The sequence below is a fragment of the Spermophilus citellus genome (genome assembly GCF_964194105.1).
Source record: "Spermophilus citellus genome assembly, chromosome: 2".
Lineage (NCBI taxonomy): Eukaryota > Metazoa > Chordata > Mammalia > Rodentia > Sciuridae > Spermophilus > Spermophilus citellus.
In genome coordinates this window covers 192,610,309-192,680,546 of record NC_138183.1, presented here as the reverse complement: position 1 = coordinate 192,680,546, position 70,238 = coordinate 192,610,309, and the positions used below count along the sequence as shown (strand labels likewise).

The following is a 70,238-nucleotide window of genomic DNA, read 5'->3' as shown; positions in this document are numbered from 1 at the left end:
CTTCCAAGAACCACGAGCTGAATAAACCTTTATTCTTTATTTCCCAGTTCTACATCTATCACAGCTTCTGTGACCACCTGGCTGTGGTCCAGGCCTCCTATTCAGTTATAGCAACAGAAAATGAACTGGGCATTCCCAGCAGCCCACGACCTCTAAAGTGAGACTTTTCAACCCACAGAACTGAGCTGAGGGAAGACTTGTCCCTCTATTGCTATCTAGGGCCGGGTAATGTGACCTCTGGAACACTGCCACTTCTAGTCTGATGACACCTTGGGCTTTCCCAACACCACCTTTGACTTCTCCTTCTAACAAAATCTTTCTCATGTTGCAAAATATATAAGAGTGGAAACAGCCCCACAGATAATGGCGTCCATGTCCCTTCCTCACAAATGAAGGAATCGGACTTGAGTGGGGTGGGAGAGGGGTTGCCACCAGGACAACAGCTGGCCCATGACAGAGCTGGTCCTAGAACCAGGCTTCCTGGCTCAGGCTACCTAGAGAAGTTGGAAGTTCTGATTTCCACCAGATGGAAAATTAGGGGAAAGGTTTTATTTTCCTCTATTTCTTAGATTGACATCAGAGACAGCTACAAATCAGTTTTGTTCTGAGGGCATTTGAAAATAGATTCAGATGGACTGAGTACTAAGCAGAGGCTGCAAATAGCTAGGAAAATGCTGTTTTGAGAAATGACTTAAGGAAGAGAGAGATTGGGCTTGTTTTCATTTAAAAAAAAAAGTTCTGGGCATCCAAGCTTCACATTGAGCATAAGTTTTTTACACTTGCTTCCTGACACCTAATAAACCCTCTATAATGATTTTTAAAAATTAATTAATCAATAAATGAAAGGGTTAACATGAGTTAAACTGAACGTTTTCCCTAATGGACCAGTCAGTGGAGATTTTTCTTACAGCATCTAAAGAAATACAAACCACACTTCTCTAAGTAATTGTAAGAAGTTGTTCCCACCACCCACCAGGACCATGAAGGTGCAGAGTTTGCTGGGCAATGCCAGAACACCAGAGCCTTAAGCAAACAGTGTTGCCTAATCTCCACTTCCCCTGTTTTTCAAATAAAAATGAGTCAGCAAGGGGAGAGACTTGGTTAAGGCCACACAGAGAGCTGGTGGCACTTTCACCAGAAGCCATATACTGCTCCCTGCCCAGGGCTTCTAAAGGCTCGGCATGGGAGAGGCACTGAAGCCCGCCTGCCTAGGCCCAGCTCATCTGGGGCTTGTTGTGCACATACACATCTGTTTCTCTCTAGGCCTGGGGGTTCCTTGGGCCAGGGATTCATTCTGACCCCTCTCAAGAAAGCCAACACATCAGTGGGGCATAGGCACCTTGCTTCCTAATTTTCCAGAGGCAGAGATAGGGCCTTGGCTATCCTGACAATCTCAGGGCTTTCTGTCCAGCCCTGCAATATAATAAGAGGCCATCAGCTCTGTCGAGAGCTTCTGGTCCAGCTCCCTTATTCTTGCCAAAGGGATGGGGAGGCCCAGAGAGGGTAATAACCTGGTCAGAGTCACACAGCTGGCAACTCAGCAGCAGAGCCAGGCAGCCCAGCATGCCATAACCTAGAGCAAAAAGAGAGTAGCTGCTCCCTCCTTCACAGCGCCCCTCAGAGCTGGGTGAAGGGCCCTCACCGCCTCCTCCCAACACCCCGCCCTCCTGGAGCTGGGTCCCTGCTGGGCCTGTGGCCACGTCCCCTTAGCCTTCTTGCCCCGTGCCTCTGCACCTTGGCCCAGACTGGCCGTCCTACCCAGGCCTCTGCAGTGGCTCCTTCCTCTCCCCATCCAGCTCAGGGCTGAGCCTGGTGGCACTAAACTCCCAAGCTCTATGCCTCCCTGTCTGCCGGGGCCTTGACCCCCTGAGATCCCCTTCCACTGTGACCTTGAGTAACGTTATGGGGGACTCCCAGGTGGTTTGTTAGCAGCTACCACTGGGCCTTGTTGATAATTCGAACAACAAGATTAATAGTCCTCACTGGGACATAAAACTTATGGTCTATGGGGGCTGACTGAACAATAATCGGCACTGCCAGGTGACAGACAGGGAACAGGCTCAGGTGGAGGGGGTGGCCTGGCCACAGCAACCCAAGCCCAAGCAGATCTGAACCCTCAGATTTGCTCACCCCCAGTCCAACTTCTGTGCCCACCAACAATGCGAGAAAGGGCTGTGAGTTCTCTCTGTGACCATGAAGTGTGCGTACCACTGGGCTGCGAGGCCCTTCTGCATGCTCTGAAGCTAAAGGAGCAAGTGTGACAGCAGAGGCCGCTCGGCTCCCCAGCCTTCCCTCTCTCCGTTTGCTCACACTCTCTCCTTCTTTCTTGTTCTTGCCCTTTCTAGATGCCCTATCATTCCAAGTCATCTTCCTCCAGGGAGCCTTCCGTGATGGCCTCTTCCTCCAGCCCCAGTGAGCTCTCCCCTCTGGATTAACCAGGCCTGACTGCTGATGCTACCATTTTAAGATTCAAACTGCAGCTCCACATTCATTCCACATTGAATGAAACTAGCTTTACACGGGGCATTTCGTCACAGCCATCTGACAGGCCAGTGGGGTGGCCAAGGGAAGAGCTGGCCTCCACAGACGCTGTGAGCTGTGCGACTCAGGAGTCTCGAGGCCCAGAGGAGGGGAGGACAAAGCAGGCCTGTCTCAGGGAAGGCAGCTTTCCAAATCCCAAATTATAAGCAGATGAGGAGCCTTGTCCCAGGCCAATAAGGAAGGGGTAAACAAAGTCACCATAGGGGAAAAGGCAGGAGGCGTGTTGGGGGCTAGGGGGAAGTTTGTTTGGAATCCAGGGTAGACGGAGAGGCTGAGAGTCTCAAAAGGTGAGGCGAAAGGGGTCCGTGGGGGCCAGAGGGAGAAGGGTCTCAAATTCCAAGCTAAGGAGTACTAACTCAGCCCGAGGACACTGGAAAGCTAGACGCAGCCTCTAGACGGGACACTAACATCATAGTGACACGTTTCAGAAAGCTCAGAGCCACTGCAGCAAGGAGAGTGGATTAGAGCAGGAGAGGCTAGAGGAGGAAGTCCAGCCAGGGAGCTTGTCGGGAAGAAGGAGCAGGAAGAGTCATAACAATAACAGGCTGCCCCTGTTGAGTGCTTCCTTGTGCTAACGGCTGTGCCCTGGTCACATACTTCATTCCCTTAATCCAAGCAGTAATTTTTATTACCCCTGTTTTATCAGATGAGGAAGCTCAGAGAGGTCCAGACACCTAACCTGCCTTTATCAGAGTTAGAGTTTGATCCCTCTCCAAGGCTGGTGCCTCTTGACTCTCAAGGTTTACAGGAGTCTCCAGGGGCAGAGAAGGGACTAGAAACAGAGTGGACTACAGGTTAGATTGACAGACCTGGTGCTGTGAGTTGGGGGCTGGGGACAAGCCTCAGGGGATTTATGGGAGAATCCCCTGAGGATGCTGGGAGTGTCGGTTCACCACCAAACAGGACTGAGGGCAGGAGAGTGAATAAGGCTCAGATCTTGGTGCCAGGTGGATTTGGATTCAAGTCTGGCACATTTGAGAATCTGTTTCCTTTTCTGTGAAATAAGGGTTTATAAGGGCTGGGAATATAGCTCCGTGGTAGAGTGCTTGCCTAGCCTGTGCTAAGGCCCTGAGTTCAATCCACAGTGCTGCAAAAGAGAAAAACAAAGAAAGAAAGAAATGAGGGTTTGTTCATCCAGTAAGTTGTTTTGTTTTTCAGATCTGAGAACTGAACTTGGGGTGATTTGCCACTGAGCTACACCTCTAGTCCTTTTTATTATTTACTTATTTATTTATGTACCAGGGATTGAACTCAGGGGCACCTGACCACTGAGCCACACCCCAGCCCTGTTTTGTATTTTATTTAGAGACAGGGTCTCACTGAGTTGCTTAGTGCCTCACTTTTGCTGAGGCTGGCTTTGAACTTGCAATCCTCCTGCCTTAGCTTCCTGAGCAGCTGGGATTATAGGCGTGCTCTACCGCGCCCAGCTATTTTTTTATTTTGAGGCAGAGTCTCACTAAATTGCTGAGACTGGCCTTGAACTTGCGGTCCTCCTGCCTTAGCCTCCTGTGGGCCACTCGGGGCTCCGGCACTCCTTGTGTGGAAGCGCTGCTAACATGTTACAGGTTAAAATGCTGTAGAGGTCGCAAGAAAGCGGCACAAACATTTTCCACCCAAATCATACAAGCCTCTCTTTGGGGAGGTTCATATACTCACTGTCCACTGTCTCTCCTTCCTCAGCAAGTGGGGAGGTCCAGTGACATCTCTGGAAGGAGCCTACATCTCAGGAATATTTAAAACTTCAAAACAGAAAAATAGCCCAGCCCTCAGCCCAGGCAGAGACCGGCTGCCTGTGCCGGGCCCTGGCACCACTCTGCCCTGGAAGGGCTGGAAATGGTGACAATCTGTCTCTCCCTGTCTCACTCCCACTGCCCCTTGCCACCTGCATGAAGCCTTGGCAGATGCAAAAGTGACAAGGAAGAAAATGAAGTTATAAATGCATCCAGGGAGAACCGGGTCTGCCTTCCCCAGCCTGGGCAGGAGCACGGTGGAGCTCTGGGGAGGAAAGTCCAGAATCAGTGCCCAGTGTTGTCATGCCCTTCGCTGCCACCAGGGGGAGTGTGGTCTGAGGGAAGGGCATTTGCTGTGGGGGCCACAAGCACCTGGGTTCAAATCCCAGTTCTACCACTAAGCAGCTGTGCGTCCTTGGGCAGGTGACTCCATTCCCTCTGCCTTTGTTTCCCCTTTGTGGACGAGGGTGATGGGACCAGCAGAGTGGCTCCAGTCAAGGTGTAGTGACATAGTTTGTGTCACTTTGCAAACTGTGAAGTGCCTTGGGACTGTCACCACCACAGCCACACAGAGGCCACCCCCATGTGTCCCTTCCTCTGGGGCTTTTCACCCTGGAAAGGCTGAGACTCTTCCACTGTTTCTCTTTGGGACCGTGTTGGTCCTGGGATGGGTCTTCCTGGGTCACCTTGTTCTTAAACAGGGCTCCAAAGAGAAAGAAACATCAGAACTCTATCTCATTGGAGGGATGTTAGAGGAGTGGCAGGAAGAGGGTGGCGGGGGCCAAGGAGCTGGCCGCGGGGACTCCATGGCTGGGTCAGCTGCTGGCTGTTCCGTGATCGAGGACTTGTGGAGAAGTAGGAGGTGAGCTGGGCCGCGTCCGGAGGAGTCTAGAAACACTCAGGTGTGGGTGGGGGTGAAGGTGGCCGGAGGGTGAGGAAGGGTGTCTGGCCAGAGGCAGGGAGACAGGAGGGGCCCGGTGACTGGGTGGGGCTGGAAGGTTACAGGTGTGTGGTGATGAGTGTGGAATGTCAGGTTAAGGAATAAACCTTTGCTCCCGAAGAAGGGCAAGGTCTTCTTGAATGCTATCGTCAGCACTGTGAGCTTAGTGTTTGGAAGGCGTCTGGTGGAATGTGGAGGGTGGGTTAGAACAGGGGAGGGGGTCGCAGGAGAGTGGGGACGCGGTGCAGGTGTCCTGCAGGAATGAGGACGGGGCTCTGAGTTAAGGGCCGGGGCCAGGAGGAGACAGAAGAGTGTGAGAGACAGAGTTGTCACACAGGTTTAGGGGAGGAACACTGTTCCTGAGGCCAAGGAGACTGGTGGCTCAGCAGGGACTGGGCAGGAGGGCAGTTTTCCCACGGGGTGAGGAGCTCCACCAAGCTTGAGGGGGCCCCTGGGGGTGGACATGAATTGCTCAGGAGGAGCCCTGGGCGGCAGCAGAGATCTGGGGGTCACCAGCCAGGATTCAAGCCCTTCCTGTTGTGGGAGGGAAACCTGAAATTTGACAGGGAAAGTGACATGTCAAGGTCACACAGATGGTCATCAGTAGAACAGGACTGGAACCTAGCCACAGCACTAGCTCAGTACTCAACTCGGCGTTCAAACCCAAGGCTTAGGGACTAAGGTTGGTGACAGAGTCCTCAAACCAGCTCTCTGAGACAGTCAGGGTCATGGCTAGGGATCTGGATTCTGGGGCCAGACTGTGTGGGTTCAGATCCTGGTCTGCCTCTTACCAGCTGTATAACCTTAAGCAAATGTCTTAGCCTCTCTGTGCCTCAGCTTCCTCATCTGTAAATTGGGGATCATAATAGGTTGTTGGCAATATTGACTGTGTCGCAAATAAAGTACTTAGAACTGTGCCTGACATGTAGTGAATGTCAGTCACACCACATCTGTTTTATAGTCAAATAAACTGAGGTTTTGAAAAATAAAGTCACTGCCTAATGCCCCCCCCCCCGCACCACCACCCCCAGTTAGTTGTTGGCAGAGCTCAGAACTAAGTCACTGGAAAGACTGAATTGGTTTGCTTAGGCTAAACTGCCTCCCTTGCTGGCTATTTCTAGCAGATGATTGATGTTTTTAACTTAAGAGACTGGAGTCCCCCACAGAGGACACTTAGTTGCAGACAAGCCATCTAGGCTCCTGGTCTGGGCCCAGCTCAGACCTCTTTGCTGGAGTGACCCCTGCCTGCCCTGGCCAGAGACAAGGCCACTCCATTGTGAGGCCCGAGGCATGGTCTTCCCCCTGCCTGTAGGACATGCCTGTGCTTCACGTAGCATGCACACACATGTGCATGCATACACACACACACACACACACACACACACACACACACACACACACGGCATGCATTTAACTGGGGGGGAGGGTGTGGGAGAACCTGAGGCAGGACCCCAGCACAGTGGGAGTAAGATCTGGAGAGCAAGCTGGGTGGAGGGCGTGTGTCCGGGTGTGATGGGAGGGACTCAAGCCAAGCACAAACTGACAATGCTCTGAATAAACAGCCCTGCAGCCCTGATGGAAATAAAATGCTGCTTTGGGCCTCCTGGGGGGGAGCAGAGGCAAGTTAGTGTGACCTACCCTGGCCCGCTCCACCCTGATGCCAGGCACAATCCCTTGGCCTCTCTGGCCATGCAGCGTGCACGGACCCTGGCGAGGGCCAGGCTGGCCAGAAGCAGCTGCGGAGCTCTGCCTGCTTCCTGCCTTCCCCTCCCCAGGCTGTGGTCCATCAGGGGAGGAAGTGACTCATCTTCCTAGAGGAAGCAGATGGTGTGCTTCCCAGCTGCTGTCCGTCACAAGCTGCCCGAGCCTCATAAATGAATCCCAGGCAGTGGCGGGGCCGTGAGTTTTTAGAGATCTCCCGCTGGCTTCACAGAGCAGCCACACCGTCATGGACAAATACCTATGCCACCTACCAGGCATGGAGAGGCACCAGTCTGAGTGCCAGCCCCATCCTTCAGATGAGAAAAATGAGGCAGAAAGAGTCAAGTAGCACATGGGTCTGGAATCTCAGTTTGGGAAGATGACCAAGTTCTGGAGATGGACGAAGGTGAGGGTCCCACAACACTGTGAATGTACTTAGTATCACTGAATAGTATACTTAAAAATGGGTGCAATGGTAATTTTCTGTTGTGTGTATCTTACGACACTAAAATAAATACTACAAACTGAGGAGTAACACCAAGTGGCAGAGCTGGAGGTCACAACAAGCAGTCCTGCCCACGCACCCCGTTCATAACATCCTCCTATTGTCTCCCTTGCAAGTGGAGATAGTGACCCGACAGATAGAGAAGATAGTGACCTGGATGTGGCTGGACAGGAGGACAGGTGCCACTCAATGTCAGGCTGAGGAAGATGGATTATGTGGGGGAGAGGGAACTATGGCAGGATTTTTAAAAAATATTTATTTATTTATTTATGGTACTGGGGATTGAATACAGTATCTATCACTCTATTGTTGTGCTACATCCCCAGCCCTTTATTCTATTATTATTATTATTATTATTATTATTATTTTAAACTTGAGACAATGTCTTGCTAAGTTGCTGAGGATTTTGCTAGATTGCTGAGGCTGGCCTTGAACTTGTGATCCTCCTGCCTTAGCCTCTTGAGTCACTGGGATTTCAGGCAGTGTCACCACGCCCATCTGTGGCAGGTTTCAGGCAGGAGGGCCTGGTGGGGTCTGCAGGTTAGAAGCTCCCTCTAGCCAACAGGAAGTTGGAGTAGAAGGTAAGACTGGAGGTAGGGAGGACCTGAGCCCAGGCAAGAGATGCTGGGGGCAGAGACCGGGACAGAGGCAGTGGAATGGAAAGGGACAGGCAGGCGTGCAGGGAGAGGGAGGAACAGGCGATGGCTGCTCTCACTGGGCTCCTTCTGGAAGCCCCCATGGACAGAGGTGCTCCCAGAGGTCCCCTCCTCCCTGACTGGAGTCTTGGAGGAAAAGTCAAGGCACAGAACTCCACTCCGCCTCCAGGGGGCAGTGTTGCAAAGTCTTCTGAGAGCCTGGTTCTTGCTCCCAACTGTCCACAGCCTGGACTGATGCTTGCTCCCATCCAATCCCTACCCCAGCTGTGTCTCCCCTCCCAGCCTGTCGTACCACCCTCCATCAATGTACTTTCTCCAAGGACACAATTATTAATAACTGTAACCCCATGCTTGACACTTTACAATAACAATGGTACATGCATTAGCTCATGTGGTCCTTCCAAAAGAGGGGCAGAAAAGATCCATTTCCAATCCCCTCCCCTCAGGAAACTGAGGACCAGGCAGAGGACAGGACTTGAGTAATACCAGGATATGGGGGGCAGGGCTGAAGCCAGGGCTGGGGGCCCAGCTCAGCCCAGGCCCAGTTGGAGCCCTGTGAGAGGCACAGCTTGGCAGCATCTGCAGAGCTATGGCTGTTATCAGAGACCACAGCCTCCATTTTGCCCTTGAGCTCCCTCCCACCTCAGGAAGCCCTTCCCAGTGATTTTTATTCCCATGGGTTGTCACTCAGGTGGAACTGACCTGACAAACACCTGCTATGATGTACTTCCCCTTCACTCTCTGCTTCCAGAACTACAAGAGTCATCACCCTCACTCTCATTGCCATATTGACAATGGCTTGCATCTGCTCAGCTGTCAGAATTTAGCAAGCATTGACTGATCCATCCATCAGTTCATCTGAGCCTTGACAGCTCTGGGGAGGCATTGCACAGACAAGGGCATGAAGGACCAGAGAGGGAGAGGGACTGGCCCCAAGTAGCCCAGCAAGACCTCAGACTCTAGAGGTTAGTCTCCCTGAAGAGATAAGCTGTGCACTTACCAAGTACACAGGGAGAAGACAGGGCAAGATGATGGCAGGTGCAGTCCTATCAGGAGGTTTCTTGTCTTCCTATTTGACAGAGGATGCTGAGCCTCAGAGAGCTTCTTATTGGATCAGGATGGAGCTGTCTGGTGCCTAAGCTCATGTTTTTCTGGGACACAGGGCTACCACCGCCAGGGAAGGCTGTAGAGTTTGGAGCATTGTCTGCAGGCCTTGGGGCCCAGGAGAAGGCCACTGCTGGCATGAAAGAGCCTGGGAGTGGAGGACAGCTTCCCGAAGGTGTGGGGTCCTGGGCAGGGTTAAACTGCTACAAAGGCTGGCCAGGCTGGCCAAGGTGGGTGGCGCTGTTCAACCTGGACCCCTCCTGGACCCCCACCTGGTCTGTAGCCCGCGCTTCTCACCTGGTTGGGAAATGAGCCACGTGGGGATGAAGGAGCTGGGCCAGTGAAGTGGGGAAGCCCTGCAGGCTCGGCAGGTGGGGCTGGGGCTGATTTCTCATCCATCAGCCAAGGAAATCGAACCCGGGGAGAGGGAGACGGCAACCACCCCATGGTCACCGCACTGTCCAGGCCTCAGAGGGCAAATCTGGAAAAGGGACCAGTCGAATTAAATGAACGCCACATACTTCCTGCTCTGACCTCTGGGGACCGTGCGTCCAGCCTTTTGCAGTCCTTGGCTGCCACCCCAGCCCCTGCTGTGTGCAGACTCAATGCAGAGCCCTGAGCAAGTCACCTCCAAGTGGCAGTGTCCTTGTGGGTGAACCAAGTCTGACATTGCCTTCCTTGGGCAGAGCCAATGAGCCAGGCAGGGGTGTCTACAGTTGGGGGTCTGAACCCAAGGTGGCATCTGAAGCAGGGGAAGGTCACGACCCTGACCGAGGCCCTCATTGTCCACCCAGCCCAGGGCTCATTTATAGATATCCGCTCCGTGGCTAGCAGACCAGAGGGAAGTGGGGTCAAAGGTGCCGACGAGGCATTTTGGAGCCTTTCTCAGGAAGAAGCCTCTGGTTATTCTTCCTCTTTTCCCCCTATCCCTCATCTTCTGGGCAATCTCACAGTGACCCTCAGGACCATCCTGGAGGTAGGTAATATGACGTCATGGTGTCCATTTAACAGATGGGAAGACTGAGATGCAGGGAGAGGTTTGTCCAAAGTCCCACGGCAGGGTTGTGGCAGAGCTGGCAACAGAATTGAGCTCTCTAATCTGGACCCAGAATCCTTCCCTTGTACCCCAAAGCAGGTGGTTCTCTAAGATGAAGAGTCTCCTATTTTGCCTGGTTTACAAAACTCACGTCTCTAAGTGGGTTGACTAAGAGGGGAAGGGCTTGGGATTTGCCAACTGTCCAGGATTTGACAACAACAACAGGCTTAGTGTGAGACGCAGGGCTGTGCCAGCATCACGGAGCCCTGGGAGCTGCAGAGTTTTACAAGCCATGCCAGGCTCTGCCAGCAGCACCGGACTCTCAAAAAGGCATCAGGTTTTGCTAACTGTGGGAATCCACAGATGGCGTTGGGATCCACACACATCATGGGGCCCCATAACAAGCACAGGGCGCAGCAAATGCCACATGTTGGCAAGTGGCCAAGCCAGGGTGCCAACCAGTGTGGTCAGACTTTAAGCCAGGGCCATCCACAGTGGGACCTCTCTGTGGGACTAACCCAGGATGGGTTAAACCTAAATGCCAGGATCCTTGTTCCAGTTCCACAGCTCTGAGTTCAGGAATATTCTGGTCCCAGAGTATTCTATGTATACATTTTTTTTTTTTCAGTTTCTAGGGCCAAGATGGGGCAGTGATGCTTCTAAAAGGACCTCCCCCTCTCAAATGTGCACCTGCAATTTGAAATCTGGAAAGTTCCACCTCCACTAATCTCTATGAAGACCCACAGTGCAGACTTTAGACTGAAGGATTTAGAAAGAACTATGGAAAGAACTAATTTAGTTTTCTCAGGCAGGCTCCGTGTCTGCTAACTATTAACCTCTCTCAATGAACATGCATTCACGTGTCTGGTTTCTCAAAGACGCGTTCATTTAAACAAACATTAGGCATTCACTGAATGCCTACTAAGTGCAGGCAGATCTGTGATTATTTCAAGCATTTTATTCCCTACTTCCTACGAATGCACTCATGCAGCTACTGGGACCCAGCGGGGCTGCAGGATGCTTCTCTATCATTGCCCTGAGTGCTGGGCTCTCTGAACCTGTATCCCCGCCAATGCAAAGACCCTATTTCTAGAGTGGGATCTTGGATTTGGGGGGACTCAAGGGTCTTCCTCTGAGAAGACAACTGGGAAGAGGAAGAAGCCTGGTTCTAATGTCAGAGATCCAAAACATGGCCCACAGTCAGTAGCTGGGTGATCTCTGGCAAATTTCTGAGACCAGCATCCCTTCTGTAAAAGGGGGGCATACCTGCCCTGGGGGGCCACGGCCAGCCAGGGGAGCCTGGTGTAGAAGTGCAGAGCAAACTGGAAAAGCAGATAGATTTGATCTCAGTCTCCCTTTTCCTGAGTCCTGCCTCTGCCACTCCCTGCTGCTCCCTCTGCGCTTAGGGGCCCAGACTTGGCCTCTGTATAGCTTCCTGAACTTTCCCAACGTCCTACAAGCGATGGTTATTTTGCCTTCTTTAGAGATGAGGGAGCTGATACTCAGGGAGGTACAGGTACCTGACTGAGGCCACTTGGCTGAGACCAGACCTGCCCATCTGGCAGCAAGACCTCCATCCTCTGTGCTCAGCCCAGAAATCTCTGGGAATCTCACAGTGGCCCTTCTGTTCCCCAACCTCCTGCATCTAGGTGGCTGTGATGGACCTACAAGTGGGCTGTCACTGTGCTTTCTAGGGGCCACCTAGGCTGGAGACCTGGGGGTTATTGTATGAGAGGGGACAAGAGCCCAGAAAGGATGGCATTTCAGTGTGTGGGGGACACAGTTATGTGGGCTCATAACAGTTCTGCAAGGGGGACAGGGCTTAGTAGGAGACAGAGCTCAGAGGAGAGTGGGAGTGCAGTAAGGAGATGGAGGAATTGATGGTGCAAGGTGCTGGGCTGAGGGAGACCCACCCGCACACCCGCACTCCCACCTCTCCACCTAGCAGGGCAGGGGAGGTATCCAAGGGAAAGGCAGTTGCTGGAGGCTGGGGAGGAGGGCAGACCAAACCAGGGGGAGGCGGGGCTACAGCCTCCCCCCCCACCCCCGCAGGGCCTGGACCCAAACAAACCCAGCCTCCTCCTCCACTCTGCCTCTCCCCCCACTGCTGTCCCAGCCAGAGATTGGAGGAAAACCAAAGGAGGGAGAAATAGGGCGGGGGTGGGGGTCAGGACAGACAGAGAAGGAGCAAAGGACCGGGAAACACAGGCACTTGGAGAGGGGTGAGTTTGAGTTTGAGCAGGAACCCCTGAGCCTGCCTGGAGAGGTGGCTGCTGTCTGTCCAGTGTGGCCCAAGAAGCATTGCCCAGTGCATGCGGTCCCTAACATCGACTTGTCCCTGCTGTGGCTCGCCAGTTGCTGTCCTCGGGATCCCCAGGGCAGGTTCGATTCCTTCCTCCTGCTAAACTCCAAGTCCTGAGGTTGAATTAGAGTCTGGAACTCACTGCACCCCAGCAGTCATGGGACCTAGGATAGGTAAGTCCAGGCGAGGTGAAGAAGGCGTGGGAAGTGGGGGCTGGGCATGCTGGGGAGGAGGGGCCCACAGGTCTCTGCACAGAGTGAGGTGGCGCTAGAGCCCCGTGAAGGTGCAGGGTGCTCCGAGTGAATGAAGCGATGGCCCAGGGAACTGGAAGGGACACCAGCTGGAGGAAACCCAAACAGACCGCTTGACCAGACAGAGACCCCGAGGGCGGGGAGGAGGCTGGAAGGGTAGGGTCTAGAAGCCTCCAGAAGCCCAACCTGGAGCAGGACAAGGTATACTAGGGGCAAGGGAGATGTTTCTGGAGCTGAGCGCCTGACCCAGCCTACCTCAAGCAGCAAGGAAGGACCGAAAAGAAACAAAGGGTCTTTAGCCTCTAGCCTTTAGATCCCCAGCTGGTCTCCCTGCAGAACTCATCTCTGGCCTCCTTCCCAGCTGCCTTGCCCTGGTGTGTTAGGCTCACACCCACTCAGGCAAGGGTGGACTTGTTCCCAGGAGCTCCACAGTGAGGGCTGTAGGGGAAGCCCAGGAGACAGACCCAGCCAAGGGGCGGCCCAGGGACTCCAGGTGGACGCAGCCACAGCGTGGGGACCATGGCATGGTAGGAAGAGTGGGGTGGACGCTTCCTCCCGGAGAAAAGAGAATGCGGTCACATGGAGGGGGTGGCTTGTGAGGGTGGCTGGGCCGCTGACTCACCAACTTCGCTGTCAGATTTGGCTCCGTATGGATGGGAGGGTTGGGGACCCGGAAGGTGGGAACTACCAGACACTGATTGTCCTGCACCTGCTCCCAGCCTCCAGCCCTACCCCGTGACTATTTTTCTGGCCTCTGAAAGGCCCAGCTCTGGAATATTCTCTAGGTGCCCTTTGACCTGCCACACATGTAGCGGGAGGCTGATCCCACATCTGCCCACTGGGCTCCCAGAGCCACCTCTAGCTATATTTTCTGAGCCCCACCTGAGCTGTGGCCAGGGTCACCGTGCCCTTTGAAAGATGAGGGAGAATACAGGGCCTGGAGCCTGGAAAGAATCCTGGGCCCAGCTGACCAGACAGAAAAGGGCCTGCTGTCCCCCCGCCCTGGTCAGACAGAAGGAGGGAGGGTCAGATGTGTCCCCACCACCAGCTGGCCTTGTGCCCTTAGGCAACATGCCGAACTTCCCTGTCTGTGCAGGGAGGAGCTGAAGAACATAATCTCTCTGTGCTGTTCCCACGGTATGAGCCAGAGAACCCCTTTTCCCACCTCTGCACTCTTGCTCGGGAAGGGCCCTGGTCACATCCCATTCTGGTGAAATTTGCCTTGTTTCCCATTCTTCCAAGCACCAACTCCTCCAGGAAGCCTCCCAGGTTGACTCTCCCAGCTGGAGGTAGCATTCGCCAGTCAACATCCATATGCTCCATGACCTTCTCAGTGAGGTTCTTCCTTCCTGGCTCCCAGAATTGCTGCTGGTACTCTCTGCAGCCCATCTGTGTTCAAATGTGAGCTGTCCCAGGGCAGAGAGTGGAATGAGGGAAAGAACCAGCAGCGTTATGTTCAAATCCCAGGTCTGCATTATATGTGGGTTTTTGTTGTTGTTTATTTTGTTTCTTTTTTGATATTGGGGATTGAACCCAGGGGCACTTTACCAGATAGCTACATTCCCAGTCTCTTTTATTTTTCATTTTGAGACAGAGTCTCACCAAGTTGCTTAGGGCCTCGCTAAGTTGCTGAGGCTGGCCTTGGACTCACGATCCTCCTGCCTCAGCCTCCCGAGTTGCAGGGATTACAGGTGTGTGCCACCACATCTGGCTAATGATTGGAGAATGAGCAGGACTGAGGGGGGTTATTCACTCCCAGGCTGCACTGAGCCTTGCCTATTGGATCTTAGGCAGCTGAGAGCCAGATGTGAGCTGGCCTAGACTCATCAAAGGGTAACAGGCATTCAGTGCCCAGACTCTTTCTGTGACTTGGTTTTTCCATGGGTGCATGGATGGGAAGTGGAAGGTGGTGGCCAAGTGGTCACTTGTTCCTTTTTTTGCTGATAAACTTGGTCTCTGGAGGGAGCAGTGGCAGAGGCCTCTCCACAGTTGCAGGGCTAGGTCTTCCCATCAGTGTTGGGGACTTGGCTATCTCTGGGGTGCTGGCCTGGGCCTCAGCTGCTGCTCCTCACACACTGCAGCCCAGCACCTAAGTGCTAATGCCTGATATGATGGATAGCAATGCCCACCTCAGCACAGCAGGAGCTCCCTGGGAGTTGGGTCCTGCTTCATCCATTCCTGGGGTCCCTGAGCCCAGCTTAGGGCTGGGCAGAGATAGGGTGGTGGGAAAGTGCAGTTCATAAACTGTCCTCCACCTCTCCATGACCCCTCCCTCCCTCCAGGCTTCTTTGAAGACCTGAAGCCTGCACTGAGCCAGGCTCCTTGATGATGAAGGAGACCCAGGATGAAATCAGACAGGGATCTGTCCCCCCAGGGGCTCCCAGGGGACCAGAGAGTCAGACACACATCCCATGGATAACAAAACCAAGGTTTGAAACAGGGAGGAAGTTGGCCAGCCCAGAGGAAGGCCCAATCCATGACAGCGTGGGCTGGGGGTTGGGGAGAACTCCAGGAGAGTGGGCGTCAATGGGGGCTTGACAGGATGCATGTTCCAGGGGTCAGAGGCATTGATAGACCTGTTTGTGGGGTGCAGTTGGAGTAGGGGAGGTCCCTGGCGATATCTCAAAACATTAAGCTGAAGCTGATAGGGCCCCATCATATACCAAGTTAGGTATATGGATTTTGTCATTCTATAGCAATTGGGAACTATGGAAGGTAGGCGAGGAAGGCAGTGGCCATGCTTCAGTGGCACAGGGAGTTTGGGCCTTGGGGACACTCATAAGCCCACTCTTGTGAACAGCACTTTTATGAGTATAGAGTACTCTCATGTCCATCTTACAAATGGAGAAGCCAAGGCCAGGAGGAGCCCATTTACCTGCCCCAGGTCAGGCAGCTAGTCAGTGGCAGAACCAGAGCTGTGACTGGAGCCTCCCACGGAGCCAGGGCCCTCTCTGGCCCTCTCCTTGCCTTTTTTCTTGATGAGTCTAGATCTTAATCTCCCATGTGTCCAGCTTGTGCCTGGTGGACACAGGCCTGAGGGGCCAAGATCTTCAGATCTTGGAGTCAGCAGTGTTCAAATAGATATCTGGATGACCTTGTGCCTTACCCAGGATGGAACCTCCTGACATGAAGGGAGGTTGAGAAATATGGCCCTTAAGGAGACACAGACACAGGAGCCTGGATCACAGGGAGGGAGAGGCAGAATGGCCTCGGGTCATTGGCTGCCTGTCTCTGAGCCTCATATCCTTCTCTCTCTCTCTCTCTCTCTCTTTCTCTCCTGCCTCAGTGTAACTTACACAGTCAAGGAACTGAACTCAGAATCCACCCCTCAGGAAGCCTTAGGACACCCCGGGCTTATAGGTATTCCACCACACGAGCCTTATCTCTTTGTTTGAGGCCTAAGGAAACTGGCCTGGGTTCTCTGAGGGGTCAGGGCTCACCCTCCCCCACAGGCCCTGCTCCCTATCTTTAAGGTCATCATGGGTCTAGATGGGGTAGCTGGAGACAGAACTGGGAACAGAAAGTCCCAACATAGGGTCTGTGACCCAGCTCGGAAACCACCAGAAAATGTCTGGCCAGACAGATCTCCCTAAAGAAGCAACAACTGGACCTCAAGCATGTCGCTGTCCTCCCAAATGACCACCCAAGGGTCCTGCCAGAAGGAATTCCCCCAGAACGACAGCCAAGCCCGGTGCCTGCTCAGGGACCCCCCTTCCTGCCTTTGACTATTTCCCCTCCACAGTGCCGGGCCGGGTCAAACCAGAAACTGGAGCCCCGAGGCCCCGCTGCCCATGCCCACCCTATGAGCATTTGGGCAGCCCCTGCCTCTAGCCCAGGCTCTGGCCTTCTCGTTTCCCTCATGTTTAGCTCAACTCAACAATGGGCTCTTCAGCTGGGCCAGGCCTTGAAAGATAAGTGGTTTGCTGGAGAGGAAGGACATTCCAGGCTAAGGGTACAGCATGTGCAGAGGCTTAGAAGTGGGGAGGAACATGATGGATTTGGGGAATGGTGAGGATCCTCTCAGGGCAGGGAGATGAGACATGTGTAGTTCCCAGTAGCCTTGATCTTGAGACCAGGGAGTCTGGATGCCACATTGCAGGTGGGCAGGGAAAAGACAAGGGAGCCAGCCATCGTTGAGGGTCTGAGGACAGCTGTGTGCCAGGCCTGGGACATTTTCCCTCCGTCCTAACCAATCCTCGATGAGACATGCATGCTCTCGAGAGAAGAAAATGGGACTTAGAGAAGATTAAATAAGCTGCCCAGGGTCAAAAGGCTACAATATGGCAGAATAAATATTTGGATCCAAAGTCTTCTGACTCAGAGAGTTTCAACAGAGATCTAACATAATCCATCAGGACAGGTGGAGAGGACAGTCCCAGCCCTGGGGGAGCTTACCACCAAATCAAGCAGATAAGAGAAAGACATAAATAGCAAGAGAAGGACCAACTGCAGCCTTGGTAAGTGGCCTGGGAGAAGTGTGCTATGGAGGGAGGAGACAGCTGACCTGGGCCTCAGAACTAGGCAGAGGATGGCAGATGAGGGACCCCGGGCAACTTAGAAGGTAGGGCTCAAGGCAAGGGTTAGCCACAAGAAAACTGGCCTTGCCACTCTACAACTCTGGAGAGAGGTGTCTGCCACCATCCTGAGGGGTGGATTGCCTGCCATTTGCTGCTGGGAATACTCATGCTTCTGAGTACAGGCTGTGGGCACGTTAGTGCTAGAGGCTGGTGGCTTTTCAGTGACAGTGTCCCCCTCCTCTGCACCTGAAACATGAGTGCAGGGTGGACACCTCCTTCCATTCCATTCTCCATCACTGGAGTCATGGCAAGGGTTTCTCCCTCTCACTGGGCAAGTTTGGCCACGGTGGCTTCTGTTACCTTTATCCACTTATGCCTCCCAGACCCCCAGAGCTCCGTCTCCAGCCCACGTCCTCTCTCCTGGAGTCACTATCTCCTGGGCATCTCCCTCTGGTGCCTCTGCCACCCAAACACACCACGTCCAAAGCCAAGCACACCACCATCCTGTGAACCTGGCTTTCACCGACGGTTGGCCCAGACAGAAAGCTGTGCCTCTCTCCAGCCTCACATCACTGCCCGGTCCCTCTCCTCCTCAGCTCCGGCCCCCGCTCTACCTCAGTGTTCCACCTTGCCACTCTTTGTCCCCTGAGCAATCTTTACCCTTTCATACTTCTGCCCTTTTCTCTGATGTTTTTTCCTCCAGGAAGCCTTACAAACCCTTCCTGTCCAGGCCAGGGCTCTCTGCTGTTTCCATAATAGCCTTCGCATACCTAGAGTCACGGCACTGAGCACTGGCACTGGTGCCTTTGGACGTCCCCATCCCTCAACTCACACACCAGAGCTCCCCAAGGCTAGGAACTGGACTTTCTGTCCCTGGGGCTCCAGGCCTGTCAGTGTGTGTAGAATGAATTTTCACTTCACTTTGAGGATCAGCTAAGTGCCAGCTCTGTCCCTAATGTGGTGACCCTGGGCAGATTATGGGTCTCTTTGGCCCATTTCCTCCCCCTTCAAAATGGTTAGCTTGGTCCTGGATTCCTGTCCAGGAGTGTCCCCAGTGACACTGGGACATCGGACAGGGAAGCCCGGAGGTGAGGAGAGCAGGGAAAGCCACTGGTGATTGCCCTCAGCCAGGCTCCCGCAGGGTGAATTGTTACCATGGACCAGCTGAGGGTCATCACATGGGAGTGTGGACTGTGTGGCCAGAACTGCTGATCTTTCAATAAAAATACCCCTAATCTGGAGTTTTGTGTGAAATTTCCTGATTTTTAAATGCTGGCAACTAAAAATGGCTCAGTGAGCCAGCATTGTGCAAGTTCCAGCCCCCACCAGCAGACCGAAGGCCAAATGTGTCTTCAGTCAGGACAACTGCAGAAATGATGGTCCCCGTGCACTGCTGCACGGCCCCGGCTGGACTGTCCTGGTGTTGGGAGGGGCAGTGTGGGGAGAGGCCTTTCTCTGTGTACAGGAAAATTAGGAAAAAACAAAGAAGTCCTGGAATGCAGTTGGTGAGGACTGGGAAGGGACGGGGTGGAGTCAGGGTGGGGACACAGATGGCGGGGGAAGGGACAAGGAGCCAGCCTGCAGAAGGGGGCTGTGCTGTGTCCAGGACCAGGAGGAGGTGAGAGAGCAGAGCAGGGGTGAGTCTCCCCACAGGAAGGAAAATAAGCTATTCTGAGTTCTGGTGGTCAGGCCTGCAGACAAACGCTCTGGGTGAGTGTGGGGCAAAAACTGACCAGGCTGGTACTTGTGTGAGGCACCTTGGAGTTGACCTAGGGCGGCCCTCACGCAGCATGAGAGGTGAGCCTTATTATTCCCGTCTTACAGGATCGGAGAGGTCTATAGCTAGCCCAGGGCACACCGCTGCTGAGTGGTCCTAAGTCTCGCTGTCTGTGAGAGGAGATAGGCTGGAACATTCTGGACAGTGGCCTAAGTCTGCCCTCCAGAGGCTGACCCGGAGTTGTCCTCAGGACGTGTGGACCCTCGGGCACTTTCTTGGCATTTCTAGGAACCTGTTGCCATATTTCTCCTGAGTTTCCAATCCAGGCCTGAGTTGTGAATCGGGGACTGCCATCATAGTACAGGCCTCTGGACTGGAGGCCACATGTCTCTCTTGCCATTCTCTGTCTCAGCGCTTTCCTGACAGTGTTCCCTCAGGCTGTGGGAAGAGCACTGACACTCAGTGAGTTGACTGAGAAGCTAAAAGATGGACTGGGGGATGACAGGCCATCCCCATGCAATCGCCTTTGACAGTTCACAAGAGGGCAGCTGGACCAGAGTAAGGAATGACCACCTAGGGATTATCTTTAGATCTGTTCTAAGGCCACACATGCAGCCACCATCATGCCATTGGGGGCCCCGGAGTCAGACAGATCTGCCTTCCAGTCCAGGCTTTGCCATTTATACCCGTCCTGGGACCCTGGACAAGCCGCTTCCTCCCTGAACCTGTTTGCTCAACTGCATCATGGAGTCCTAGCAGCACCCTCAGTAAACTGGCAGGAGGATGGGCCCGTGTGCCCAGCCCTCCTTGGACATGGTGATGCTGGGCCTACAGCAGTCTCTGCTTCTGCTGAGCTCAAGATGCCTGGACAAACTCCGCCACCTGGTCTACAGTTCAAAGACCGCACTCTGTAGGGGTGAAGGGCAGCTGAAGAGTGCTGTCCCAGCTCGGGCTTCCATGATGCCCTCCCCCTCCCCCAGCCTCTGCAGCTGAACTCTCGCCTGCTTCTCCAGTTCTCCATGTAGCAGTGCTTGTTGCTGCCACAAAGCAAGTCTGGAAGCTGGGGGAGGGGGAGCGTTGTGGCAGAAGGACAGACAGCTGACAGAAGGACTGGCCGCCTGATAGGGAAAGGAGCAACATTTAATGAACACCAACATTCATCCTGTCGTTGCTGGCTCTCCAGGCGTGACCAGCACAACCTGTCCACGCGGCAAAGTGTATTGCTGACAGCACTACGGGCTCCACCACGGGGGTGAGGAAGGTGGGTGTTTATGAAGAAAGACAAATTGTGTTCTGAAGCCTTTCGGTGCAGGATAGAAGGTGGGGTTGATCCGGACGGGATCAGCGTTGGAAACTATGGCAAGGAGAAGATTTGGGGAAGGGACTCAAAGGCCAGCAGTTTACAGATGGGTTCTCTTGATGAGTTGGTCGGGGACTTTCATGAAGACCCCATAGTGAACAGTCTGTCTGTCTGCTTGGGCCAGGAAGGCCGGGAAGAGAAACAAGGGATGACACCATCAGGGCAGTGTGGAGAGGAAGGTGTGGTTTCAGGGGACGCAGGCGCCCAGGTCAATAATGATGATCCAAAGAAATGGGGAAACCTGTATATTTTTTATGCAAAGTTTGATGAAGAGCTCTATAAATGTGGAGAAGTATGATTGGACAAAGGCTGTATGAGATAACAGTAATGAACTGAGGGGAATTTAGCAAACTTGTTTGTTTTGAGTCTTCTCTGTATCTTCAAAGATAAGGATGTGCCTTCTCTCTGTATATAGGGAAGGTAGCTTTCAAATGAGGGTTTCATAACATACTTGAGAGGGGAAGGGTCAGTGATCTTCCTAGGTCTTATATCTGCTGGAAGGGAGAAGGACAAGGTTTGGTGAGGCCCTTCTGCTTCTGCTTTCTCAAATACCAACATGCCATATTTGGGGGTAGCACATCCTAAACCCTCTTTGTAGATACAATCATCTTCTCCTTACAGGTGAGGCAACAGGCTGAGAAAGACAAGAGGTGTGTCAGGCTCACACAGAGCCCAGGGTGCTGGAGCGGGGATTCCAACACAGTCTGAGGGCAGAAAGCCTATATATACTCAGTTCCACATTTTCCTGGAATTTGCTTTTTGCCTGTGGAGGAAGTAGAAAGAGGCAAGGTCCTGAGCTTCTCATCAGAGACCAGGCAGAGCCAAGGGGCCCTGCCTTCAGGCTGGTCTCTGAAACATTGTCCGGTATCACTGGACTCAGCTGGAAGGAAACATACAGACTCCTGCTCACAGGGGTGGCCGCACAGGAGGCCCTGGCCAGCCAGCTGCCTAGTAAATGAGATTTCCAGCTGATAGATGCTGGGGGCCATCGCTGCTCTTGGAGCCCAGGACCTGGCCAGTGCTCCTTCCCTCATCCAGAGGCTAAGGCTGTGGACCCTGTCCTTGGTAGCAGCCATATTGCTAGAGGTAGAGGAATCCCAGGAAGACTTTGAGCTTTGGCAGAGGAGGTGAGGTAGAAGCTTCAGGGTGGTCACCTGACCTCCGCTGTGCCCCAGGGGCCACATGTGTTCAACTGGCCTGTCCCTCCCCTATCCATTCCTGAATTTCCTTTGGAGCCGGGGCTTCAGGTTGATGTCTTTGGCCCTCCCAGCATTGGTCTGGCCTCGGGGCGGCCTACGAGGTGGGGCAAGGCAGAGAAGAGGACTGTGCTTCCTTCCCTCTGCAAACCTCTTCAAGGGACATCAAGGGATGTTAAGCTTGAGCCCCTGGACAAGGGTCCACCAGCAGAATGGTTTTCCTCTGAGCTTGGGTAACCTCATTAGAAGCACAGACAATAAAGTCTGAGAGGCACAGACCCCTGGATAGGTTCTTGGGCTGAAGCCTGTGGCATGGAATCCAGATGGTGGCAGATGACAGGTCTCTGCTGATGAGAAAAGCTGAGGCTCAGAAATGGTCCTGTCAGTCTCTGGGACACTGGCTTTGAACAGCCTTATCTCCTCTTGTCCTTCAGGTGCCCTCTGCAGAATCTCCCTACACTTCCCTTCCCAGGCCAACCCCCTGGCTCCTCCCAGCCAGGTATTGGTTTTTCTTATTTCCTCCAAGTGTTTATGTCCAAAAACAGAGCTCTTCCCCAGACACATGCGCTTCCATCTCCTCCCTCAAATTCCTCAAGCCATTGGCACAGACAGTGCCCACCAGAGCTACACAAATGGCCAAGAGGCCCGTGAAATGACGCTCACCATCAGTAGCCAAACCACACAGAAGACACCATGCCATGCCTACTAGATGGCTATCAGTGAAAGGACAGACAGTGACAAGTGTTAACAGAGGTATAGAAAAATTGGCACCATCATAGATTGTTGGCAGGAATGTGAAATGGGGCAGCCACTGTGGAAAACAGTTCTGTGGGTCCTCAAACAGTTCAACATAGAACTACCATACAACCCAGTGATTGCACTCCTAGTTATAGACCCAAGAGGACTGAACATGTATGTCACCAGAAACTTGGTACATGAATCCTTATAATCTCTGAAACAACCCAGGTGTTCATCAACCGATTAATGAATAAACTGATTTATGCCCACAACAGAGTACTATTCAGTCATAAAATGGAATGAAGCACTGATACAAGTTATAACAGAGACCAACCTTGAAGACACTATGTTAAGAAGCCAGTCACAAAAGGCCACATGTTGTACAATTTCATTGTATTAAACATCAGAGCAGGCAAACCCATAGGGACAGAAAGTGGATTAGTGGTTGCTGGGTCTGTAGGATGGGAGAAATGGGGAGCAGCTGCTAATGATATGGGGCTTCCTACTGGGGTAATAAAATGTTCTGCAATTAGATAGCGTTGATGGTTGTGCAGCTTGTGAATATAGTAAAAACCAGTGGATTGTGAACTTCTGAAGAGTGGATTTTATGACGTGGGAATTAAATCTCAATGTTTAAAAAGAGTTCTCGGGCTCCCAGGTACCTTGTGTGAGGGGCACAAAACCTGGTTCTGGGCCTAGGTAGCCCTCCCCAAGTTACTCTTCCAAGGCTGGAGACGGGGTGGGAGGCAGTCCCTGGGGCCAGAGTGTCCACAGGTCAGCTTCCAGGTTTCAGAAGCCTGTTGAATGAGGGGAAGCTGCTGCCTGCTGTGGGAGGGGCGGGAAACAATGGAGGGGCCTCCTGCAGGAAGCGGAGCCTCCGAGGGGAGGATGGGAGGCCTGGGCTGCCAGGAGAGGCAGGTGGTCTCCATCTAAATGGCCAGACTGTCTCCCAAGTCTGGACTTCCGGGCTCCCCATGAAGAGTCAAGTCAGGAGAGCCTAGGGGTGCCTCTGAGGGCCATCTGGCTGCTCTCACTGTGAGAGTAGGATGCTGACATGGTTGCCATAGTTACCATGGGAGAGAAAGTCAACAAGAGCAATGGAGCCCAAGGGGCCAAGACAGCTCTGCCTTCTGAGTCATCATCCCATTTGGTCTCTGTTTGTCCAGAAGGGGGTGAAATGGGTTGAGCTCTGACGGTCCTTTCAGCACTGACCAGGTTTCATGGCATGATCCAGGGAGTGGACTGGTTAGCTCTGACCACATGCAGGGTGGGATCATGGAGGGGGGTTGGTATCTGTTCCAAAATACACCCAAGCCTTTATTCCCTGACTCTGAGCCAAGCCTTAACCCCACACTTGACCCCAGACCCCTGGTCCTAGACTGAGCCAGACCCACCCAAGCCCAGATTCAGCCTGCAAGAAGACAGACAGACTGCCTTAGCTGGAAGCCCAAGGTGGCTGAGACCCTGTGGCTCATCCTGCGATGCGACAGGGCCACTGCTCAAGGGCCTGCTGTGTGCAGAGCTCTGCAGCCTCTCCTCAGAAGGGAGGTTTATGCTGGGAACAGTGAGGGTGTAGAGGAGATGGTCCTCAGTGAGATCTGGCTCACAACACAGGGCACACACCCCCTCTTAGGAAGGTCCCTTCCAGCACTAGGAGCCAGGGAGGCTGAGAGTGCTCTGGTTCTCAGATTCCCACCAACCTCCAAAGTCCCTTCCCCCTGAAACTGAGGTTAGGGCCATTCTCTGGAATTTCATCTCATCCCCTGGCTGTTGTCCCACAGGGCCAGCAGGCGAGGGGCCCCAGATGCCAGACAAGGACAGCAAGGCCACCATGGACATAGAAGACACATATGGAAGCAAAGCCAGCTCAGAGCCTCAGAACTTGAGACCTCGTGTGTTTCACAGCATCAAGGTACCTCTCGGGCCAGGTGGGGCCTCCAGCCCTGCAGGTTGGGCTGTGTAATGAGGCTGGTTTCTGCCTTCCTCTGTTTCCTCACCTGGAGGGCCCTTGGTTGTGAGGATCAAGGGGACAATTTCTGAAAACGCTTTTTAGCTTGGATTGGGGTTCATAGACAGTGTCCAGAACATGTCCTTTCCTTCCGGCGATGAAAGAGGGGTTGTCCTGTGGACAGTGGAGGACCAGGACACTCACCTCCTGTTTCTCTAGAGAAACGAAGTGCCCAAGGAGGCCTGGCTCCACTAGGGTGGCACTAATCATCCAGCATCACTGTCACTGACACCTTCTGGGTGCCAGACCCTGTGCCAGGTGGTATTTGTGCATGATTTTTCGTTTTTGGAATCCCGGGGTGCTCTACCACTGAGCTATTTCCTCTGGCCCTTTTATTTTTTATTTTGAGAGAGACTCACTAAGTTGCTCAGGCTGACCTTGAACTTACTATCTTCCTGCCTCAGCCTTCCTGAGTAGCCAGGATTATAGGTGTGCACCACCACATGCGGCTTAAAGTGAATAGATTAAGCTCTGACATAAATACTCTATTTTTTAATTCTTTGAAGCAAGTTTTCTTGGGAATTCTGCCAGTTTTTTAGCAGGAGGAGCACAGACAGGCCGGGATGTTTAGGGTGGGGTAGGGTTGGGTGGCTTGGGGATTCAGTGTGTGTGGGTGGTCCCCAGTGCAGTAGCTCTAGGGAGAACTGAGTGACAGTGGGGTGGGAAAGGAGATGGGCCAATTTGGGAGAGTTTCCTGGAAAGGGCCAGGTCGGTGTGAGCGGATCTCTAAGGGTCAAGAAGGCCCCCACCATTCCCAGCCCTGTGGAGATTCTACTCTGAGCCACATGGATCTAGACCCCAGGACAGTTTGTGTAGTTTTGAGGCCTATGTGAGACGCCTTGGGCTATTCCAATAACTAACTAAGTACCCCCCACTCCCACCCCACCCCCACCTGCGCATTCCCACCCCACCCTGACACATCCACTTCGGTCTCTGTCTCCTTTCTCTTCTCTCTCCTTCCCTTTCTGTCCACCTGTCTGACTCTGGTTCCCCCATCCCTACCCCTTCATTCATCCTCTCCCGTCCTCATCCTCCTCTGTTCCATCCCTCTGTCTCCCCACCACCTCCTGTCTCCGACTGTATCCTCCGCTGTCTCCCGGTCCCTCCACCCGTGGCCACCTCTGTGTTCCTCCTGCAGTTCTTCGTCCTATGCCACAGCCTGCTGCAGCTGGCACAGCTCATGATCTCCGGCTACCTCAAGAGCTCCATCTCCACGGTGGAGAAGCGCTTTGGCCTCTCCAGCCAGACCTCGGGGCTGCTGGCCGCCTTCAACGAGGTATTGGCCCTGGTCCAGCCACAGGGGTGGACCCCAAAGGAGGCTCACACCCCTAGATTCCACCAACCTCCTCTATTACTACTCTTTCCTTCCCAGGCCCAGAGCAGCCCCCCAACACTGCCCTCCCTGAAACCCTCCTTAGCTTTCTCGTCCCACCTTGTCCTGGCCCAGAAACTGGCCAGCCATAGTGCAGACAGAGCAGGCCCCTCCTGCCCCCAACTGTCATCCTGTTAGCAGCTTTTCTCTGAGGCCCTGTGGACTTGCCCTTAGGAGCACTTGGCTGGAGGGCACCAGATGTTTTAGAGCTAGGCAAGGTCCCCAACCCATCCACTCATCTTTGGCCTCCTTTACTTTCTCATACATCTAGCTATTGGCTGTCCCAAGAAGGAATTCGAGAAAGTCACTTCTATTGTCTCCAGAGAGGCTTTAATTACAGCCAGGGCACTCTCCGACCTTGGAGTGTGGCAGGGTGATGCCTTGGAGGAGTGTCTGTCCTCAGAGTTGTCCTGGGAGCAGCAGACAGGCCTCTGCCTGCAGCCCACAGCCAGACAGGAGGAGTGGATAGCTGCTCTGGTGGATTAGGAGATCAGATTCCAGCTGTGCCCAGCCCTCCACCCCGACAGATGTTTCACCCTCAGAGAAGGAATCAGTCTCTTTCCACCCCTCCCCTGCAGATTTCTGTGAAATTCCCTCCCTTGGGTACTGTGTCATATTCCTCCGGACCTAAAGCCTTCCAGCTGCAGTGTCCCAGAATGTGCCTCAGCACCCCACCCCCAAATCTCAGAAGGGAAAGGTAGTTCATCCATAAAATGGACAATGACCGTCCTTCCCAGGGCCAGTTCCACCAACAACCTGTGCTGATATGGCCCCACTCCCTCACCCCCCGGACCCTGGAGCTTGCCCACAGTCACTGGCCAGAAGTGGGGGGGCAAAGGTACACCTTCCCTTGCAATCTCACAGATCCTTTCTAAAATATATTTATTTGTTTGTTTGTTCTTTTATGCAGTACTGGGGATTGAACCCAGATTGTTTTACTCCTGGAATACATCTCCAACCCTTGTAATTTTTATTTTAGGGCAGGGTCTTGTTAAGTTGCCCATGCAAATTAATAATTCATAATTCATTCAGATTCATAATCCTCCTGCCTCAGCCTCCTGAGTCACTGGAATTATAGGCGTGAGCCCGCACACCTGGCCACAAGTCCCCTCTAGCATAGCACCCTACAATTGTGATTTAAAGGTTTGAAATTCCAAGCCTTAATTCTCTGGCTTCAGACTTTCTCTGTTGAGTCTCTCGTTCATGAAGTCCTGAAGCTCAAAATCAAAAATTTTTCTCCACTGCCCATTCTCCTCCGTGGTCCTAAATGAAATTGATCTTCTAGCTTTGTGCTCATTTCTCTTCCCTAAAGGGGCAGTGAGATCCTTCCTAGGAGGACCCAGAATCTATGTTTATAAGAGAGATCAAAATAATGCTTATTCATCCAGCCAGTCCATTACACAGATAGGAACATGGAGGTGCAGGCCCTTGCCTCTGGGTCTGGTGCTCCACTCTGATGGGTCACCTCATCCCTTTGCAGGTGGGGAACACAGCCTTGATTGTGTTTGTGAGCTACTTCGGCAGCCGAGTGCACCGGCCCCGTATGATTGGCTGTGGGGCTGTCCTGGTGGCCCTGGCAGGCCTGCTGATGACTCTCCCGCACTTCATCTCGGAGCCGTACCGCTACGACCACAGCAACCCTGGTAAGAGCGGGAGGGGCCAGGCAGGAGACCAACAAGAGGCCCGACAGTCCTGTGCACCAGGGCCAGTCTGCAGGCTCACGTTAGGCAAGATGGGTCCCCACTTCCCAGGACACTTCCCAGTTCTTTCCATCCACCCCCACTGTCTCCCCAGGCCCAGCCCAGGTAGGTGTCTCTGGCAGGCCTGGGGAGGGAAGCAGGGGGTAGCCCCAGGGTAAAGGGGTGAACCCTTGCAGGCCTTTCTTGGTCAGGGCCGGCTCATGCCCCTGTAGCTTATTTGAGGTAGAGGCCAATTTACCATGCAGCCTGCTTTAGGGCCTGGCATGTTGTTGGTGCTCAGAAATACTTGTAGAAATTAACAGTATCCCACAGCAGCTCCTCTCCACTGGTCACCAGTCTAAGCACTTTCTGTGTATTCGTGCATTTTATCCCCACAAGACAGTGGTGAAAGAAAGAAGGAATGAGTGAGAGAACAAATAAGAAAATGAAAGAGTTTAAGTCAGGAATAGCGGCACCTTGTTCAACCCAGTGGGATTTTGTTGTGGGCTTCCTTAACAGTCAGACACCTGTCCCTTAGAGAACCACCAAAGCAGCTGAGCATTCGCTCCATCCCTTCCCACTCTCCGGCTCACCGCCTGCTCATCCACCTATCCACCCTCCTGCTCATCTACTTGCCCATCCATCCTCCCACCTACCCAGCCACCCAGCCAACCAGCCAACCAGAAGTGCCTGTAACAAAACTTCCGTGCTGCCTCCTCTGAGGGACTCCGTCCTTGCCCCCAGGGAGCTCCCAGTCTGGGAAAGAGACAAATACAAAGCCCAATGTGTCAGTTGTGGGAGGAGAGAGACACAGGGATGCAGGGAGGCCAGGGAGGGAGCTGTGCTCTTGCCAAGCATCAGGAAGTTCCCCAGGGCAGGAGAGCTGTCGGAGAACACCCGTCCTCCCTCACCTCTGGAGCTGCTAAGCCCAGGGATGAGAAGATGAAGCAGACATGCCCCAGTTCAGTGCGGGTTGGGGTCAGCGTGGACGATTCTGCTACAAGGTCCAGAGCCCAGCACCTTAGGAGACATTGGGAGGGAGCCATTAGAAGTCTGGGTTGAGGAAAGACATTCCCAGCTGCAGGGAGCTGGCAGGAGGTGGGCGGTGGCTGCCCTGGAGAAAAGGTGGGCATTGCAGGAGGAGGGCGGGGCATGGGCAGGGCCAGAGAAGTGGGGAAGTAGAGTGCACCTGAAGTATGTGGGTGGTTATCCAGGCCTGATGGACGGTTACCTACAGGGCTTCTTGGAAGGCTGAAAAATAATACTTCCATGCATTTCTTTGCTGAGAATTTCCACTTTAACACAGCTTTTCTGTGCAGGGTCAAGCAGTTGGCTGAACAAGTGGGTGAGACTCATGATCTCTGAGCCCCCTTCCTGTTGGAACACTCTTGGCTACTTCATTCATCCTTCCCCTTCCTCTAGTATTTATGTTGCTCAGTATTATGTGGCAGGCCATCTGTGAGCCACTGGAGACTCAGGGGTGGGAAAGGCAAATACAATCTTTAGAATAATCACCATTATCTAATGTCCAGTAGACGCCGGGGCGGGGGCGCCATTCTCCCCGAGAGGCAGGTGCCATCATTATTTCTTCACTAGTGAGGACACTGAGGTTCAGAGAAGAGAAGCTCCCCGGCCCACAGCTAGTCAACTGTGCCCAGAGCCCTGCTCTGAACTCCAGAATTATTCTGCTTTTGAGTCCTTCATCTCTAGAGAATCAGTTCTAGGAGATCCATTTCAGAGGTGAGGAGCAGAGGGATCTCATCCACGTCACACAGCAAGGCCGGGGCAGCCTCTGATAGAGGCCTGGATCCATGGCTCTTTCCAGTTTGAGGGAGTGGCCCTTGGAGTCCTGGATCCCACAAAAGGAAGTCTGCAGAGAGAGGGTCATGTTTATACCAAAAAACCTGAGATGATAATAGTGTGAAGATCTCCTCAAGTTTGCTCACCAAATATTGGTGAGCTACAGGGAACAGGCATCTGGTACTAAATTAAGAACTTGTCCTTTCCTGCACTCTGCGTCTGTGTCCTGAGCTGACAGTGCTCCCTCCCCAGAATGAGTGACAAGGGCACTGCCTTCCCTGCCTGGCCCTGTCAGAAGCCCTGGTCTGGCCCCTCCCACGTCATGATCCACCGTTCTGAACTTCTCATTCTACCGACACGGAGTCCTCACGCGGCTCAGGGTTTTGCCTGTACTGTGACCTGTCCCTGGAACACTGCCCTTCCCTCTCTTTTTGGAAAATCCTGTTTGTTTGTTCTTCTGGACTTAGAAACTCTACCTCTTTTGACCTCTTCACCCCACCATTGCATGGCTCTTCCGGATGCCTCTGCTTACAAAGTTGACACAGGGCAGTTTGAGGTCAGGGGCTCTGAGGTCAGGGACTCTGAAGCCAGAGCACCAGGGGTCCTGTCCTGTCTCTTCCCCTTGCTGATTGCTGTCTGAGCTTCAGTTTCCTCGTGTGTGAAATGGGGTACTGAGCGCACCTGTACCCTAGGTTTGCCAGGGGATCAAATGATCGGTATAAAGTGCTTAGAACAGTGATTTGCGAAAGTCTGGTAAGTGCTCTTGTCTTAGCAGTGATCCCATTTTTATTCTTTCTCAGAGGATATGTCACAGGACTCTGAGGCTTCCCTGTGCCTGCCCATGACCTCAGCCCCGGCCCCCACTCCCTCCAATGGCAGCTGTTCCAGCTACACGGAGGCCCAGCACCTCAGCGTGGTGGGGATCATGTTCATAGCTCAGACCCTGCTTGGCGTGGGTGGAGTGCCCATTCAGCCCTTCGGCATCTCCTACATCGATGACTTTGCCCACCACAGCAACTCGCCCCTCTACCTTGGTGAGGACCCACCAACTCCTTGGGCTCTGAGGGTCAGGCCAATATCAGGTAGGAGAAAGAGAGGCCTGGGGTGGGGGCTGGGTGTTGAGTCCCTGACCTCCACCCCATCAGGCCAGTAAAGGTCCAGAGAAGCCCTGGAGAGTCCCCAGCTCTGAGAGTGGGAGTGGGCACTTCTTGCCCACTGAGGACTAGACAGGCCCCAACCTGCTGAAGAAAGCCAGGGCCAGAAGGTCCTAACCTAGGCTTTGTGTTGCAGGGATCCTCTTTGCAGTGACCATGATGGGGCCAGGCATGGCCTATGGGCTGGGCAGCCTCATGCTTCGCCTTTATGTGGACATTGACCGGATGCCAGAAGGTGAGTCTCAGGCATGAACATTTGTCCCCAGGAGTATACAGATGCTAGCTCACTGACTGCTGGTTGTATAGATGCTGAGTCGGGGGACCTAAGTTCAAACCCAGCCGCACCACTGACCTGTTACCCTCTCTGAGCTTCTGCCTCCTCATCCTTGAGGTCATCTCTGTCCTATCTTCCAAGGCTGCAACCAGAATCCAGTGAGGTAGTGAAGAGAAACTGTAAAGTGCCATCTAATGAGAGCTGTGCTCGCTGTCACAAGTCTTCACCTTGTCACCTGCCCACCCACCTCCAGGCCGCCACCCTGACCCGCTATTGCTGTGGACAAGGAGAACTGGCTCTCTTGGCCTGTGGGAAGCTCCCGTATTTAGTGGGGTACAAGTTTCAGTCAGAACAGAGAGGACGACGGAAGAATGAGCAGGACTCAATGACTCATGTGTCACTTTGAGGGGGACATTGCTGGGGGGGGGCCTTAGGGAACCTTCTAGCTCTAATCACCTCAGAGTCTGAGAAATTGCTGGGGGCACCATTTGGGAAACAGTAGTCTCTGATCCAGCTGGAGGTCAGAGTGCACCAAGGATTGGGCTCTAGCTTGGTCTGAGGTGGCGAGGGGGACGGGTGTTGGGGTTGCCACAGCTCTGGAGCTCTGGGGCAGGGAGGGGATAGAAGGGTATTCCTGTTAGAGCATGTCACTGTGGCTTCTCATGTCCCTGCTTGTCACACCAGCAGCTATGAGCTTCAGGTTGGCCTTCTGCCTACTGTTGCTCAGAAGTTCTCTACCTCCCCTGGAGACTTTCCAGCAGGTCCTAGAAGCCCTGGGTGACATGCGCATGGCTGGCTGGATTTTCTCTAGCTCTTGTCCATGGGTGCCTCAGCAAGGATGGGTCTGGGGGTCTCTGTACAGCAGTCACTAGGATCAGTCATGTCCTGCCTCCCTTTCTTCTAGCCCCAAAGCCAGACCTGGGCTCTGGTTGCAACCCCTCTCCTCCCTGGGAGTCAGGGGTTACCTAGGTTTGCCAGATACACCTCTGCTCTGGAGGAAGAGGATGTGTTTTCTGACCGTGTGTGCATTCATCCTGGAAGACGAGGCAGCTCCACTGGCAGATGACACATTTCTGTGGACCGACATGCCACTTCCCAAGTCCCTCTTTCTTTATGGGGGATTTCATAAGGTGGGAGGATTTTGCCTGCTTCAGGCACAGACTGATGCTGTGAGCGGGGGAGTCGAGGAGCTGTGCGTGTGAACTCGCCTCAGCCTGGCACCAAGGCAAGGCAGATAACAAGCGACGAACAAACCAAGTCCTGTGAATGCAAAAGCCACAGCTCTCCCAGACTGCTGGGTGCCAACTGGGTGCCCTGGCCCCTGCCCAGGAGCCGCTGAAGGCCAAGCACCTGGGGAAACAGCTGCACAACTGGTGGTTGCTGTTATCATGCATTGGCAGTTTTATAAATATCTGCAGATGCTGTGGATATTGAAGGGGGAGGTCCCCAACTCAGCCTGGGGTTTAAGAAGTCCCAGGGCAGATTTGTGCACTGCAGCCAGCAGGTACATCAGGGATAATCCAATCCTAATTAAGCCTGGTGGAGAATCAAAACCATCCAGGGAACTTGTTAAAGGTCACCTTCCACCCCCCACCCCACTTCTTGGTCATTCCAAGTAGGACTTCTGGGAAGCCAAGTAGTTTTGACCAGCAGCCCCGGAATTTCATGTAGGCCTGAGTCTCGACCATTATTTAATATATTAATAATCAAAAAAGTAATGGTAATAGGAAGAGAAGGAAAAAGAAGAGGAGGAGCAAATATTTATATAATATCTACTTTTCTAAGTACATGTATTTCTTGGTAGATTTTTTAAAAATTTAATTAAATTTTTCTTTTAGTTTTACATGTATTAGTTTCCATAATTCTCCAAAAACCCTATGATAGGAAACAAAAAAGCTATTATCCCCAGCACTCCCCCTAAAACTACTAATATCTGTATGTCACCACAGGAAGAAACTAAGGCTCAAAGAAGTGAAGTAACTTGCCCAAGGTCATAAGTTAGTAATGGAATCCAGACCCAGTAATCCATTTCCAAAGTCCATGATCTTGACCACTGCACAGAAGAAGTGAAGAAGCTAAGGCCCATAAAGGGTCAAGGACTTGCCCAAGTTCACACAAGACATAATGGCAGAATCAAGAGCAGGAGGCAGGTCTCCTGACTCCGAGCTGGCACTGACTCATGTCTCAAAAGCCAGACCCAGGGTGGTGACCTAGATATGACAGACCACCTGACCCCGATGTCTCCATGGTCTTCTCTTACAGGTGGTATCAACCTGACCTCAAAGGACCCCCGATGGGTGGGTGCCTGGTGGCTGGGCTTCCTCATCTCAGCTGGCATGGTGGCACTGGCTGCCAGCCCCTACTTCTTCTTCCCCAGGGAGATGCCCAAGGAGACGCATGAGCTTAGGTGTCGGCGAAAGGTCTTGGCAAGTGCAGCGTCACCTGTCAGCAAGGTAAGCCCCTGTGTCCCTGCCCCAGCCCAGGCTCCGCCCTCCACCTATGTGTCTTTCTCTGTAGCCCTGAACGTCCTCCCTCCGGGGCCCTGTGTGTCAAGCTTACCAAGATCCTTTCTGTTGGGGCACCTCCCCAGCCCCACAGCCAGTGCCATCAGCTCCTTCCATGGCTGAGGAGCTCCAGGCCCAGAGCTGCAAGTGACTTACCCAGGATCCAAGTTGGCAAGGGAGCACCCAGGCCTGCCTGAGTCCACGTCCTTCCGAGCTGTTCACTTAGTTTTATAAATTCTGTAGGAAGGCTAAGGACTGCCGGGCACAGAGGATGGGTCTGGAAGGATTTCCTGGAAGAGGAAGGACCTGAGCTGGATGTGAAGGATGGGTGGAAGCCCAGAAACGAGAGGGGCAGCCGTTTGGGTGGAGGACAGAGAGGTTGGCTATAGAAGTGAACCTGACCTCTTTGGGGATAGTGAAGGGGACAAATGTGCACTGAGTGCCTCTTCTGGGCCAGGATCCAGACTGGACATTGGAGGTCAGTACACGGTCTCTATCCTTAAAGCGGGCATCATATGGCAAGGAGAAGACTCCTGGGTGAGGACCAGCAGTGGGCAGGATGCACAGAGACAGTCCTGCTAAACTCTCAGAGCGGGTGGGCTTCTCAGAGGCCTAACTAGGTGCAGGGATTTGCCTAAGGTCACAAAGCTGGCTGAGAGGCAGGACACTGCGAGCCTTAGAGGGGAGAGACCATCCTGAGCCAGGGGACTCCACGTTTTCTAGTAACTCACAAAAAACACAGGGTATAAAAGACAATAAGTTGACTCCAAATGAAAAAGAAAATGACAGAAGGAGGAGGAGGAGAAAGAAATGCTTTTTTCTTTTCTTTGCAATCCTGGGTTTCTTTGCAGTGCCAAGACGTTGAGCGTCTAGGCCAGCTCTCTACCACTGACCTACACCGCCAGCCCTTTTCGTTTTATTTATTTTTTCAGTACTGGGAAATCAACTAAGGGGATGTGACCACTAAGCTAGACCCTTCGCCTTTTTTATATTACTTTGAGTCAGGGTCTCACTAAGGTTGTCTAAGGTGGCATTGAACTTGTAATCCTCCTGCCTTAGGCTCCTGAGTTGCTGGGATTATAGGAATGTGTCACCATGCCCAGCAAAAGAAATGCTTTTTAAAAGTTTAATTTTATGTCACTAATGACAACTTTACCAATTCTTCTTTAACAATCACACTACATGTCGTTACATCCTGAAAATTTATGCAATAGATTTCCTCTTTTCCCAAGCATAGAAAGCAGTTGTTGAAAAATCACAATCATAAATTAAGTAAGCTACTTGTTGCTAAGTAATTCTAATTTTGAAGGGCGATTTAAAAAATCCTGTTGGATATTTTGCAGCAAGGAGAGTTCTGGTTCACGTGGCAAGTTGGCTGCTGCATGGGCCTCCTTAGAGCAAGGAAGGTTGGGCCAGGATGAAGGCCGGAAGTGTCTCTGCCTGGGGAGGCTGGGGTTTGAACCCAAGCCTGCCTGACTCCTGGCCCAACTGCCCCACAGAACCTTCCCATAGCACCCAGGCTGGAGCAGAGCGTGTGGACATGGATCTAAGAAAACAGGCTGGAACAGCCAGCAGGGGCCAGAACAGTTTTTACTGGTGGCTTCAGGGGAAGAAGTGTAAGCAGCGGGTCCTCTAGTCCATCTCAGTGCTGGGTAGATAGAGGGCTGTGGAGGACCAGGGGTGTGTGGAAGTCAGGTGGTGGGTGAGCAGCTGCGCAGTGGAGCAGGCAGGGAGCAGCACTTTGGTATTGAGGGGATGGGGCTGGATCCACGTGCTGCCTGGGAGTGGGACCGCCCAGATGTGGGTGCCGCTGTACTGTGGAGGCCCCAGAAAGTGAGGCGTGGACGGGGTGCACTGTCTCAGAGACAGAAGCAGGTGTGGGGAAGGACCAATTTCAGGGGAAGAAGACAACTTGGGGACTTCACATTCTCCTTCCCGGTTCTGCCTAGCTCAGGGCCAAAGTTTGGAGGAAATGGAAATTGGGGAGGAGTTCCCAGAAGTGAACGTGATCACAGAGGAGGATAAGAGGCTGGGTTGCTTGTGTCAGATACTCTTGAGTTGGAGCCTAAATTTGAAAGAGAACACCAGTGGGCCATGGGGTAGATAGGTGGAAGGAGCGAGGGGGCGGCCTGTGTGAGGCTGGGTCACATGTCAGCAGTACGACCTTGAGCAACAAGCCACTTCCCAGTCTACACTGGTGTGTGAGGTGCCTGGAGCAACACTCCCTGTGCCTCGGATTCCGAGAATGTGCCAGTCCTGAGTCGGAGCTGCTGCGATTCCCAGAGTTGGGTTTTGAGAGCTGCGTGTGATGATGCTTTGAAACCCCGGCTCTCTGGCTCCCCAGCTCCCCCGCTGTGAACCTGTCTGGCTGTCTGCATTTATTCTGTCAGCACATCAGGGATGGGAATGGGGAGGGTAGGGGGTGAGAGGTTCTTAAAAAAGAACTGAAGGCCGAGAACATGATGATCTGCTTCCAGCAGCTCTCAGGCAATAAATATTGATGTGGGAGGAATCGTTCCTTGGCCTCCTTGAGGCTGTTTGCAGCCTGGTCAGGCTGTTTGCAGTAGCGCTGGGGGCCTGACCCACTAGGGCCACTGATGGGGAGGTGCATGGAGTGGGAGGATAGCCCCAAAGAGCAGAATTGGCTGCCATAAAGTCCAGGTCCCCAGAAAGGGACATGTATCTTCTGTAGGGAGAAGGAATGGGCAAGGGGAGAAAAAATTGCACTTGGAAATTCCTTCAACATCCTTTCCTAAGCTTAAGGTTCAGGGCCCCCTGTGTCCTTAGATGTAAATGCAGTTTTTAAAGGTATCCAGGAGATGGTGGTACATAATATAAGGATTCTGTGACCCAGAGAGGGTCTGTGGCCTCAGTCTCCCAATCTGTATCCTGGGCAGTAGATTTTTCAAGGTCTGGTGGCTCTGACAGGTTCAATGCTGTTTCCTCTGAGCATTTTTATAGGGAATTTGAGGGGTGACTCCCACACTCCCTGCCTCGAGGAGCTCTGACATAGTGAAGGAAGGATGGGTGCAGGGAAATCAGGAATGCTTAAGTGCCAGCTCAGGTTTCTCCAGTGGCTGTGGCTGTGACAGTGGTTCTTTGCCTAGGGGTAGGGCTCTGCAGAGTCTGTGGAACAAAGATGGTCCAAGCTCAGGGGCTCCAGGTTTTCTGTTCCCACGTGTGCCTGGGGTGGTGGTGTCCCTATTCAGCCAGTGCTCCTCCTCTGAGAACCTGCCCCTGGAGCTGGGCCAGGGGCCAGGAGGGGGCCAGCCAGCTGCTCCCATTCTGTGAAGGATCCCAGCCTTGCTTGGCCTGTGAGCATCACTGGAATCCATGACTTTCTCTTGGGTCATCTTTACCAGGAGTTTATGTGTCTGTTATTTCTGGGAAACCTCTGAGAGTCTGGGATTCTAAAACTATTCAGATTTGAAGTTCTGTGTTTCTAATAGTTGGAGATTCACAGGTACGTGGGTTTTAGTATTCTGAGGTTCTGTACTGGAAATAGAATGATCAGGAATGGGGACAGGAGCCCGAGGTGGTGGAGGTTCTTAAAACTCAAGACTTAGAGCTTTTCTATTAGGATCTGCCCACATTCTTCTGGGACTTTCATTTTCCTACTGCAGCCTTTGCAGGCCTTCCTGTCCCCTGAGCAGGTCCCCTCCCAGGCCAGCCTGGGCCCTCTGTGTCCTTCCCACCCCTGGTAGTCCAGACTGTGTCTCCACCCTTACCCCACTGCTGTCTAAGGTCAATAGACTTGAGAGACCATCCAATTTGGTGGCCCCTGCACCCATCTGTATGAGGCCAGGTTCTGGCCCCAAAGGGCTAAGAGGCTCCCCTTCACCTAGCCCCCCATACAGCTTCCTCATACACCAGGGATGGAGCCCTTTTTTTGGGGGGGGGTCTGCTTATGTAGTTTTCAAACCACTCAAAACTTCACCATAAAGAAAATGAAGAGGGATGTCCCCAAGCAGAGCTAAGAGTCTTCTACTCTCTTACACACACACACACACACACACACACACACACACTTTATGGCAGTTTTTTTCCCCTGTGCTGGGGCTTCACACTCATGCTAGGCAAGAGCTTTACCACTCAGCTGCACCTCCAGCCCACTACACCAGTCTTTAGAATGAGATTCCAATTAGGGAAAGCATTCTGTTACTAAAAACCGCTTGATCTAGTGTGATACCTCCATTGACAGAGAAGACTGAGGTTAAAGAAGAGAGATGACAGGTAACTGATCAGACCCAAGAGGTACCATGTGAGTTTTCTTGGCACCTGAGGAATCCTGCAGCTTCAAGCAGGAGGCAGCCCAGCAGGATTAGGTGCCCTGCATCATATCAGCCCAGCTCTGCTACTTACTAACTCTGAAATCTGTAAAATGAATATAACTTCAGTTCGGAGTTTTTATAAGAATATAATGAGGTAAAGTGTGAAGGTCAAGTGGTTTAATGTCCAACATACAGGCTCAGAAAAACAGGAATGTAGCCAGGTGGGTACAGTGTGGAGGCACATGCCTATAATCCCAGCTACTCAGGAGTCTGAGGCAGGAGGATCAGGGTTCAAGGTCAGCCTGGGCAATTTAGCAAGATATGTCTCAAAATAAAAAGTAAAAAGCGCCTTGAGCAGTGGCACATGCCTGTAATCCCAGTAGCTGAGGTAGAAGGATCGCAAATTCAAAGCCAACCTCAACAACTTAGTGAGGTCCTAAGCAAATTAGTGAGGCCCTATTTCAAAATGAAAGATGGGGGGCTGGGGATATAGCTCAGTTGGTAGAGTGCTTCCCTCACAAGCACAAGGCCCGGGGTTCAATCCCCAACGTCACAAGATAAGTAAATAAATAAATGAAAGGTGAAAAGGTCTCGGGATGTAGCTCAGTGGTAAAGTACCCCTGGGTTCAATCTCCACTACAGAAAAAAGTGAAAAGGGTAGGGAGTATAGCTTAGTGGTAGAGCACTCATGTTAGGCCCGCTCTTAAAAAAAAAAAAAAAAAAAAAAAAAAAAAAAAGACCACCCTCTTTCTAATATTATTTTAAAATGCTTTAATTTATTTTTAATTTTTTGAATTATTTCAATTTTTTAATTGGCAAGTAAAAATTGTACATATTTATGGCATAGCAAATGTTGTTTTGATAAATACATGCATTGTGGAAGGACTAAATGAAGCTATTTAATGTATGCATTGCCTCACATACTTATCTTTTGGGTGTGTATGGTAAAAACACTTAAAATCTACTCTGCTCTTTTAGCAATTTTCAAGTATACGATATCATATTAGTAACTGTAGTCACCATAGTATAAAATAGATCTCTTGCACTTATTCCTCCTGACAACCTGAAGTTTTGTGTCCTTTGATCAACATCTCCCTGTCCCTCCTCTCCAGGCCTGGGCACTACCATTCTCTGCTTCTGAGTTCCACTTCCCCAGATTCCACATATAAATGAGATCAGGTAGTATCTGTCTTCCTGGGTCTGGCTTATTTCACTTAACATAATATACTCCAGGTTCATCCATCTTGTCACAAATAGCAGCCTTCCTTCTTTTCTAAGAACAGCACTCTGTTGTTAGAGACCACATTTTCTTTACTCATTATCATAACTTAGGTTGATTCCAAATCTTGGTTACTGTGAAAAATGCTGCAGTAAGCATGGTCATGCATCTCCCCACCCCATCCCACCCCAGGCTAAAACAACAAACATTTCTTGTTGCTAGTTCTGAAAGTCTGAGCCAGGGTGCATGGTCATGTTCTGGTGAGGGCTTTTGGTTCCTTCTTGCTGTGTTCTCGCATGGCAGAACCAGATGTCTCCTTAATATATTAATTCATTTCTTTGGAAATACATCCAGTAGTAGAATTGCTTGTTTATGCTGTAGTTCCTTTTTTCTTTTTAATTTTTGAGGAACTTCCATACTGTTTTCCATAATGGCTATACTGATTTACATTCCTACCAATAGTGTAAAAGTTTCCCTTTTCTCTGGTTACTAGACAGCCCTTGTTACTTTTTGTCTTTATTATAATAGCCATTCTAACTGCAGCAGGTGGTGCCATGATGCTTCTACACACCCCCTCCCCGCCCGCTGTTCCCAGGGTCACTCTACCACTGAGCTACATCCCCAGCCCTTTTTATTTTATTTTGAGAAAGGATCTCGCTAAGTTTCTAGGCTGACTTCAAACTTGGTGATCCTCCTGACTCAGCCCCTTGAGTAGCTGGGAATACAGGCCTGCATCACCAGGCCCTGCTGGTCCTGAGTTTTCCAATAGCCAAAGGGAAAAGAGTGACTGGTTACAGGAATCTCATTGAAAAAAAGCTGGAAGCGTAGTTCATTCCTCATAGAAGCTCACACTCGCGGGTGCTCTGCTAAAGACCTCTCCCCGCCATAGAGGGCTGTGAAGTCTTACAGGTGCCCTGCTCCTACGGCTGCTTCTCATGGTGATATGAGATGGAATTTGAGAGCTGTCAGTGGACTCCATATTGCCCACCAAAGACAGCCCAAGCTCCATGGGATTGGGGACCCCAGAACAGGACCTTCTGGAACTCAGTTCCGTGCACAGGTTAGCTCCAGGATCCCTGGAGGCCCAACAGCCAATAGAGCCTCCGTGGGCTGAGCTACATAGTGTGCTGTGCCCACATCTTGCCACAGTCAGCACAGAGCCCTCAGAGGGGAAGTTCCAACAGCCCTCTGCCCAGGCCTGCTGACCCGGGGAAACCACAGCCCAGATGGGTCCCACTCCAAGCTCCCCTTGAGCAGAAATACAATGTTTCCTGTTTTTGGAACCCACTATTAGTCATCTGTCCTCAAAACAAATGAGGGATAAGAAGCGGAAACCTACTGGGAACACAGAGGACAGGAGCAAGGGGTAAGTTAGGGCTCCTGATAGTCACAGAATAAAGCTCAATCCTTTAGTCTGGCCCCAAGCCTCGTAGATCTGGCTCCAGTCCCTCTCTAGCCCCAAGTTGCTGCCCAGCTAGTCACCTGCTGTAATCAGGCTGGTGTCCCAACTGCCTGCCCCCATACAGGCTTCTTCTCACTACCATATGTTAGTTTATACTAAGCCCTGCTTCAAATCACCTCTCCCTCCCTTCTACTCAGTCCCAACCCAACTCCTTCCTACCAACTCCTTCTGCCTTCCCTGGCCCCCCAGATCAGTCCCTCCCTTCTGGTCTTCACACCCCATGCTCTTTTTCACAACAAGAGTCAGGGATACGGGAAAGCCTGGCTTTGAGAGCCTGATCTACCAATAACTTGTGGTGACATTTCTCTTTGGGGGCCTCAGACTTCTCCTCTGTAAAGTGGGTAAACAAATGATGCCTACATCAAATAGGCTGTAGTGGGAATTTCATGACATGGTGGATGTGACTGTGTAGACCTTATAAGGATGTACATGTGGGAACAGATGACACTACTGATATTTTTACTATTTACCTGGAGATGAGGAACTCACCAAGATTCTGCTTGTTTTTCAAGGATAAGCCTAAATCACCCTGATAAGAATGTTGGAAAGCTCTCAGTCTCTCTCCAGCTTCTCCTTTCCTTGGGCAGCACCTGGCTCCACCGTGGTGTCCTTCCCAGGCCACTCTCCCATTGCAAGAACAAGGCCAAAAGAAATACCCAGGAGCCACCTTATATAATTCTAAATTTTCTTTTTTCTTTTTTTTTTTTACAGACCTTTATTTTATTTATTTGTATGTAGTGCTGAGAATCAAACCCAGTGCTCCACCACTGAGCCACAACCCCAGCCCCTAATTCTAAATTTTCTAACAGCCACACTCAAAAGTAAAAGAAATTAATGTTAATAACATTTTTCTATAGTATATAGAATAATATCTAAAATATTCTAATTTGGGCATATAACCAATATAAAAAAATAATGAAGTCGTTTCCATTGTTGACACTAAGTCTTCAAGATATAATGAGTATTTTACAATTAGGACATATCTCAATTTGAACTTGCCATATTTTAGGTGCTTAGCAGCCAGATGTGGCTCTAAGGTATAAGTGAATAGGTCCAGGTGTCTCACCCGAAGAAAAATTCAATGATGAGATTTTAGGCCCCTTCAAATTATACTACTGGGGCTGGGAATGTGGCTCAGCGGTAGAGCACTTGCCTAGCATGTGTGAGGCACTGGGTTTGATTCTTAGCATTGCATATAAATAAATAAAATAAAGGTTCATTAACAACTAAAAAAAAAATCATACTAGTAAGATGTCTCCTAATGCTGCCGTCCTGACCAGGGCAGCTAGCTGACTCAGAGGATTTACAGGAGAAAACATGAGTTTCCTACCTGCAAGCTGGAGCTCAGGTCTTAGTTCTGCTGCTTTCAAAATGTGTGTTGTTGAACAAGTCACCTAATCTCAGAGCTTGTTTGCTCACATGTGAAGAAGTGTCCGGCTCCTTCTGCAGGTCTCAGAGAAGATGGAGCAGGTTTATGCACATGAAGCCCTTGGTCCACATCCCTGTGGCCTGAATCTCAGTTCTGCTAGCCCCTGGGGTGCTCTGGGAACCCTTTGCTGGTCTCTGAACATCACAGTGCTAGAGCTCCCTCCCAGCATGTGCATCTCCTCTTGATGTTCTCATTATTCTTCCAAGAACCTGGCAATGCTGGCTGGAGCTGTCTCTTATACTCTTTCTTTTAATGGGAATTTGTCTGATGCTCACTGTTTTGCCCCAGGCCCTGTGCTAGGAACCAGGGTTTCAACAGAGAACAAGATAAACATGATTCTTGCTTTTATAGTGCTCAGAGTCCAGCAGGGAAGACAGACACAGAGCAAGGTTTAACCCAGACCTAAGTGTATATAAAGTAGATTTTTTTTTTTTCTTGGTCCTGTACTGGGTATTGAACCCAGAGGTGCTCTACCATTGAGCTGCATCCCTAACCATTTTTCTTTTTTCTTTTGAGTTACCCAGGCTGCCCTCAAACTTGCTATTCTTCAGCCTCATCCTCCCGAGTCACAGATTATAGGGTGCTACTGCGCATAGTGATAAGCAGGTATTATTTATTTTCTCTAAGAATCAACATAACTTCTACTCTAAAGGCCTATACTGCCAGATCTGCCAAAAACTAAACCTCAGCCCTTCTCAAGGATCTCCCACCAAGTTGAAGCAAAGTTCCTGAGGTTTTTAGTGCCCTGGCTCCAGGTAGGCCCCACACCACCCATGTCACTACAGCCATGCCCACCTGCCATCTTGACCCCTATGGTACCTATCAGTGTGCTTGGAGCAGAGGAGTCTTGTGTGGCTGGGACCATAGGGGCCCAACCTCCCTAGGGCATCCTGTAGCCTGGTATTCAGAGGTGACCTGCCTCCCTGGGCCTCATCTCTGAGGGTGGCTCCCAACTTCTTACAGAACCCAAAGAGGGCTCAGTGTCTGTTGCAGCCTGGTTTCCAGAGTTTTGTTGCTCACTCTCCCAGGCCTCCCTCTCCTCACACCCCCTGCTTCAACCCACAGAATTCTCCCAATGGCCTCAAGCTTTGAAAACAAAAGCTAGGAGGCAAAACCTGGCAACTCTTTAGTGCTCTCTGCCTTGCCACAAAAGTCCCCTGAGGCCAGGAAACCCAAAGCCTGCTCTCTGCTGGAATGAAAGAAGGGAGGAGCCAGGGAAACCCCTGGGGAGAGGAATGTGAGGAATGAAGGTTTGAATGAATACCCTGCGGACCGGACAGGCTTTTAGCAGCCAGCCCAGGGAGCAAGGCGAGGATGAGGATGCTGGCCATCCCTACAGGATTCTGAAATGTGGGGAGATCCAGCATTTGCCTCATGAGGTCCACTAAAAATACAGAGAAGAAAGATGTCAGACCCTGACAAAGGGTGCCCAGGTCTGAAGGGAACTCAGGGAGACAAGAGGGAAAACCTGAGGAGTCCAGCCCACCCGCCTGATGGCACCCAGCCTCCTGGACCACACTCCTAGTTATGGAGAGCTGACTGGCTCCCAGGGCAGCCTCTTCCAAATTATTCTTTATCGTGGACTTACATAGTCTTCCATAGAATTGGTTCCTTCTCATTCCGAGCTCACGCTGCATAGCGGAACGTATGAAATCAGGCCCCATTTGGTCACTTAGACATTCGAATGACCCTGTATCAGTACCAACTTCTCCAAGACTTAGTTTCCTCATCTAAAAAATGTGCATAGTGATAGCATCTGCCTCACAGTGTTTGGGCTGGGATGCAGGAGGATCACCCGGGGCCTCAGCGGCCTTGGCTGCCTCCCTCCTGCAGGCTGTAGCAGCTCAGAGCTCAGACTCTGGAGTGGAGGTGTCTGTCCGGGTTTGACACTAGGTGGGCCACTTTCTAGTTGTGTGACTTGAGGAAAGTTACTTCATCTCTGTGTCTGTTTGGTCATGTGAATAAAAGGGCTTTTCACGGCATCTACTTTGAAAGCTGTGGGGAGGACACCGTGAGTTCTGTGCAAGTCCTTAAAACTGTGTAGTCAGTGCATGGAGCAAGCATGTCATAGGCATTAACCACTGCTTATTATTATTTCCTTCCAAAATGGTGATTGTGCCCACCCACACAAGCCTTCTCTTCCCCGGACCTCTCCTTCAGGAGTTGCGTGGAGGCCATCCTTGTCCAGGTTGCGGCTCCTTCTCCGTGGTGTCGGTGGGCATCCTCACAGCGTTGGCCCAGAGCTGAGCACATCCTCCAGGGGTGGCTTGACTTTTCCCAGGGAGGAAAGGGGGCTGTTTTCTCTTGTCCTAACCCTCCAGCTCCCATTGTGCCCCAGAAGACGGTAAAGAACAGGATGGGCCCGGAGACCCACACCATCCCCACCTCATGGTAGCCCAGCTCACTGGAGGTACTTGCTCCTGGTGACTGTCCAGGTGATTGACAGTCATGAATGACATAATAACTGAAGAGAGAGATATGGTTGTCATCATGTTGGTGAAGCTGATGGTGGTGGGAGTGGAAAAGATTTTAATGGTGACAGCAACACAGATGATGGTGGTGTTGGGGTAGCTGTGACACCACTGATGGCAGCAGTAGGAGTGACATTAATAATGATGTGAGGAATGGAGCTAATTGGTGGTGAGAGTAGTGATGATGACAGGATCATGAGTTGACGGTGTTCCTGGTGACACTGGTGGTGATATGGGTGGTGGTGATGAAGAGGAGGTTGGTGACACTGATACTGGTGAAGACCCTGGCAAAGATAATGATGGTGTTCAAGACAATGATCATGTTCTTGATGATTCTGACAATCATATTGGTTCAGGTGACGGTGATAACAATCCCAATTGTTGTGCTGGTGATGGTGGGAACTATGACAGAGACAATGGTAGTAATAATCATGTTGTAATGATAGTATCGTTTCGAATCAACTGGTCATGTATTCAGGGTATTGGAGATATGATTTGGGACGATTTTTAAGGTAACAGGAATAATACTGATGATGATAGTTATGGTGGTAATTTTCATGGTCGAGTTAGTGACTATTAATATGCTAATGATGGTGATGACAAAGTTTAGCTATAGGAATTTGAATCCAAGGACATTTAACCACTGAGCCATACCCCCAGCCCTTTTTCATATTTTATTAGTATTCATATTTTATTATTATTTTAGAGACAAGGTCTTTGTAAATTGCTTAGAGCCTCACTAATTTGCTGAGGTTGGCTTTGAACTTCCAAACCTCCTGCCTCAGCCTCCCAAACCACAGGGATCACAGATGTGTGCCAACCACCCCACCATTATTCCCTCTTTTAAAACCCTCTGTTGAGTACCTATAGGGCCAAGAACAAATGGAACACTGTTGGCCTCCATTGTGTCTGATGAAGTGACAGAGCTTCCCCTCTCCCCACCCTTCCCACAGAGCTTCCTTGAGTCCAAAGCCATCTCTGGGTAGGATCTCTGGCATCCAGCTGACTACCCTTGATTGTATGTTTCCCCAGGGTGAGAACTCTCCCTCTGAGCAGAACCCTGGGGAGTCCCTGAAGAAGCAGGATGGCCTAGTTCAGATTGCACCAAACCTGTCTGTGATCAAGTTCATCAAAGGTGAGTGAGTTCAGGCCAGGTGCTGGGGAGGCAGGGCCAGAGGACCATGTGTGACCCAACCCCTACCTGCCTTTCTCCATTCACCTTCTATTCCTGCAGGCCTGTCATGAGCACCACACATTCCTTCTGAGTCTTGGCTGGGAACATCTTGTGAGTCTCTGCTCTCTGCCCAGAACATCTGCTTTTATTGCTGTCTGTCAAAATCTTTCTTGTCCCTCTAGGTCGAGCTCAAGAGCCACTCTTTGCTTCAGCATGCCTGGCTCTCTAGCAAGCAAGGCTGCTTCCCTCCCTCCTCTGGGCTCTCAGAACCCTCAGAGCTTCTGTATCAGCTCAGATCTGTGCCATGTATTTATCCAGCAATTCCCCTAAGTGAGGAGTCTCTGAAGGTCAAGGCCTGAGCTCTTCCTCTCCCACCCACCAATGAGCCTGCAAACAGGGCCTCGGTAAATACTTGTTAAAGTCCTAGGCTGATGAGGGAGATCTGGGCTGAGATCTAGAGACCTGAGCTTTTATTCTGGGTCCTTGCTTCTCTCTGGGCTTCAGTGTCCTCCATGCAATTTCTCAATACAGTAAGACTCAGACTCAATGAGATAAGAATAATGTAGCTCGGATCAATCCCATCACCAGAGTCCACAAGAGACCAGACAGTCCTTTCTAAAGAGTCCAACCCCATGACACTGATTGAGTGCCTGCTGTGTGGCAGGCTCTGGGAGAGCCCTGGATGGCAAGTCAGACAACCTGGACTTGAGGCCGGCCCACCACACTAGCCAGTGTACAGTCTGGTAGAGTTCCTTTCCTTCCCTGAGTTTCCTCATCTGAAAAATTGGGTCAGTAATCTTTGCCACTCTCAAGGATGATAGCCCTAATCAAATGGGATGATAAACGGAAAGTCCCTATACGTTGTTTTTAAAACTGTACTTCCAAAAGGAACAATTCTTCCCATCACCACTCCTACCCTATAGTTCTCATTACGACCAAACCCTAGAAGAGTAAATGGAGCTTCCTGTGGTTCAGGATGGTGTCATTCATAATACCTCACTGGGGACTTTTCAACAGGGAAGAATTAGGCCCAATCCTTGGGAAGAGCTTCTTAAGACTTGACATTGGGGGTGTTAGTAATCTAGCCCCCATCCCCCAGCCCTGATCTCCAGCACTCCCAGGAAAAGGGATGCCTGGACTCCATGAGGTTGAGCCTTGAGGCAGGGCCTTGGACTCCCTAACCTCAGGTCATCCCCAGCTGCTGGAAGCCCTCAGCACACTGCACCATGGAAGAGCTTATTAATCACTGCTTTGGCTCCTGCCCAGAGGGAAGTTGGAGCCAGTTGCTGAAATTGAATCTTAGAGTTAGGGTTCTAGGCCAGCTTGTCTCTGGTAGTTTAAGCTTCTACATGAGCCTGCAGGAGACCATGACAGGGCTGACCATGGGCCCTGTGGCCAGTTAGCCAGCCTGGTTTCTGGGCTTCTACTGAGCTCCACAGGGGCTAGTCTGACCCACAGCTTGGCCTTGACCACCTGGAATCATGGGGGATGTCTGATGGAGGATACAAGGTTCCTGAGCTGGGGGAAGCTAATGAGGGAGACTGACTAATGAGGGAGACATTGTCCTTGGGTTAAAGAAAGCCCCTGGCCCATGGGATCAGTCCTAAACTGAGTGGGCCTGTCCTATTTGAGGCAGGTACAGGCCTCTGAGTTGAGAGAGGCCCCTGGCTTTGTCACCGAGTGACTGTCTGCCCTGGTGTGTCTGACGGTGGAGACCATGTGCTGAGCTGAGGGAAGCCCTGTCTTTTCAGGAAGACTTGCCTTTGAGCTGGAGGCAGGCCCTAGAATTCCCTTTCAGGTAGTGCTGAGTGAAAGGCATAGCCCTGTCCTCCAGGAATTTTCCATCTGTTCTGGAGATGGCTGTGGGTTCTGAGATGGAGGATGTGCCTATAGTTCACTGCAGTGATTAGTGCAAGAAACCATCAGTGGTTGGAACTCTCTGAAGTCAGGCTGCCAGAGAGGCTAGGAGTGGAGCAGGAGGGAGGAGGGGATCCAGGGAGAATGGCACTGCAGTAGGAGTCAGGGGACTCTGGGGAATTCCTGGCCTTGCTCTGGTTGAACCTGGGCCTGGGCGTGTCCCTGCCCCTTGCTGGGCCCCACCTTGCAGTGAAGGTATAACTTGAGTCTGTATAACTTGGGTCAAGTCATAGCAAAAATCCCCTGGCACATACAGGACCTCAGATGCCCCAGCCAGGCAGCTCACAGAAGGGAGAGAGGGAGGGAGGGAGGGAGGGAGAGAGGCAGGCCCAGCAGCCACCTGGGGTGAAGGCCAGGCCATGCTGCTGCACTGCAAGTACTGGCTGGATGGGCTTTGCACAGAGGGGGAATTCCATAGCCCCTGCCCCCTCCCACCCCACCTGGACCATCTCTATTTCCTGGCTTCTAAAGAAACAGCTCCTCTCCCCTCCCAAGGCACTAGGGCACCAGCTGGCTTGGCCCCGCAGCCTGGCAAATGCTCTGCTTCTCTTCCTCCCTCACCCCTTTCTAACTTCAGTCTTGCCTGCTGCAGGTAGAAACACAGCTCTCCCTCTTTTGCTGAGAGTGGAGAGGGGAACATGTGAACACAGAAAGTGCCTTTGGATGTTCCCTGGGCTGCCCCTATTGATGAGGGCACTGGACCTCAGAGGGCAAGGGACTTATCCATCCCTGTGTTCCACACAGGTTAGCAGACCTGCAGTGAGGCAAAGCACTGTTTTTAGGGACAGGAGATGGGGGCGGGAGAGTCATCAGTGCCCCAGCGGCTGCCTCTGTTCCACGCTCCAAGCTTGGGCCATGCTGGGCTTCTACAGAATTCTTTTTCCTTCAGAGTCTGCCTCTCCAGGACCCCTCTAGGTTTGTCCCAACTCCAGGAAGCCTCCCAGTACTACGCCTTCTAGGGTTTCACCTTCTCTAGAGGCCTTAGATTCGGCCCCAGACATTTTGATATTTGAACACATATTCATCGTCATTCCTTCATTTCTTCATTCATTCTTCATTTGTGTATTGAGTGCCTCCTGTGCCCCTGCTCTGGAGGTTCAGTAATTAACACAACAGTCTAGAAAACAAAACAAAACAACAACAACAACAACAATAAAAACCTGATCTTAAAAAAAAAAAAAAACAGGTCAAGAAGACAATAAAACAGTTAAATGAAGAAAATGTGTAATCTGTTAGGCAAAATGTTCTGGAGAAACTAGGGATGCAGGCTTGGGTTGGGGACCCAGGAGGGAGGACTAGGTCTGGGTCAGTTTGGAAAGAGCTACAGCAGGACAGGATGGAAGGGGCCTAGCTGGGGAAAAGGGATGATTAAGTAGAATTGAAAGAATGAAATGGGATCAGATGGAGTAAATAATGAAATGAAATCTAAAGGGATGGCATGGACCAGAACTGTACGGAACTGAATAGAATTTAATGGAAATGAACACGTTGGATAATATGCAGTCTAACTCAATGGCATGGAAGGAATGAAACAGAATTTCAAAACTGGAATAGAATTACATGGAATGGAGTCAAATGCAATAGATCAGAAATGAATGCAAAATAATTAAATGGAATGGGATGGGCGGAAGGAATGGAAAGGAACAGAATGGCTTGAACTGAACAGGAGGGGATGGACAGGCACGGGGTGTGGAGAGCCGGCCTGCCCATGCCCACCTCTTTCCCACTTACCCAACAGTCTTCCCCAGGGTGCTGCTGCGGACGCTGCGCCACCCCATCTTCCTGCTGGTGGTCCTGTCCCAGGTGTGCATGTCGTGCATGGTGGCGGGCATGGCCACCTTCCTGCCTAAGTTCCTGGAGCGCCAGTTTTCCATCACAGCCTCCTATGCCAACCTGCTCATTGGGGGCCTCACCATCCCCTCAGCCATCGTGGGCATCGTGGTGGGAGGCGTCCTGGTCAAGCGCCTCCACCTGGGCCCCATGCGCTGTGGTGCCCTTTGCCTGCTGGGGTCGCTGCTCTGCCTGCTCTTCAACCTGCCCCTCTTCTTCATTGGCTGCTCTACCCACCAGATTGCAGGCATCATCCACCAGCCCAGGTGGGTGTGTGTGCAGGGGGGGTGAGGGCCAGCGTGGGGAGGCTGGGACGGGGAGGGCAGTGGACCTGGCAGAAGCCAGGTCAGTGGGGCATCCCTTACCTTACTCTCACCTCCCCGTAGCTCCGTCTCTCCACCTCTGCCCCAGAATCCTCCATTCCAGCCCCTCCCTCGGCTAAGGTTCAGGCACAGGACATTCTCTGTGGAAGGCTCCAGGGAAGGCAGCAGGCACCATTAAAAGGGGCACAGATGGAACTTCAAGGGCAGAGGGCTGCAGGCTGAGTTGGGGCAAAGCCACTGGTGCAATGGCATCTCCAGAGTGGCCGTGCCCTGCAGGGCCAGCGTAAGTGAATGAAGGCTATGTCATAAGAGGTAGGACCCGGCTCACCCAGAGGAAAGCTTTTGCTCCCAGCCAGAGGTTAGGCCTGCCCAGAGGAAGCAAGGCCCTGCCCTTGGGCTAAGATGGGAGAGAGGATGAGGGTCAATGGCCCCTACCAAGGATGCTGTCAAAGGGACTTATGCATGGAAAGGCTGGAAGTCTCTGAGATTCTTGGTTCTTAGATCCTGGGAACTACAATTCTGTTGTCCCATGATCCTAGCATTGCAGAAGTCTTTGTCTAAGTCTGTGGGGCAGCACTGCCCCCTCCTCCACAGTAAGGTCCCTGATGCCTATGCCCCTCCCACTTCTTCCCACACCCCCACTCCCTCCTACTTCCTTCCCCTCCCACATCACATGTGCCTGCCTCCCCTTGGGAGCCTTCTTGGAGAGGTTGTTGGAAGTTCCATTCCGGCCTCTGTCCCAGAATGATCTCATTTTTCCTGGAAACTGCTCCAGGCTTAGGTTGGCCCAACACCCAGCAAGAAATCCCCACCTCCTCTACCCGCCTCCTGCTTGGCATCTCCTTCCTGCACCCAGGTGCCAGCCTTCCTCACCTGGGGATTCTTCCACTTGGTTGCAGCTACACGGGGCCTTGCTCAGGGCCAAGGGATCCCAGGTCCTGTCCTCGGGCCTCTCTCCATCCCCTTCCTTCTCTCCTTTCTTTTCTCAAACAGAACAGCGAGGCAGCTCGCTGTCTGATGTGGGCCTTGAGTGTACAGAGCCCAGTCTGGTCACTGCAGCCATGTCTGTGGGAAACCCCTCGATGGAGGAGGGACCCAGTTTCTTTCAATGATTTCCTTTATATCAAAAAGTAATTGTTTTAATATTTAAATGAATATTTTTATCACAATTTTTTTTAAGTAACTGGGGAAAGTCAGCCCTTCCCTCCTGCCCTCTCTCCTTCCTTCTCCTCTCCCTCCTTGGCTTTGACATCTGATCTCACCAGAGTTCTCATCAACATTCTTGCAATTTAGTCACCGAGTTCTGAGTTCTAAGTCACTAAAGAAGTTTTTAGGGACCAACTGAGCAAGTCAAACTTCTCATGTTTTTTTTGTTTTTGGTACTGGGACTTGAACCCAGGGGCACTTAACCACTGAGCCACATCCACTTTTTTTTTTTTTTTTTTTTTTGGAGACAGGGTTTTGCTAAGTTGTTCAGGACCTCACTAAGTTGCTAAGTTGCTGAGGCTGGCCTCAAACTTGCAATCCTCCTGCCTCAGCCTCCCAAGCTGCTGGGATTACAGATGTGCACCATTGTGCATGACTCACAAGAGGCAGGGACAGCTCCCAAGAGTCAAGAGTCTCCCACTAAACCCAGCAGTGGGCCCCCGTATTATCCATTTTAGTGAGACTCAGAGCGGCAAGATCACCCAGCCAGCTGGGAGAAGGCAAAGCCTGGGCCAGCACTCTCCCCACAGAAGCAATGAGATCCAAGGAGAGAGGTGGAACTGAGGAAGCCCCCACCTCCACCAGCTCTCACCTGCTCAGCCTTCCAGCTGCTGGCCTATGGCTCTGGGAAGTGCCTCCCCCTTGGCAGATTCCCATAGGCACAGTCTCCTGAGGAGTCCTCGGCTTGGCTCAGATAGCACCAACCTGTATCCCCTCCCAAAGGAGCTGTGCCAGGAAGGGAGCAGGCCTGTGGGACAGGGAGGAGAAGGAAAGGGCTGTGCTGGTGATGCCCCCTACCCCCCAGGCTCAGGGGAGACCCCCACCTAAGGGAGGGAGAAGCTCACCTCTGCCCTGATAGCACCTCCCTGCCACCCCCTCCCAGGTTTCCAGAGGCCCATCTCAGTCATTGTTCTTCTCCTGGCCTCCCCAGCCCTGTCAGTTCCTCTTCTCCATGGAACTGAGATATTGCTAACCTTGCCAGACCTGCCATCAGCCTGGGTCTCTGCCCCACTCCCTCCCCAAACCCAAGGTGGGGACCTCCAGTCTTCCCCTTACTTCCCTCCTCTGCAGCCTGGCCGATGCTGGCCTCCTGTGTGACCCTGTACAAAGCATTAGCCTCTCTGGGCTTCTTTCTCCTGCCAGGTGTGCTATGCTCCCTCCTACCATGAAGCCAGACCATAGCCTGCATCCCAGGGAGACATCTCCCTGTCTCTGTCCCCCTCCCAGAGTGATCTGCCCCCATGGATTCAGCCTTTCTCTCACCTTCTGCCCCTGTATACCCCCACCTTGCCCTGACCCCCTGGAGTAGGGACATCCCCGAGATTTGGTAGCAGGCCCTCAGGAGGGAGGCAGATGGGGCTGGGCCCAGTGATCAGGACAGTAGAGTGAGCAGCAAGGTCATGAGACTGGGAGGGTGACGGGCAGGAAGGAGCCCTGGCCCCGCTGACAGACAGGGAAACTGAGGCTCCGGGCGAGGCAGGGGCATTGGAGATCCCACAGCTGGTCAAGTCTCCCATGAGTCCCCCTGTATAACTGTCATTTTCTGAGAATTAGAAGCTACCCAGCTCCCAGCGAGAATGGCCCCTTGATCTAACACTAAGTTCTAGAAGGAACTACCCTTGCGTTCCCTAGGGAAGGGCCCCTGAGGAGCAGAGATATTTCCTTAGGACTGGGGGCAGATAAGAGGTTCCATGGCTTCCAGCCCAGACTCCCCCCTTCTCCTGTCAGGAGACCTCAAGAACTTTTACCCTTCTCCCCGCTCCCACGCCCCCTGCTGCCGGAGCTCACCACGGCCCCTCTACAGGGTCACCCAACAGCAAGAAACCCCAGCCACAGCTCGGGTCTCTGGCCATTGCTCCCAGGGAGCTGCCAGGGTGGCTCCAGCTCGTGACCCAGGGAGGAGAGCTGGACCAACCCTGCCGTCTGTCCTTCTCCCCCATCAGCACGCAGCCCGGGCTGGAGCTGTTTCCAGGCTGTGCAGAGCCCTGCTCCTGCCGGTTAGAGGACTTTAACCCTGTCTGCGACCCCAGCACCCAAGTGGAGTACATCACGCCCTGCCACGCCGGCTGCACAAGCCAAGTGGCCCAGGAGGGCCTGGACAAAAGCCAGGTGAGGCAGCGTCTGGCGTAACTGTCCCCTTGGGGCCTCTGCCCTTTGCATCTCTGCAGACCTGTCCCTGCTCCTCTGAACCCTCCCACTCTATTGGAGCTCTGCCTCTGTCTCTTTCTCCTTCTGTTGGCAGATGTAGAACATTATTCTCTCAATAAGCTTACATCACGGCCTGGCCCCGGGAGGTGGGTCAGTTCTGGCCCCCAGCTCTCTGTTCAGGGAGGTTGCAAAGAAAAGAGCTCTCAGGAATTCCAGGGGTGCTGACGGGCAGAGTGTTCCCTGCAGTACCTGCAAGGATGGAAGGAAACACCACCCACTCCAGTGAGTCCCAGAGGGCTCCAAGGGCCCTGCATTTGTGCCAGACCTTTAAGGATGGATGGGAAAACCGGAACTTGGGTGGGAAGGGCTTTCCACGTCAGGGAACAGCATATGTAAAGATTTGGGCTGGTGCAGTGGGACATGCCTGTCATCGCAGCTACTCGGGAAGCCAAGGCAGGAGGATTGCAAGTTTGAGGCCAACCTAGGAAACTTAATGAGTTGCTTTCTCAAAATTGAAGAAAGGCGGGTGGCGGGACAGCGGGGTGGGAGGACGTAGCTCAGTGTAGACTGCTCGTCTAGCAGGAGCAATCCCAGGATTGCAAAAAAGATCTGGAAGAAATTGATGGGTGGACTCAGAAAAGGAAGGGCCGTGGATGCCTGTGCAAGAGTGGGGACGTTTCGGACAGATCCATGGGGAGCCCTGGAGGGTTTAAGCAGGGAAGTGGCAGCATCATATCTGCGCTCAACCACACCTGAGGCCTTGGTATGGAGGAAGGAGCAGAGGCAGGAGGCACAGAGACAGTGGGGAGGCTGGCACAGGCCACCCAGCCAGTCACTCAATGAAGCTTCCTCAGAGCCCTTCCTCTGTGTCTGGCCCTGTGCAGGGGACTGAGGACCTACAGCCAAGGGGCCTGGCCTTCAGGGAGCTCCCAGAAGGGAAACAGGGGCAGTGTGAGCAGCCGCAGCATTCTGTGCAGACCTGGGCCTCTGCCCAAGACCCACTACTGCCCCTCCCCTTTCTCCTCTGCTCCCCCAAATGACAAATGGGGCTAATACCCTCCTTCCTTAGGCCCTGGCTATATTCAAGCATGTGTGTGGGGGGGTATCAGCCTGGTTGTTATGCCAACATCTTCCCCTCTCCAGAGTCCCCACCTGTTGGGCAGAACTTCTAGTGCTGGGCATGAGCACCAAAGCCCAAGTCTCCTCCAGGGAGATGAAGGGCCCCAGCTTCTGCAGAGGAAAACACCTGGCTGGTGGCTGTGGCTGGTGGGCCTTCAGAAGCCAGCCAGGGGTAGCCACAGCTGTGTCAGTTGTTGGTGTTTGGAATAACGGCTGTCCCAGTCTTTGGGGCCTCCTAGCTCTCACTGTTCTGACCTCGTTTGACCTCTCTGAAAACTCTTCCAGGACCATCAGGCCCAGGACAAGATCCTGGGTAGGTGGCAAACTCCTACAGTTATGGGTCCCTGAACACTGAGGGGCCGGGCCACCTGGCTTAAATCCCTGTTTTGCCTCTATCTGGCTCCATTGGTTTAGGCAGATTATTTAAACTGTGCATCAGTTTCCTAGTCTGTACACAGAGATGGTATTATGGAATGCCTTCTAGATCGTGGGGCCTGGGCTAAATAAATGCTTTCCTGGGTGAATTCATTAATTAGTAAGTGAAGAGCCACATGGCATCATCCGTAAGAGCACTTGGCACTGTGCCTAGAGATTCGAAGCACTCAGTACCACTCCTGTTATGCCCATTGTGCAGATGGGAAATGAAGACCCAGAAAAAGACCAAGCAGTGCACCCAGAGTCTTTTTCTTTTTCTTTTTTCCTTTCTTTTTTTATTTTTGTACTGGGGATTGAACCTGGGTTGCACATAATATCCATGCACAGGATGGTTGTGCTCCATGAACGAGCCACCTCCCCAGGCCTTTTTAAATTTTATTTAGAGACAGGGTCTCCCTGAGTTGCTGAGGCTGGCTTTGAACTTGCAATCCTCCTGCCTCAGCCTCCCAAGGTGCTGGGATTACAGGCGTGCCCACCGCACCCAGCTTGCAGAATCTTAACACCAGAGCTGGGGCTAGATCCTGAGGCTCTCCCCCAGCCCAGCCCGCTTTGGACCACCACAGAGGTTTGAGTTGGGGTATGGTATAGTATTGGAAGGAGGGTGTGGCCTAGTCAGGGTCAATACATGGGGTCATGCTGGCTCGAGTTTTCCCTGGCACATGTGCCTCCTCAGGCCCACTGAGAGCACCTGGGCTTAGGGATGGGTGGATCCATGCACAGGATGGTTGTGCTCCATGAACGAGTGAGTGATGGAGTGAGAGAGGGAAGGTGGGTGTTATGGGGGTCTCAGACTCAAAGGATGAAGTTGAGCGCCCAAGGAGTGGGAGTCAGAGGCAGCAGGAAAGACAGAGAGTATCTGTGAGAAGAATTTCTGCCAAGATTGGATAAACATGAGTTCAGGGTCAGGCAGATCCTGAGAGAAAAGTCTGGCCTTGGTGTCCATCCCAGAGCCTCTGCCTCTGAGCCAAGGAGCAGCGGCAGGACATCCCTTTGCCAGAACCTGGCCTTAGCGCGCTTCCCCATCACCTGTCCCTCCATTGTGTCTCCAGCCAGAGGGCTGTTCAGCCAGTAGCAAAGAGCTAAGACCACCTTCCCTGCAGTATGACAGGGAAGGTGGTCTTAGCTCTTTGGTGTGGACTTAGGAGGTCACACACATGTGGCAGCACAGCCCTGTCCTGCACATGAGCTCTGCAGGACACTGGAAAGAGCATCCGAGAGTTACCCAAACTGAAGTCCCTTCTCTCTCTCTCTCTCTCTCTCTCTCTCTCTCTCTCTCATGCACGTGGACCTTTCTTTAATTTTACCTCCTAAATAATCTCAAATCAAAACTCCTTTACCCATCCAACCCTGACCCACAATGGGGCCCTTCTCCTGCACCCCACCAGTTCCCCCTCCCAGCAGCCTCCTGGGCATCCTTAGTTCAGCACCCTCAGCTCCATCTCTACTGGGCTTCAAATACTTCCAGGCCCCCCAGCCAGGTTCCACCTCAGGACTCCCCAGCCTGCTCACACAGGGCTGTGTCTGAGGCTGCCATGGCTAAGGAGAGAGGCAGAGGGCAGCGTGGCTGCCCTGAGAGTGGACAGGACCCACCCCTATACACCTGTGCCCACCTGCAACTCTGGGCACACCCATCAAGAAATGCTGATCTGTGGGGAAGAAAAGAAAAGCCCAGCCTCCTGGCTTGGCTCTGCTCCTGTCAGGTGCCCAAGTTCACTGCAGCCAGACCACTTCTTATAGAGCCCTTGGCTGGAGGTCCCCAGGCTCCCAGGGAGTGTGAACACAGGCTGTGGTCAGACACCCGGCGCCACTCCAGGGCGGTTCCCTGCGTTGGGTGCGTCTCTGGGGCTGCTGCTATTCCCAGTCCCTCCTGCTTTCTTTCTCTGCTTCTCTCTCGCTGCCAGTAGCCACAGCCCAGGCCTTGCCCAGTCTGTCCAGGCACCTGCGTGGTTCCTCCAGCCATCTGCACTCTGCTAAGGGACCAGAGTCTCAACTCCAGCCAGCGCCAGCCCAGCTGGCTGTGGGCCTTGGGCCTCTGGGGCACCTCCTCCAGCCTCAGTCCCTCAGCCAGCTGCTGCCCTTGGAGGCTCTGAAGACTCCACTCCCCCTTCTCCCACCCAGGTTCTCTACACCAACTGCAGCTGCGTGAGCGGGCATGGTCCGGTGCTTGCGGGCTCCTGCGATTCGGCCTGCAGCCACCTGGTGCTGCCCTTCATTCTCCTGGTCAGCCTGGGGGCGGCGCTGGCCAGCCTCACCCACACCCCCTCCTTCATGCTCATTCTAAGGTGAAGGCCGAGGCAGGGCGGGGGGTGTACCAAGAGGCCCCTCGCCACAGTGGGAAGCTCAGGGACTGGCCCCAGTTCTACAGAAAGTGTGTGGGGTGGGGAGTAGGACTGGGGTCCCAGCAGAGCCAGGCCCCTCCTCGCACCAGGGGAGGGGACGCCGCCCCCAAGGCCCTGGCCTGGCCTCCCCCAAGTGAGGCATCACTCAGTAAGGAGGAGGCGGACTCCACTTGACCCTGACCACAGTGGGTGAGCCACAAGGGCTGCACCCAGGAGACCAAACTGCAAAAGTGAGGCCCATGACCCTGAGGCCCCGCCAAGGTCACAAGCAGATAGCGTCCATCACAGATCCAGCCCATGCCCAGCACTGCCTCTTGGTCCAAGATCTTCCTGGCCTTTGTCCTGACAGTGCCCTCCAGGCCTGACAGATTGTCACCTGAGTCCAAAGTCGAGGTCCCCCAGGGTAGAGGCTGGGATGAGGAGACCTTGGAGCAAGATCATTCCAACTCCTCCTTCTGTTGGGATTATTTTATTCTCTATCTACTTTGTAGAAAATTAGAAAGGAATGAAACCCCTCAGAGATATTAGAAGACACAGGGATCCAGGAGGCAGGCAGGGGGCTGGCCTGGGTGGTGGCAGAGAAGGGCATGGTGACCTTCATACAGCCGCCGGCCCTCACGTTGCCGTGTCCCTGCTTGTTAGGGGAGTGAAGAAAGAAGACAAGACTTTGGCTGTGGGGATCCAGTTCATGCTCCTGAGAGTCCTGGGTAAAGAGCCGTCTTGGGCCCTTTGGTGGTGGTGATGGGGACCCAGATGTCCCCTGTGTGCCAAACTGCAGGGGCACAGGTGCATGGGGGCAGCAGACCCAACCCAGGTGCAAGTAGAGGCCAGTCTGATGGGGGCTTCCTCTGATTCATAGCAAAGGGGTGGGTTAGAGGCCCCCACCATGGCCCAGAGCCCCTGAAAGATTGTGAGGGGCCTGGGAATGCTGGATCTTTACTGTCCCCTGAGCACGTCCTCCCCTAGCCTGGATGCCCAGCCCTGTGATCCACGGCAGCGCCATTGATACCACCTGTGTGCACTGGGCCCTGAGCTGTGGGCGTCGAGCTGTTTGCCGCTACTATGACAATGACCTGCTCCGGAACCGGTGAGACTTGGGCCAGGGGACGTGGGTAAGGCGCTGGGAAGACCCTCAGAATCCCAGGCAGGACACCAGCAGAGAGTGGAGGTCCCATTAAAATGTCCAGTGCAAACTCCCCAGTCCTGGGTGCGGGACACCGTTCCCTCTTGTATAGACGAGGAGAATCAGTAGCTGCCCAACTGTAAGAGAGATGAGGGTGGGGTTGGGGAAAAGCCCTGTCTGCCTTCACTGGGGCTCGGTCTACCCATCTGTACAATGGGGGCTTAAAGCAACCTGAAGGCTCCAAGGCCTCTGGTCTAGGGTGGATGTGGGGAGGACCTGCTGGCTTCTGCCCCGCCAAAGGCTCCCTCTGCAGAGCCTCCCTGCCTCCTCCAGGGTAGGGCCCCCTGGGAGTCAGTGCCCCCCACCCCCAGCCTCAAGGTCTCCGATGGCACCATGAGTGGTATCAGCTGACTCCACTCAGCCCCAGCCCGAGGACATCTGAGCCCTGGACCTGGGGCTCCTGAGTCCAAGAGTCCCTTGTTTCTCCCCAGGTTCATTGGACTCCAGTTCTTCTTCAAAACGGGCTCCCTGGTCTGCTTTGCCTTGGTTTTGGCCATCCTGAGGCAGCAGAGCAAAGAGGCAGGGCACAAATCGACCACATCCAGCCCTGGCCTAGAGCAGCAACGGTTGATGTCAGGGCCAAAGAAGCAGCCAGAGGATTCCAGTGTGTGAGCTGTCCCCTGGCCTCACCTGTCCATGAGTGATGGTCAACAGAGGTACCTCCTCTGAGTCCTTTGGCCAAGATTGGGTGTCAGGAGCACTATGTTTCAATTCCAGCTCCTTCCCTAAATTGCTGTGTGACTTTGGATAAGCTACCGGCCCACTCTGGGCTTTTGCTTATTGGAACCAAGGAGTTATTTGGGGGTTTGCTGTGTTGGCCACTTCTAAAGCAAGAGGGTCTTCCCTGTTCCTTCCCCTGCCAGACAGCTGACCTGGAACCAAACTTTCCTGGGTGGAAAGTTTGCATATCTCTCCTGTGCCTGAGGGGAGGGAAATGGACCACAGTAGTCCAGGCTGCCCTCCACACCAGGCCACAGCCCAGCATCTTGAGTCCCAAGCATCTCCTCTGTCAGGTGGGAATGAGCTTGCCAGCTGCCAGGCTCATTTGGCTCTGACCATCTGTGTGGTCAAATGAACTCAGGTCTCCCCAGCCCCAGGCCACCTTCAAGATGTGTCCACTTGGCGCCCCCTGGAGGCCAAGACTGGTGCTGGCCTCGAAGGGAAGCCCCGTGGGGAGGAGGAAGCTAGCCCCACTCAGGGCCACTGGGCCTGGGGAGGGGAAGGGAGCCTTAGCTGAGGGGGAGACTCACTCTCTGGCTCAGGAAGTTCCAGCCCTCATCCTCAGGGGGCCACCGTTTAGGGGTGAGGCTTAGCCTTTGCCCCAGGGGTCCTGGTATGCAGAGGGAGACCCCTCCCCACATGTGGGTACATTCTAACAACTTCCAGCACATACTCAGTCCTGCTCACAGCTCTTTCTGCACTGCGGAGGTCTCACACATTGACCAGGGGCCACTTTTGTGACTTTTGTGAATAGAATCCTAGTTCCTCCGTTTCTTGCCTTGTTCCCGAGTCTGTATCACTGAGGTTGTACAATGTCTGATTCAGTGACACGTCAAGGGCAGCATCTGGTTCTCTGGGATGCCTGGATCAGTGTGACATGGGACCTGTCACCCTAGGAGTAGTAGTGCCCAGCTCTGCACACAGCTACCCTGCAGCGCTTGGGTCTGAACCACGGGATCTTTTGCTTTATCAGGCCTGCGTGGGTTTCTGGCCTGGCTTATCTGGCCTGCATATTTCCCAGGAGGAAGAAAGGTCTCCTGATCTGCTCCCAGACTCTCTGTTGCCACCACATCCCTGACCTGGCTAGGACCTGCTGCTGGGGAGGCAGAGACTCCCACACCCCTGGATGCCCAGCCCTGGGCAGGGGGCTGGGGAGAAGCTGGGGTTGGGAACATGTGGCTCAGGTCCCCTGAACAGCTTCCCATGCCAGGGCTCCGGGGCCTTCCCATGAGAAAGGAGAAGGAAGGATAGATGTTCTCAGGCCTGCTTTATTCTACTGATTGACTGTAAATGTTTAACAAATAGCAGGACCTGCATTTATCAATGCCAATAATTTCAAAGTCTCCTCCAACCAGATGAGGCCTTTAGTATGTTTATATTTCTTCTCCTTCCCTCCTGTTGCCCAAATTTCACAGAAATAATCTGAAATTATAGATACAGCTTATTATTAAATTTGTTCATGCATAATGTCTCTTTTATTACAAAAATCCCTTCTTATAAACTGCATTAGAGGTCTGCAACAACCACATTATTTCCAGTTATTTAGATTTAAGTTTGACTAGGTTCAGTGCGCACCATTATTTCTGGTATATTGCATCTTTCTCTCTCTTTATATTCTGGTCTAATTTCCGTTTGGCTGGGTTATATCCTCTAGTAATGGTTTCAGGAATGATTCAAATGAAGTCATGAGGCTGTGCGAGTCCTCACCTATCCACATTGTCATTCGCGTTTTCCAGAGGAAGAAACTGGCTCAGAAAGGATAAGCGACTCGCCCAAGATCACACAGAAAAAAATAGGGTGGAATCAGGGTTGCATCCAGATCTTTGGGAACTGAAGCTAATACAATTTGGGGAGACCTCTTTAATAAAAAGAGCTCAAAATTATGAATACAGGTTGAGGATCCCTTATCCAAAATGCTTGAGACCAGAAGTCTTTCAGATTTTGGATTGTTTTCAGATTTTATAATATTTGCATATGCATAATGAGATATCTTAGGTTTGGGAATCCTAATTTAAACATAAAATTCATTTTGTTTCATAGACACCTCATCTACATAGCCTGCAGGGTAGTTTGGTTTTGGTTTTGGTTTTTGGTTTGGTTTGGTTTTTGTACCATGAATTGAACTCAGGGGCACTTAACCATTGGTGAGGCATGACCTCACCAATATGTCTCAGTGACACATCCCCAGGTCTTTTTGTTTTTCATTTTGAGACAGGGTTTCTCTAAGTTGCCCTCCTTGCTAAGTTTCTTCTGGGATTGGCCTTGAACTGATGATCCTGCTGCCTCAGGCTCCAGAGTTGCTGGGATTACAGGTGTGCCCCACTGTACCCACTTAGCCTGTGTTTTGATGGTAACCCATGATCTAAGGTCAGGTATGGACCTTTCCACTCGTACTACTACATTAGCTCTCAGAAAGCTTTGAATTTGGGGACATTTCAGCTTTTGGATTTTTGGATTAGGGATGCTGAACCTGAACAAAATTAGGTAAGAAAGTGAATATTTACCCAGAATGAGAAAAAAAAATTCTACACATGATTTGGAAAAATAGTTATTAACTAACTGTCATGCATATGTCTAAAATACATTTCCACAGACCAGCTTCTGGCTTTGCACATTTCAAACCTTGTATCTCCCATTTCTCCTCCTCTCCCCATATATTTTCAAGGCACAAGAAACAAAACACATTTATACCATGATATGACATCTTAATGTCATGTTGCCAAGTGAGGTGGACAATTGGTAGGGCTATTCTTAGAAGCCATTCTTATGCAGAGATGGCTACAGTGATTTACCTGTACACAGAACTATCTGAGATCCACATAAACATATTCCAAAGGACCCGAATTCAATCTACCCCCAACATGACTCCCCCTTGGCCAGATCCCAGAAATGTCAATGGTCCCTTGTGTCATTGAGACACAGGGATGTTGGAGTGGAAAGAAATTTGCAATCTGGATTGTGGTCAGAGTGTCTTACCTGTGTAAATTTCACAAAAATATGACAATATGAGTCATTGGTGAGGCATAACCTGGACCTGGGCCAAGGCTTTTACGCCCCAAATTCATGAACCTCACAGGGAGCCCAACTCTGGGTTGAACTGGAGCTGGAGGAGATGACTCTTGTCCCTATGGTTGAAGTCTTCCAGACTGGTAAGGGTGAAGAGGCTCAGGAGTCACTGAAAGGGGGACATGGGACCAAGAACCAAGGGATGGAGCAGAGAAGGGCTGGAGGTCCCTTAGGGATCAGTCCCCCCAGTATAGTCTGTGGCCAATGAGGAGCCACAGTATGGTCTGGGTTGTGGCTCAGTGGTAGAGTGCTCGCCTAGCATGCATGAGTTCGATCCTCAGCACCACATAAAAATAAAATAAAGATATTGTGTCTACCTAAAACTAAAAAATAAACCTAAAAAAATATTTTTAAAAAAGAGCCACAGTATTTGCTCATGCTCCTGCCCCTACTCCCGGAGTGGGAGGAGAGGATATTAAGTCTTACTGTTGGAGTCTACTGGTGGGAAAATCCAGCAGAAGACTGGACGGGGACTGATGTCCTGACTCCCGGCAGCGAGTTCCTTTACTTGCACATGTATGCCGGGAAGTTCCAAGTCAGGCAGACGCCACTCAGGAGCTGGGAGCCAGGAATCATGATTGGCACACTAATGAGTGAGGAGAGAGCAGCCTTTCCAAGGCCTGGACATGTGGAATTCTTCCCCTGACCGTGCTGCTTTGCCATTTCCTCCGCCCACTCGGCCTGCTCCACCCCTACCCCTCTGCTTGTCTCTGTCCCTGCTTCATGAACTCCTACCCAACCTTCTAGGCCCAGTTCAAAGTCACCACCTCCAGAGAGGCATATGATAGGCAATGGGTGGGTCGGGGAAGGGGAACAGGTAGCAATCACCTTTGGGATCTGATTAAAGACATAGACTCTTCATAATTAAACAAACAAACAAACAAACAAACACACATACAAACAAATACAATTGCATGTGCAATTTCAGAGGTTGAGCGAGACCCCTGCAAATCCAGGGTCTCAGGTCCAGACCCTTCAAGGAATGTGAAGATGAGAATTGTAAAGACAGTCAGATTTAGGTGCAGACCTTAGTCTCCTGGAGTGACTTGAACAAATGACAGCTCCTCTGCACTCAGTTTTTTTCACCTGCAAAGTAAGGTTGATCAGGATGTCTGGCCCCACAGAATGTGCAAACCAGATAAAATAATGCTCCTCCGGCTCCCAGGAGGGGCACCTGATGATCGGGGTTGTCAGACTCCTCCCCTTCCCCTGCGCCTGGAAGGATTTAATGAGCCCATGGAGCAGAGAGTGGGAGGGGGTGGAGGAGATGGGGAGGAGGCACACTCCCTTTGCCCTGCCCTGGCCACAGCTCTGCTTGTCCCCTAATCTCTCCTCCGCTGTCAGCCAGGGCTCAGCCGTCCCAGTCTTATCTCTTGCCACAGCCAGCTTGGGACAGCTTTTCTCCACTAGATTTACATTTTTATTGATTTTCTTTCTCCCTTCCAGCTCAGTCCCTTCCTTCTCCTTCCCCTTTGGCTATAAAGTGGGTTTGCCCTGGGAAGCACAAGTTCTGAGACTGGCTGAGGAGTGGTGATTCAAGGATGGATCCGGTCATTCATTCGCCTCCCCAACCAGCCAGCACGACCTTCGTGTCAGCTCTGTGCCCCTCTGCTGGGACGCAACCATGTGTCAGATAGAGTTGATTCTCGGGAAACTCCTCCTGGAAGCAGACAGCTGACAAATAGTAACAAAAGCACAAGCAGTTACACAGGAAAGGGGAGAAGAGGAAACCGTGGCTCTCCCTGGGTGCAACTGGGAAGACTTCCTGGAGGAGGTTATAGCAGGACTGACCCTAAAGATTCAGCAGGGCTTCCCCAGCTGGAGAAGATGGGGGTAGACAGCAGAAACAACAGGGATGGCAAAGACAGAGCAATATGTCTGGAATATGGTGGCAAGAGCAATGCGGCTGGCGTGTACTGCTTGAGCAGCACAATAAGGAAAGAGCCAAGAGGCAGCAGGGACCAAGCCTTGAGGTCCAGCCGAAGGCTTTGGATGCTTTCCTGAGGGCAAGGAGGAGCCCTTGAAGCATTGATTGATAGATTATTCCATTGACGGGTTATTTTAAGCAGGGAATGACAAGACAAAGATTTGTATTTTAGAAAGGCGCTGGGGGCACTGTGGGGGCTTTGAGTGGAAGAGAGAAGCTGGAAGCCAGGAACTCAGGCAGGAGACTGGAGCAATGATCCAGAGAAGTAGGAGGCTTTGATCCAGGTCAGGAGCAGCTTTCTGGAAGTGGGATGTCTACGCTGAGTCTTGAAAGCTGAGAAGGAGCGCGCCCAGTGGAGAAGGTGGGAAGGGTGTCTAGACCAAAGACACGGCAGAGATAAAGTCTCAACACACAGAAAGCTCCTGGCAGCCTGGGGAAATTTCCACTGGTGCTGTAGGGCTGCAGCCTGGTCTGAGAGAGAGGGTGTGGTGAGGTGAGGCTCAAGAAGCCGGTCAGGACAGACCCCCAGTGCCTCTATTCCCTGAACCTGGACGCAGGTGGAGAGGAAAAGGTGCCTCACCACTTGTACAGATGTAGATGTGCTGGGCAGAGAGCCCGGGTCAGGGCTGCTCCTTCCTCAAAGCAAACCTCCCCATGTTTACAACACTTCTCTTGGCCCCCTGGAGAGATTATTCTTCCTATGGATTAGGTAAAGAAACTAAGGTCCAAAAAGTGTAGGAACCTGTCCAAGGTCACTCAAGAGCTTAGGTATCCATCCCCCTTTCAATTTCCCATGTTGTTTGCGGTAAGCCAGCTTGACCCCGAATCACTACACGATGGATAGATAGACAGAGTAGCAGCTAACTAATCTGGTTGGAATGGAAAAAAAGGAGGGGGGTGGACGCATGAGAGAAAGAGACCACTTTTTCATATCCTATTTCTTCAACCTTCATGCTGGGACATCCCAGCTGATAAAACAGGTGCCTTCTGCTTTGGAAACCAAGAGACAGGAGGGCAAATCCCAGCTCTGCCACTTATTAGGTGTCACTCCACTCTGCTGAGCTTTGTTTTTTCCATCCAGAAGGGAGAGAAACAAACTCCAATCCATCGGAATTGTGAGAATTGAATGTGACAGTGTAGCACTGCAGTAGTCATCTGTTGTTGAGTAACAAATTACCCCCCCCCAAAAAAATTTAGCAGCTTAAAACAACCAGTATTTATTAATCTCACATGATTTCAAGGGTCAAAAACCCACAAGTCGATTGACTGGGTGGGGCTGGCTCAGAATCACTCCTGACGCTGCTGTCAAGTGTCAGCGGTGGGTTGTATTCATCTGAAGGCTCGACTGGGGCTGCAGGATCCTCCTCCCAGCCCACTCTGTTCCTTGCTGGCAGTTGGCCAGACTGCTACTCTTTCTTACACAGGCCTCTAAATAAGGTCACTCCTCACACGGAAACTAACTTCCCCTAGAATCAATGACCTACGAAAGAAGCTGGGCACGGTGGCACTCGCTTGTAATCCCAGGAGCTTGGGAGGCTGAGGCAGGAGGATCGTGAGTTCAAAGCCAGCCTCAGCAACAGTAAGGCACTAAGCAACTCAGTGAGATCCTGTCTCTAAATAAAATACTAAATAGGGCCAGGGATGTAACTTAGTGGCCAAGTGCCCTTGAGTTTAATCCTTAATACCCACCACCCCCCCACACACAAAAAGAGAATGTGTGCTACCAAGATGGAAGCCATGGTATCTTCTATCATCTAGTCCTGGATGTGACACACTGTAACATTTGCCATATTCTGTCACCCATGCTAACCCTGGTATAATGTGGGAGAAGAAAGTAAAGTGTGTGAATGCCAGGAGATGTGGATCATTGGGAGCCTTTGGGAGATGACTCCCACGAGGACCTAGAATAATGTCTGGTGCACAGGAGGTCCTTATGCATTAGTAGTTACTATTACTCTCACAATGATCCCAGCCAAGCTCGGAAGACAAGATTTGGGCATGAGAAGATGAGAAAACTTGACAAAGCAGGATGCAACTTGAATTAGGCAACGCTCAGTTGCATGATAGAAGAGGGTATGCTGGCCAATGAGAGCAGTGGGAGACGACTTCCTGGCAGAGGCAGAAAGGAGGAGAGGGCCATCCAGAGAGAAGACGGAAGGTGAGTGTCACAGCCATTGTTGGTTGCCTTCCTGTTGTCCTTCGCCTTTTCTTCCCTGCAGTAGTAAGGTGCCTACCCACAGAGGTAACCAAGCCAGAAAAGAAGTGTCTTCCCTTTTGCCAGCAAGTGGGCTAAGAGTAGACATGTGACTTATTTTGGCCAATGAGATGTGAGAGCTCCCTGACTGGGAAAGCACTCCTTCTGGGTGAATGAGTGGCTAAGAGGGGAAGGAACAGACCCTTTTAGCTACCAGACCCTTTTGGCTTGGGAGGACAGAGCACTGATGCACATCAATCTTCTTGTGATCATAAGAGCTATCTCCCCCAAGTTTAGGACCCGAAACTCTCAGGTCATCAGAGACGCTGAATCACCAGACCATCCCTGGCGCCATCTTCTTCTGGCCTCTTGTTAAGGAAACAAGAAGCTTATGCCTAAGGCAGGTGGTCCCTTCTTTGCATCCTAACTGATTCAGGGAGCCAAGTACCCCTGCTCCCTCTGGGCTCTTTCCTTTTTTTCTGAAGAAGGTAGACAGATGTTTTGGATGGGAAGGCCCCTGGGCAGGAAGGCAGAAGTCCTTGGTCTAACCCCAGGTCTGCCTCTGAGCTGCTCTGTGATCTTGAGCAAGTCCCTGCCCTGACTGGGCCTCCAATAATTATAGCTAATATTTATTGACTGCTTGCTGTGTGCCAAGCCCTCTAACAGCTTCCCTTGCATTATCTCGTTTATCCTCACATCAACTCTATTGTGCTGGTGTTACTATTCTTTTTATTTTAGGAATAAGGAAACGAAGACCCAAGTGACAAGAGGCTACGCAGCAAGTTGGAACTGGATCTCAGCATTGCAAAGCCAGGCTGGTCTCCCCCAGGTTCAGGCTCCCACCCATCCTGCCATACTGCCTAACAGTGAAAGGAAGTCTCTAGAAGGGCTGACCTCTAAGGGCCTCTCCAGTTCAAATATTCTTTGATTTGCTGTCCCATTTCTAGTTAGATGATCAACAAGCCAGCTTATCCTAGAGAAGAAAGCAATGAGGGCTGTCTTTAGCCATCTGAAAAGCTGTCATGTGAGTGGGAGATTAGACTTGCACAGGGTAGCTCAGAGGATATGAACTGGACCAGTGTGGGAACACTATAGGGAGACAGTCAACTTATATAAGGGAGAACCCTCCAGCTGCCATTTGAGCTATGCCCAGATGTAATGACTTCCTTTTCATGGAGGTTATACAAGCCTGTGTTTGTTAAATCTTTGTCAGAAGTCTGGCATTGAGTGGAGATGGAAATGAATGGCTTAAGACTTGTGGTGGGAATTAAATGGGATAACATGAGAATACTCCCAGCACTGTAATTGACACAGATAAAGGGGGTCAATGAACTGTTGGGGTCTCCCCCACCCCTGATTTGACTCTGAAATTCCTGGACTTTAAGATTCTCCAATATGGATTTTTAGTTCTCTGACTCTAATCTTCTGCAGTTTTATAATTTCAAGACACTGTGATTCTTCCCTGGTAAAATGCTATGGTTTTAATACTTTTCCATGATTCAAAATGCTGAGAAGTCTATGATTTTTGTAATTTAATACTCTAGTTTTAACAATTTAAGGTTCAATAAAGTGTCTCTCACCAGCTTCAGAAACATGAGGGAGTTGCCTCAAATGCTATGCTTCAGTGGCCTGGGCACTTATCGGGTTCCTCCCTCTGCCCACTATATTCTCTGCCCTCCATCTCCCACCCCAGTCTCAGGCTCTGCACTCTAACCACTGTCCTCCTGGATCCATGCCCCACCCCCACTCTGCTGTCTCTCAAGTCACCAAGTGGGTGCAGTCACTCCCTGTATGTTAGTGGTCATTCATTAAACAAGAGCCTTTGTTATCACCAACTTTGTCCTTATTCCAAAGGGGATAAGAGAGAATGAGAAGACTAGGTCATGCTTCTCAAAGGGCCTAAGATCTAGGGACCCAGGACCCAGATCTCTTGCTTTTCTTTAAACCCAACTCAAACTCACCTCTACCAGGAAGAATTCCATGATTGACACTAAATGTCTAATAGCAATAACTTCAATCATAATGTGAAGCTCTGAGCTGTTCCCCTATTTATGTGGGAGACTTCCCCTTCTACCAAGAGTTATGTCTCCTCAGTCTGGTTGGGAATTTTCCAAAGGAAGACCATGTCTTCCCTATCAGGACGGAGGCTCCATGTAGACATAGGCCATGGCTCCCTAACGATATACTTGGGTTAGAGTTAGAGGTTGAATGACGTTCCTCCACCAGATCAATAAATTCCCAAAGGCAAGTTTATGTCTCTGTCATTAAACTGAGGATTGCATAAGAGCAGAATCCACGTGTTCTCTGAAGATAGGGAAGTTCCCAAGGTCAAGGACTGTGCCTCCACTCTCAGATGGACTCAGAAGTCTCCCTGGCAACAAGAAATCTAGGGCCTCCCCTCTCTGTAGATTCCTCAGTCCCTCCTCAGGGCTCTGGCCACAAAAGGGATGTTTTCCTTAACAGAAAGAGAGATAAATTTAAAAGGGAAGATTCAGGAAGGACAGTAGACACTCCAGCCTCTCCCAACATGTCCAGACCCTCTCTTGGTCTGTCCTGAGCCCTCTCCTAGAAGCTGCCAGCCCTATGCTGGGAGTGGTCCTCTCCCAGATCCTCCCAGGAACGCAGAGCAAGTGGAGATGTCAGCACCTTGGACAGTGCCCAACCCATTACAGGACTTAAAGCCAGCGGAAGCGAAGCTCTCCAACTGCCTCAGCCTCTGGGTGATGGATTTCCTCATTTCTCAATTTGATTAAAGCCCAGTAGATAACCAGAGCGCCTTGTTCCTTTCTCTTCTCCCTTCCTGATGAACATAATTAACTCCGTTAGGCTGGGAATACTTGCCCTTAAATACTGCCTGCCCAGCCCCCACCCAGGCATGAATCAGTAACACAGCCAGACACTTTGAAACCTCACGTTTCTTCCTGGGGGATGGAGGTGGAAGAGAAAGCTCTCCAGAGATAGAGGCTGTGATTGGAGACTGAAATGTGGTGATTGGGTAAAGAGACCCTATTGAGAGCCACAGTTTAGTCAGAATGACGCCTGGCACCCCATAGACACAAGCTCAGAAATGTTTTGGGATTTGCCCAAGGCCATCCAGCAAGGCAACTATAGAATACTCTTAAAAGTAAAGAGTGAATTCTTATCTTAATCAAGTATAAGGGTGCCCTGTCAGAAAAGAGAAGGATAACATCAATCAGCAAGACTGTATTGAGTTTCTTAGTGTACTCAGCCCTCTGACAGGCACCTTGTCAGGGATATGAAGAATAAGACATGAACTCTGCTCCCAAGGCACCACGTCTTTGATGTGCTGTTTCTACTTGAGACTCCTTCCAATGCACCCATGTATCCAAATACTGCTGTTCAACCAAGACCCACACCAAATATTTCTCCTACCAGGAAAGTATCCATAACCTCATTCAGATGCCATTTCTTCCTCCTCTAAAATCTCAAACTTTATTTTAGTTTCTATTTTATAGTATTTAGCACCATTTGTTTTATCTGCTCCTATACTCTTCTATAAGGATAATGAGGTGTGTGTGTGTGTGTGTGTGTGTGTGTGTGTATGAGAATGTATCTTATTCAGCTTCAAATTCCTCAGAATATTCAATACAAGATTTGACATGTGAGAGTGTCTCATTAAATATTGAATGGATGAATAGATGGATGGATGATGAGTATTCGATGCATAGGTGACTAGGACACAGAGAAGATTGCAGGATAAACATGTGGATGGGAGAGTGGGTTTATAGATGGGTTTATGGGTGACTGGATGGACAGATAAAGTACATGATTAGATAGGAGGATATAAAATGGATGAAAAGTAAGTGGATTTGTAGATGGATAGTTTGATGGACAGGTGACTGCCTGTATGAGTGAATCTTTGGACAGATGAATCAAATGGTGTGTACCGGATAGTAGGGACAGTAAATGGATGGATTGATGTATATATAGTTGGACAGTTGTGTGGGTGAATAAGTAGATAAATAATTGTGTTGTTGTATGGGAAGAAAAATTTCAGCATAGGTCAAGAGAGGAAATATGGAGGAGGAAACATGGAGATATTCCTAATGTCACAAATGTCAATTTCAAGGAGACTGACTATTCATTGCTAGTGCCAGAAAAAAATGACCATGGAGGTTTTCTGACTGGGTGCTTAAGCTGAATCAGAAGTGTTAAGTGCTAAGCCCCCCCTCAAAAAAATCTCAGGCAATTTCAGGCTGTATCAATATAAATCCAATAACGAGATAAAAAAGACTGATGGTCCTGCTCTGACCTGAGCTATTCATACTGCATTAGAGTCTGATCTGCTCTCGGAATCTAGAGAGGTGATGCTATCCATAGCTTATGCACACAGGAAATACAGTAGGGAGTGATTTAGAAAGTCCACACATGGGGAAATGTTAAAGAACCAGGAGTGTTCATCCTGGAGAAGCACAAACTCAGGGGTGGTGATCACCGTGTCCCTGGATCTGGAGGGCAGATGAGGTCTGATGCCCTGAGGTCTCAGAGGCAGAGCTGGTTTCCAGAGGAATCCACAAGACTGGAGCCACAGCCCCACATGAGACAGGGCTCTCTCCCAGGTGGAGCTATCACTAAGGGAAGGCCGACCCAGGGGAATGAGCTCCCCACTCCTGAGGGTGCACGAGAAGGGCCTGGCATCTTCCTTCAAGAAAGCTGCAAAGTGGACACTTGCTTGGCGTGGAAAGTCAAGAAAGGTCTC

General features: G+C 51.7%; 1 protein-coding gene across 5 annotated transcripts; it reads left to right on the top strand.

Annotated features, from left to right (window-relative positions):
- Positions 1 to 12,367: 12,367 nt before the first annotated feature.
- SLCO2B1 (solute carrier organic anion transporter family member 2B1) lies at positions 12,368 to 60,085 on the top strand. Of its 5 annotated transcripts, XM_081278877.1 has the most exons (15): positions 12,403 to 12,435; positions 12,569 to 12,688; positions 24,076 to 24,206; positions 25,441 to 25,578; positions 27,155 to 27,317; positions 29,954 to 30,187; positions 30,444 to 30,542; positions 32,844 to 33,034; positions 44,970 to 45,072; positions 48,767 to 49,124; positions 52,331 to 52,496; positions 56,208 to 56,371; positions 57,071 to 57,135; positions 57,395 to 57,515; positions 58,043 to 60,083. In XM_081278877.1, exons 2-15 carry the CDS (start codon positions 12,673 to 12,675, stop codon positions 58,221 to 58,223), a joined length of 2,130 nt encoding a protein of 709 aa, XP_081135003.1. In that variant the 5' UTR covers positions 12,403 to 12,435; positions 12,569 to 12,672; the 3' UTR covers positions 58,224 to 60,083. The 5 variants fall into 5 exon arrangements, with proteins under 5 accessions (XP_081135006.1, XP_081135003.1, XP_081135002.1 ...); XM_081278880.1 differs by lacking the exon at positions 12,569 to 12,688 and having other exon boundaries at positions 12,368 to 12,435; positions 58,043 to 60,085; XM_081278876.1 differs by lacking the exon at positions 12,403 to 12,435 and having other exon boundaries at positions 12,526 to 12,688.
- The last annotated feature ends 10,153 nt before the right edge of the window (positions 60,086 to 70,238 follow it).

Coding starts and splice junctions, on each gene's coding strand:
- SLCO2B1 (XM_081278877.1), top strand. Junction 52,497..56,207: donor AGGGCCTGGACAAAAGCCAG/GTGAGGCAGCGT, acceptor TCTCCCACCCAG/GTTCTCTACACCAACTGCAG. Junction 56,372..57,070: donor TCCTTCATGCTCATTCTAAG/GTGAAGGCCGAG, acceptor CCTGCTTGTTAG/GGGAGTGAAGAAAGAAGACA.